Source organism: Coffea eugenioides, chromosome 6 (assembly GCF_003713205.1).
Source record: "Coffea eugenioides isolate CCC68of chromosome 6, Ceug_1.0, whole genome shotgun sequence".
NCBI classification, from domain to species: Eukaryota; Viridiplantae; Streptophyta; class Magnoliopsida; order Gentianales; family Rubiaceae; genus Coffea; species Coffea eugenioides.
The window spans coordinates 53,655,939-53,728,027 of NC_040040.1; the positions used below are offsets into that span (position 1 = coordinate 53,655,939).

Consider the following 72,089-nt stretch of genomic DNA (forward strand, 5'->3'; position numbering starts at 1 on the left):
CTCTGTGCATCATATACACTGACACAGAGGATGCTTTTCAGCTAAAATCTGGTTTAATTCACTTGTTACCTACCTTTCGTGGTATTGCAAGTGAGGACCCACACAAGCACTTGAAGAAATTTCATGTGGTGTGTTCAACCATGAGACCTCAGGGGGTCACTGAGGAACAAATCAAGTTGCGTGCCTTCCCGTTTTCCTTAGCAAATAAGGTTAAGGACTGGTTGTTCTACTTGCCATCGGGGTCCATCACTACATGGAAAGCATTAAAACGATAATTTTTGGAGAAGTTCTTCCCAGCCTCCAAGGCCACCAATATCAGGAAGGAGATATGTGGAGTAAGGCAAGCAAATGGAGAGACTCTTTACGAATATTAGAAGCGGTTCAAACGATTGTGTGCCAGTTGCCCACACCATCAAATTTCTTACCAACTGTTGATCCAATATTTCTATGAGAGGCTCCTACCCATGGATAGGAGCATGATCGATGCAGCTAGTGGAGGAGCCCTAGTAAACAAGACGACAGACGAAGCGAAACTACTGATATCGAACATGGCTGAAAATTCTCAACAATTTGGAGTCCGATCTGAGGGCATTACTAGGAGAGTCAACGAGGTGAATTATTCTGACTTGGCAAATAAGTTGACTGAACTTACGGCTCTGGTTCGTCAGATGATAGTAGGGCAAGTATAGGCAGTGAAAGTATGTGGGATATGTGCTGCATTCGAACATATGACCGACATGTGTCTGACCCTTCAAGAAGACCCATACGAACAAGCTAGTGCCATGGGGGGTATGTCTGGATCTTTTCAAAGGAGAAATGATCCCTATGCGCCCACATACAACCCAGGGTGGCAGAACCACCCCAATTTTAGCTATGCTCAGAAACCTTTAGGTTTTCAACAACCATTCCAGCAAAAATAACATGTCCAACAACCACCCATATCTGATTCGAGTATGTACTTGGAAGACATGGTTAAATCACTGGCTGACAGCACTTGTCAAATGCGGCAGGACCAACAGAGATTTCAGCAGGAGCAACAAAAATTTTAGCAAGACCAACACAGAATGCGACAAGATCACCAGAGGTTTCAACAAGAGACATGCGCAAGCATTAGGACCTTAGAGGCACAAATGTCACAATTGACATCTTCATTGAGCAGCTTAAAAAATGGTAAAGGGAAGCTACCGTCTTAAGTAATCCCCAATCCAAAGGAGAATGCAAGCGCAATGCTTTTACGAAGTGGGAAGGAGGTGCAATCCTCCAAATCGGAGGCAACAGAAGATGGAGGTGGACAAGTGCCCGAGAAACCTGAGAAAGATGAGGTAAACACCCCGCCGCCCGTTCCTAAGACTTTTGACATAAACCCTCCTTTTCCTGACAGGTTCGCTAAGGCGAAAAAAAAAGAGTCGGAGAAGGAGATTTTGGACACCTTCCGGAAAGTGGAAATCAACATCCCACTGCTAGAAGCGATTAAACAATTGCCGAAGTATGCAAGGTTTCTGAAAGGGTTGTGCACTAACCGGAACAAGCTGAATCTCCAAGACAAGGTAAGAGTAGGTGAGAACGTGTCGGCAGTCCTCCAAAGGAAGTTGCCACAAAAGTTCAAGGATCCAGGTATGTTCACTGTACCATGTATCATAGGCCAAAAAAGGATAGAGAAGGGTATGCTTGACCTAGGTGCCTCTATTAATGTTATGTCATTGTCTATATTTAAAACTTTGAACTTAGGACCTCTAAAAGATACAAGAGTGGTGATTCAACGAGCGGATAGATCCAATGTTTACCCCGAGGGTGTAGTTGAAGATGTCTTGGTGAAAGTTAATGAGTTTATCTTCCCTGCTGATTTTTACATTGTTGACATGAATGATGAAACCTCTGTTAACTCGGCTGTACTCCTTCTGGGTAGACCATTTATGAGTTCGGCTAGAACCAAGATAGATGAGCATGAGGGTACCCTGTCTGTAGAGTTTGACGGGAAAACGATTACATTTAATATTTTTGATGCAATGAAGTACCCGGATGATATTGAGTCTGTTAATTATGTTGGTATAACTAATTCCATTGTCCAAGATCACCTTGAGCAAAATTTTATGGAGGACAAGCTGGAATTTGTGCTATAGCAAAACAAGACGAATGCAGATGTGGAAAGTGAGGATGAGGAGGACACTATAGAAGCCATTATGTCACTGCATTCGCTTCCCGTGCTTCCCCACAGGTTAGTAGACTCATTCCTACCATTGCCTACTTCTAATGAAAGAATTTTACCTTCTGTGGAACAGGCACCCGAGTTGGAATTGAAGGAGTTGTCGAAACATTTGAAATATGCCTACCTTGGAGATCACGACACCCTGCAGGTTATCATTGCAAATGATTTGACCGCGGTACAAGAGGATAAACTCTTAAGGGTTTTGCGGGAGTATAAATCAGCTATCGGATGGACGTTGGCAGATATTAAAGGTATCAATCCATCCATGTGCATGCATCATATTCTCCTTGAATCAAAGGCAAAACCGGTGAGGGAACGACAGAGAAAGCTTAACCCGGCCATGAAGGGGGTGGTGATGAATGAGATTCTCAAGCTTTTAGAGTTAGGAATAATTTTTCCTATCTCCGATAGTGAATGGGTGAGCCCAGTTCATGCCGTCCCTAAGAAAACCGGCATCACCTTTTGTGAGGAATGAGAAGAACAAGTTAGTGCCAATGAAACTCCAAAATGGATGGAGAATGTGTATCGACTTTAGAAAGTTGAATGCGACAACAAGGAAAGATCACTTCCCATTACCATTCATAGATGAGATGCTTGAAAGGTTGGCAGGTAAGTGTTACTTTTGTTTTCTAGATGGCTACTCTGGGTACTATCATATCACAGTTACCCAAGAAGACCAACACAAAACAACTTTCACTTGCCCTTTTGGCACTTTTGCCTACCGTCGTATGCCTTTTGGGTTGTGTAATGCTCCAGGGACCTTTCAAAGATGCATGATGAGTATTTTCTCTAATATGATTGAAAATTGCATTGAAATATTCATGGATGACTTCACAGTTTATAGTGATTATTTTGATCAATGCTTGCATCATCTAACCAAAGTTTTACAGCGATACATTGAAACGAATTTGGTCCTCAATTATGAAAAGTGTCATTTTATGGTCAAGGAGGGTATTGTTTTGGGCCATGTTGTCTCATCTCGGGGTATTGAGGTCGACAAGGTAAAAATCGATTTGATTACTAGCTTCCTTACCCTATTAATATCAAAGAGGTTAGTAGTTTTCTTGGTCATGCAGGGTTCTACAGACGTTTCATAAAGGGCTTCTCACGAATCGGACAGCCATTGTCTAAACTACTTCAAAAGGAAGTAGCATTCGATTTTGGAGAGGCTTGTAGACTGTCTTTTGATACACTAAAGAGTATGTTAACCACAACACCAATCATTCAACCTCCAAACTGGAGCTTATCTTTCGAGCTTATGTGTGACGCCAGTCAATATGCGGTGGGGGCTGTACTCGGTCAGAGAAGTGGGAAGTGTAGTCACGTCATCTACTATGCTTCAAAAACGCTGTCGTCAGCACAATATAACTACACCACCATTGAGAAGGAGCTTTTAGCCATTGTTTTTGCTTTTGAGAAATTTAGATCATATTTGTTGGGATCAAAAGTAACGGTTTTCTCTGACCATGCAGCTTTGAAATACCTTTAGGCAAAGAAGGAGTCCAAACCAAGGCTTATTCGTTGGGTACTCCTTCTGCAGGAGTTTGACTGGGAGATCAAAGATCGAAAGGGAGTAGATAACTCAATGGCAGACCATTTAAGTCGATTGATTAAAGACGAAGAAGGGGTGCCCATATCTGAGGTATTTTCATATGAACATTTATTTCAACTTAGAGGTGAGTAGCCTTGGTATGCTGATATTATCAACTTTTTAGTCAGTCATAAATTTTTAAGTGGTATGAGTAAGAGTAAGAAGGATAAAATTATCCAAGATTCTCGATATTATATTTGGGATGAGCCCAATTTATGGAAAATAGACTCCGATCAAATTATTCAGCGATGTGTTTCACAAGAGGAAATTCCCTCTATACTCACTCATTGCCATAGTTATGCTTGTGGGGGGCACTTTGGCCCTAAGAGAACTGCTAGGAAAGTACTTGACTATGATTTTTATTGGCAAACCTTGTTTCGTGATGCTTACTTATTTTGTAAAAGATATGAAAACTGCCAAAAGTTCGGGGATTTATCTCATCGGGATGAAATGCCCCAGGTTCCTATGTTATTCTGTGAAATTTTTGATGTCTGTGGTATGAATTTCATGGGACCGTTTCCTAGTTCTTTTGGTTGTCTTTATATCCTTTTAGCTGTCGACTATGTGTCAAAATAGGTAGAAACAAAGGCTACCATGACTAATGATTCACGAAGCATTTCTCAAATCCCATATTTTTAGTTGGTATGGAGTACCAAGAGCAATCATCAGTGACCAGGGAACTCACTTCTGCAATCGCACCATTGAAGCATTGATGCGTAAATATGGAGTTCACCATCGAGTTAGTACAACCTACCACCCGCAAACTAACGGGCAAGTTGAGGTCTCTAACCGAGAGGTCAAGAGTATCGTGGAGAAAACGGTCAACCCAAGTCATAAGGATTGGAGTACTCGATTGGATGATGCACTATGGGCGTACCGCACAGCATATAAGACACCAATCGGAATGTCTCCGTATAGGCTGGATTTTGGTAAAATATGTCATCTACCTGTGGCTATTGAACATCGGGCATTCTGGACAGTTAAGCAGTGCAATTTGAATGCAGATAGAGATGGAAAGGAAAGGAGACTCCAACTTCAGGAGTTGGAGAAAATCCGTTTGGACGCCTACGACAATGCCCGACTGTACAAAAAGCGCACAAAATCTTTCCATGATCGATTAGTGCGCACTAAGTATTTCTCTATGGGGCAGAAGGTGCTTCTATTTAACTCATGGTTGAAATTCATGTCAGGTAAGTTGCGGTCCCGGTGGATTGGACCGTATGTTATTGTCAACGTGTTTCCCAATGGTGCGGTTGAGATTAGAAGCCTAGAGACTGACAAGAGTTTTAAGGTGAATGGCCATCGTCTCAAGCCATTTTTGGATATTTCAGAAATTGGTATTATGGAGGAGGTCCATCTGCTCGACCCCAGTTCTAATTAAGTGTTGATCTTCTCATCGTCTGGCCAAAGACGTTAAATAGAGGCGCTGCTTGGGAGGCAACCCAAGAGTTTCATCTTTTAGTCGTTTCTTGAGTTTTTATTCCTTATTTGTGTGTTTTAAATCAAGTTATTAGGATTCCTATTGATGAACGACCTGTATTGTAGGCTTTGGGTGTGCTCGGTACAGTTTTGCATTAGGTTGGGAGCACAAATTCGGGAGCAGACGACTTGATGTTACACGGCGTGCCCACGCATTGTATTGACATTTGGATCAGCTGGTGAACAGAGGACTTACACTTTCAAGGCGTGCCCACGCTCTACAGGTACACGCCAGTTGACCACTTCCAAATAATTGATGACTGGATGACTTTCGTTCCCATGACATGCCCATGTCGTACAGCATCTCGCATTGGTCATGCTCCCATACATTGGTCAGACGACTCCCCACTACAAGGCGTGCCCACGCTATCCTAACCATGCCCAACAAATGCCAACGATGGTCCCTACTTCCCTTTTCCTTTTTCTCACTTTTCTCATTCTTTTCCTTGTCTTTTCTTTTTTTGGTCTTCCTTGGTCTACCCCAGACATTGACCCACGCTCCATACCGCCGCCACCCAACTTCCAACCAACGCCTGCTGCCATCGCACACCCTGCCGCACCGCACGTCCGATCGCGCAGCCGACAACCACCACTGCGCCGCCCGTCCAGATCGCGCCACCCACGGCCTCCACTGCTGTTGTCCCCTCTCTCTCTCTCATTTTGCGCTCGCCGCGCCGCCATCCTCAACGCGGTTATCGCTCGCGCACCGCATCGCTGCCACTGCTCACCTGCCCCCTCGCGCACGCCCTCGTCGCGACCCAACCGCCCACGCCGCCTCAACGTACCCCACCAACCGAGGGCCACCATCGCGACCGACTTGCCTTCCAGCGCACGGTTGTCGCTCCCCGTGCCCATTCACCCCGGTGTTCCTCAGTGGTACCCCACTTCCTCTCTCTTGTTGCCGCTTTGTGACTCAGATCTGGGATTTTTTCTCGCTAAATTTTCCCATTTTGTGGGTTGACATAACGGTTGGTTTATTGGGTAACATTTGATTGCTGACCACGATTTGGGGGATCTCGTATCTATTTTTTTTCATTGGTTATATCTGTCTTGGTGTCACTTGTGGGTCTGGTGGATCTAATATTTGATACTTGTGGGTTGGTGACTCGTCCATTGGTTGGGGATAGTTGCCTGTTGACTGCTATTTTGGGATTTCTTGGCTGCCTTTCCTTACTTTTATTTGTCACAGGCACGCTAGTGGGTGCTCTGGTGTCTATCAGTGCTTTATTTGTTAACTGTTGACTATGGGTAGTGTGTTTGTGGTCCCCTATCTCCATTTGGTATTTCTTTGTCAATTTGTGCCTTTGGAATTGCCAAATTTACCCCCATGGCTCTAAAGAAAGCTGCTACATCTGTGGCATCAAGCTCCAATCCTCGTAAAATGTGGGCCTCGGTCCAACCCCCTACTAGGTCCCGTTTGGGACTGTCCAGGAGTACTTTGTCTCCTGGAGTGTGGGGGGAACCTCTGAAGAACCTCACTCCAGAGCAGCAGCAGCGCGTGAACTCATTGGTGATCCGGCCATTCGCCCCATGCAAGTATTTCTACCCCCCAACTCTTGACCAGTTGAATATTGCTTGGGAGGTAGAGCAGTTGTTTACTGCCAACGGGTGGGGTAAGTTTCTGGTTATTGACTGCCCGGCGTATGAGGAGCTCTGCTATGAGTTCTACGCCACCTTCGAGTTTGAGAGGTCCGCTGACCTCGCCTTGGATTCATCGGGGGTTATCAAGTATCGGCTGAGGGCCGCTCCACAGGCCCACTCTATCAATGAATTCAATTTGATGTTGGGCTTTGTGAGTGAGGCCACCATCGCCTCCAGCGCTTATATCAACAGCGCTTGTGACTACACCCAACATTTTGCCAATAATTACATTAAAATTTGGCGGGAGTGGTCTACTGGCAGGCAACTCTACGACCCGAGTCAATCAAAGGTCTCGTATCTTAAGGATCCGGTGCTGAAGATCATTCACCGATTTCTGGATTATAACTTCTGGGGTCGGAAGGATTCTTCCGGCACTCTGGCCAAGGCGAAGTTCTATTTCCTCTGGTGCATGCGTAATAAGGTTCAGGTAAATTTTGGGTGCTGGATGGCTTCTCAGTTACAGTCCGTCCTTAGTAAGCGCTATAAGCCCTTAATTATGGGCTCCCTCATCACTTATTTGGCCATCCGCTTGGGAGTCTTCGATCTCGATAAGGAGCATAAGCTTACCTTGGCTCGCGAGCTTGAGCCTGGAATTACCACCTTTCTTTGGAAACAAATTCTGAACGTGCGTGGAATTGATTCAAGTCAAAGATGACTTTTGGCAACAATCCAATGAGGGAATTAAGGAAACAATTCGTTTGAGGAACAATCTCTTATTTCGGCTAGCAAAAAGGACGGCGACAACACTACAAATAGGAGGATTGCAATAGACTAGGGATCTTATCATCTGTCTTGGACTTTTCTCTTTGTTTTTTTTCTTTTTCCTCTTGAATTCAAGTTGTAAGTCGGCGGCCGAATCTTTTTACTCCTTCTTCAATTAACGAAACTCCATGGAAACTGTGAATCGCATGAATAGCATGAGATCAGGCTAAGTTCTTTTATCTAGTTGAGGAGTAATCAAGGGTCGGAACACAAACAATTGTGAGATCGTTTTTATTATTCTAAGTTCTACGTTTGTGGGTATTTAATTATTCTTTGTTTGAATTGCTTGTTATTGTTTAGATATATTGAATTAATGTGGCCAGTTGTTCAGTTGTCTAAATAATATACCGCCAATTAGGACAGGGGTGCGTATCACTTGAATGTCTTAAATTAGTGACAAACGGTACTAATTTCAATGCCTCGCAGCAGTCTAATCTGGGTCGTAAGAATAATTAATCTAGTTTAAATGAACCCGCATGTGTGTTTGTTAACTAGAATTGGATCTCTTTAATTCCTAAAGCTGTAATTAGATTAAATCTTTTGAGTATCTCTGGGGTTATCTATTTTACAAAAGGGTAGTTTACGAGCGTCTCTGGACTATCATATAATTAAGGAGATATTGGGAGTTTTGCAGTTGCTAAATTGCTAGAACCAATTTATTTGTGAACGTGTGAAGTATCCCTGGTATCTATGATCAATTATATGAACCGGTGCCGAGATTATTTCCTTGACTAGGTTGTGTCAATTAATTGTTTATTTCATTCTTGAGTTATTGCATTTATTGTGATTGTTCATTTAGTAATTTTAAGTCTTTAATTTGTTTCATTTATCTCTCTCTCTTCCAAAAATCCCCCAATTATCTGTGTGTGATAAATCTACCAGTTCCCTTTGGAGACGACCCTACTCACTACTATACTCATTCAGTTTTGGGAGTAGGTATCATTAAAAATTTTATCTTTGGTAGTTTGATAGCCACCAGGACTCTTGGAACATGCTTGAGGCACTTGTACGTTTGGGAGTTGAGTACAAGTCTACTCGTAAAACGGGAAGATATTCCGTGTTGACTTCCTCATTTCCAGAGTCTCATCGTTTTCTCATCTACTTGTTTGCCTCCAATATAATTTCAAGAGCAAGTGATACCAATGAAGCGCACACAAGTGACATCTATTTCTTGGACAAAATGGAGCATGGCTTAGGCAACATCCAAGGCATTCCATTGGAAAGCATTATCACCAACCACATGTGGGTTGTGGTTCGAAGTAATGATGTCAAACATGCATTCCCTTACGCTCGCTTTTTGACCTTGGTGTTTCAAAGGGATGGAGTTGATTTCTCTAATGCTATCCTTATATGCCTCAAGAAGAAGAGCATCTTTACATTGGATTTTTGCAAATTTCTTTTGAAGATCAAAGACGTGGGTGGTCCTTCAACTCAAGGAGATGCTCAAGGTGACATTCGGCAAGAGGAAAAAGTTGAAATTACACGTATTGAAGAAGCTCGAGGGGTTGAGACAACTCCCCAGTCGATCTCAACTGATCCGTCCTCCTCACGTCGTCCATCATCACCTTAAGACACTCGGTCTTTTCTCAAAAAGATGATAGATAAACTACTTTGTATTGAGGCCGAAGTGAAGAAGAGTAGACAAGAGAACAAACAGAATTCCGAGCGTCTTCGTCGCATTGAGGCTAAACTTGGCATTGAAGCTCCACTGACTCCACCTTCTTCACCTGACCAAGCAGCTACTTGAGGGAGTGCTCGTCACCATCACCACCATTCATTTTCCCAACCTTGCATGTTTAATTTAGCACTGCCGCTAGTTTTTCTTTTATTTTGGGGGTTTTCCTTAGTGCTTTTGATGTTTACATTTTAGTGGTTTTTCTTATTTCTTTTGTATGAACTCATCCAAGTGATATTCACTTATGTTGTGGTTAAGTGTTTCAAGACTTTTTAAAGTTGGAAATTCATCACTTGACCATGGATTTGGATAGCGCAAGTTAATTAGGGGAGTACTACTTTCTCTTACTTTCGTTATTTTTCCTTTCTCACATTGAGGACAATGTGAAGTTTAAGTGTGGGGGAGGGGAATAATTGGCTTGCTATTTTATGCCATGTGATGATATTTTAAGGACTTAAATGCATTAGAAATATTGAAATTGTGCTTGGAAATATTGCCATGTGGATAATTTTCTTGAAATTGGATTTGTTGGCAAGGGGTTTCATCTAGTTATAAGGGAAAACTCTGTCAAAATTTTCCTAAAATCTTTTCTAATATTTCACTATGGCCCAAAAGTTCTTCAAATTTTTGCACTTTTATTTAAAAAAGGGCCAAATTGTTCCAACTTTAATTGTCTAATTCTTCAACTTGTTGAAACTCTATATGTATTTTGGGAAGATTTAGTCCTTATTTGCGTTGAAAATGGTTATTATGCAATTAGGATTTTTGCATTTTAGAAAATATATCTAGTAAAGTAGGAAAAATTATGCTTATAATTTTGCATGTTTAATGAGATTTCTCCTCTTTACTTAAATTTGCAAGTGATTGATATAGTCAATAAAAGCTATACTCTTTTTTTGATTATTCTTATATATTTGCTTCGAGAGAATGCCTATTTATTGTCTTATACTTTAAAAAGAAAAAAGAAAAAAAAAAGAATAATAAGAGTTTTTTGTTCTACTCCAATGATTCATGTACCGAGTAACCGAGGGTTGGCATCCACAAATGTCGACATTCGTGTAAAAAGGTGCTTGAATTAAGAGTATGCATAGCAACTTGAATACGTGAAATGTTGAGTAACTGAAGATCTTCACCTAAAAGTGTCGATTTTTGCGTCAAAAGGCATTTTCACTATTTGAGTAAAAATCAAGTATGAATAAATCCCTCTTAGTTAAAAATTTTGAGAAAAGAGATGATTTTGGGAGGAGGAAAGCTATAAATTGACTATGTGATTTGCTTATTTGTGAAATTAGGGTAGGATGAGAGATTAATTTAACTTGTTAAAATTAGGATATAATTATATTTCCTTTACTTGATATTATGAGTATTTAGTATAATTTGAACAATTGTATAATGATTGTTTACCAAGTCATGAGTAATTAAATTTGAAAAAAGTGCATATATTGTTTTACCTCTTGAATCATTGTAGTTGATTATATGTGAATTGTTTGAAGATAAATAATGATTCAAGTGTGGGGGAATTGACAAGTGACTAATTTACGCTATATTTGAATGATATTTTATGTTATTTTAGTTACTTTGACAATATTATAGGAAGAAAATGGATCATTTTGGCTATAATTGGTGTAAAATGCTCCTAAGTAATTAAATGAGATTTTTGTCACTTTTTACTTGCATTTTGTCCATAATTTGTATAGGAGTTGGAAATATACTTCGTTTGGATGAAGAGGAAGTTGACAGCTTTGACATATCTTCGTATTTCGGCTATAACTTGAGTTACAATGATTGGATTGAGGTGATTCTTGAATCATTTTGAATATAAGAGATAGATCTACAAATCTTCTAGACACATCGAAATTCAGTTTGAAGGTTTTCCCTGTCAAAAAGCCAAATTACTGTTGCAAATTTCTATTGGTCGAAGTTGAAATAAGGCAGTGAGCAGTCAAGGGTATTTCTATCATTTCTCCACCTACACAAATCTAAATGAGGTGATTCTTGTTGCATTGGAAAGCTAACTCAAAGGGCTACAAGTTTCATGTTTTGATCAAGAGTTAATTCAGCTTCTATCATCAAGAAAAGTTTAGTTGAAGTTGAAGCAGAATTGAAGCAACATTGAAGACTGGACGGAAATTGCTAAGAATGGCAGGGGAGCAATCTGATCGGATTTGTGGCCGGATTCTGGTCAGAAATGTCTGCTCTCCACTTGCACAACTTGTTTCCTCCTCCAATAATTCACAGCTATTGATGGATTTGTGACAACAGCTTTACAGCTGTAAAAGTGATGTTTGAAGCCTCATTTCTTGACTAAATCATCTATTAATAGCCATGAACTTGCAAGGACAATAAGAGTCTGGAGAGTGCAAGAAATACCACAAAAATGTATTTCTTACATTTTCTTAGTGTTAGGTGAGTATAGTATAGAATAGTTTAACTAATAATTCATCCTTCTTGTTTATTAGCGAGGCAAAGATGAAGAAGGACATGAAGATGGAGGAGATGAACTTATGTGACAAGGGTTACATTTCCTTTCTAACTCTTTATCTTTTGTACTTGATTCTAAGTTTAGTTAATATACAAGTTATTGATTTATATGTTATTATATGTTTCTAAAGTTTATGCCTTAGGTTTGATTGAACTTTCTATAATTGTTAGTGTTTATTATTTGGTTATTTGATGCTATTATTTTGAACAAGTTATTTAGCACTTTAACTCTTTAAATCATGATTAACTTGGTACCATTAATTTTAATTATCTAAAGGTATTGTTTGTTCAATGAAAATTGAGATTTAACAATAGTTCAAGAAGTGGTAAACCTAGCGAGTACACTCAGGAGAGTAGAGGTGCGCCTTTGTGGCTTTGTTGATTTATTTCATGTAATTTCATAAAGGTAATTAACTTGTAGCTAATTTTATAACCACGAGAGTAGGTATGGATTAGTTATAAGTATAGTTGATTCACTACGAGAGTTGGTTTCACATGCATAAAGAAATTACGCTATTGCTAGCCAAGATAGTAATAATCAATAATCCAAAAATAGCATCTGCATGAGTAATTAGGAATACCATAATCTAAGGAGTTTTCATTTGTTATTATCTTGTATAAGTTTAGCATAGTTTTATTTCTTTTAATTCATTGATCGTGTAAATAATAGAGAAGGTTTAGTAGTGCCGGTAATTATCCAATCTTACTCGTGAGATCGACCCGATATATGCCCGAAACTATTAATTTGACCTGTATACTTGCAATCAAACGGGTATAAATTGGATTTAAACTTGTACTTATATTAAAATCCCGTCACCTGCTCTGCTGCCATATAACTCCTTTCCCCTGCCTCACTCCACCCTGCTTCCCTCGTGGGTGCCTATAAGGGAACCATTTTATATGTCTTTTTAGCATCATTATTATTAGAAAAGACTAATATTACCATCACTATTACTATTAATAGTACTATTACTTGTATTTTGACCAATGCTATGCACAGGAATCTAATATAAAATAATAATAATAAATGAATTATTTATAATAATTATATGAAAAAATGGTTAAAAAATCAAAAAGTAGTATTTGATTATCTAATTATTATGTATTTGTGTATTTTATCTAAAACCTTAAACTGCACTAAAAATATGTAAAAAGAGACCGTTTTTATACTTTAGTAGGGTTGTGCTAGACATGTGAGTCAAGTTTCAACAAGCCCAAACTGAACTCACTAAAAGGTAAAATTTCTTGCTTTTGGACTTTAAACTCACAATGTGAGGCTCATACGCGGATCATAAAGATATTCGGACTTCAGGCCTAATTCGTGCTCAAACTAAGTTCATGATGAATTTATAGTTATGCATATGTTTTGTTGTCATTTGTTTTAGATTTTGTAAAATCTGATTATGAGAACTATTATAATGTTTAATGAAAATCAACAAAAAGCTACTCTTTGATACATATTGAATATAATATTTTTAGCTATTCAAAATATATAAACTAAATATAAATGCAAACAAAAATAAAAAAGTAACTATCTAAAATCAAAATCTATAACCAGCTAAAATAATCAACAAGAACAAGCCCACAATGTTCATATAATATTTTAAGATTACAAAAATTATAATATATATAGATTATAATAGTTATAGTTATACAATAATATACATAAGCACAAATAAAAATATATAAAACATATATTTTATATACTTAATTTTTGGGTGAACTTCAAATGAATTGAGCCTAATTAAGTTCAAGTTCAATTCATAATTAAATCAGGTCTTATATTGAAGTCCCAGTTAATTCCAATCCAATAATCTACAATGTTCAACTCTAAATGTTTTAGGCCTATTGATAGGTCATAATTTGTTGCTAAATTTATAATTATTTTTCCTTTGATTTTAGCCAAATATTATATTAATTGATAGATTCTACTTATATTTGGTGTTTCATATCAATTATAGGGTGTTGGAGCGAAAAGTGCTTAAATGAAGATTTTTTGATGATTTGCACGTGTGCTAGAAAATCGGGAAAGAGTTTAGGCAGTTTCCTAATCCAAGTCAAATTCCAAAACAATTGACTGCTGATGGGGATTTCCTACCTTTTGGGCAGCCCACGTCATCCTCAAGAAAAATGAGAGTTTGAAGAAGTTGACTTGTACTAGGAAACCATCCCTTCAAATCAGTTAATTTATTCCTAGAAAATAGGGATTGAGGCAGACATCAGTTTATCATCTTTTTTTTTGGCTAGGAAACGGGAATGCATTGTACTTTTGTCTTGACTTTTCTTTTTTGGCCGATTTTGGGGAGAAACAATTTGAAAGCTTCGAACAGATTTTTGCATGGCTTGTTCTCCATTAATGGAAAACTAATTTCATATTTCTAGTCAAGGGAGCAACTGGAGATTTGGTTCAACAATAACTGTGAGATCTAAATTATTTTAATTGCTTCTTTCATTCATTAGTATTTGTATGTTTTCTGCTTTTAGTAGTTATGACTATTGTGTATGATTGAATAGTTGCGCAATATTTAATTATTCACGTGATTTATTTGCTAATTGGGGGTAGTTGAATCCGTAATTGTTTGATTATTCGCATCCTAGTAGCAGCTGGCATAATTGGATTTGTGTCAGGGAAATGCACAATCTAATTTAAATAAACCATCGTAGTGTGTTTATTGATTGGAGTAGGATTTCTCTGGTTTCTAATGCAATTGGAGAATTAAATCATATGATCGTACCTAAGGTTATTCCTAAATTAGGGAAATAGTCAATGGTCGTACCTTGACTATCGAAACAGTAAGGAGAGACTGACTGTCAGATCGTATCGGCATTTAAAAACTTACTTATTAATGAATGTTGGATTTATTTGTGAATCGATGATCAGTTGCATGAATCATCTCTAAAATGTATCCTTCGCTAGAATTTTCTCATTATCTCTCTCTTTTACTTATTTTTTGCAGTCGATTAGTTTAGTTAATACTTCATTAGCTTTTAATTCTCAAAACCCCCATTTATCCCTGACTTGAAAAGGAGCAAATTATCCCCAATCTCTGAGGATACGACCCTACTTGCCCTATATACAAATTAATAAGTTCTCGTGAATAAATTCTGGTATATCGGATCTAGCAAACTCTTCAGAGTCAAGGTGAATCGAGTAACCCATTCCACATCTAGAGTCCCTGCTCTAGTACTCGAATTGACACAAAGTTGCTTTGTGGCACTTATGATTATTATTATTATTGCATAGGTTCGACACCTGTCAATTTTTGGCACCGTTGTCGGGGACTGATGCCTGATTAATTTATTTCTTTTTTACTTCATCTTGTTTTCTTTCTTTTTTTTTCTCTTATATTTTGTTTTATAGTTTATGGTTGTTAGTATTCCATATTTTGATGATAGATTGGATTTTATTTCTAGAAGGAGTTATGAGACTCATGCTTTTTATAATGATCAATTGGCTGTCGCAAATTGTGGAAGTTATTTTACCTCAGATCATTCAACCGACATATACCCCGCATTTTAAGATGGCCTAAGTGCTCCAATCGATACTTTTGGAGATTTTTCACCTCAATATCAAATGTGGTATGACCCTTATTCAAACGGGTATGATCAAGGATGGTAGGATAATTCCAATCTTAATTATGAACAAAGGCCAATAAGTTTTCAGCAGCAAGAGTCTCAACAATCATCATCTATGTCAGGTATGTCTCTTGAAGAAATGATTGAATCACTAGTTACTAACATATATCGATTTCATCAGGAGACACAAGCGAGCATTCGTAACCTGGCAGATCAAGTGAATCAATTGACATCTAGGATAACGCAATTGATTTCTCCAATTTATGAAGAATTGCCCTCACATACCAACATCGATCTTAAAGAAGATGAGAATGCAATTATCCTGACAAGTGACATGGAGCTGCAAAAATCTCAAGAAAATGAATCTAAAGATGCAGTTGAAAAGGAAGTTGAAGTGCAAAAAATAAAATCCCAATATCAAATTCTTCAAGTGGATGAATCCAGTGAACAATTTCCAAATGCGGTGACATCTCCTCCATTCCTTAATCAATATTCTCTTAACCTTTATTCTTTAATTCCTGTTAGTGAGATTAACTTTATTATACCAGAAGATTTTGAATTTCATGACAGGAATAAATTAAGAGTTGTGATGGCAAATATCTCAAACCAATAAGTGCTCGCGATGGAGAAGTGAGGGAAGAATTAAGATCGTTACTTGTTTGTTTGGCGCCATCTACTAATCCATGGAAGACCGTACCTCGTGTGATCAATGATTACTTTATTTATGAGAGATATCAGGAATACATAGAAGATGAAGCACTAAAACGAGTTACACGATTTTATCCTCCGTAAATAAACATGACAATGTCTAGTAAAAAACGTTAAAGAAAGGTGCTGCTTGGGAGGCAACCCAAGACCCTTTATTTCTAGTTTTCTTATGTTTCTGGAGTTTTGTTAAGTGTTAGTTGCTTTTGTGGCAGGAAGCTGGTAGTTGGGTGTGCCCGCGTCTAGTGGCCATGCCTAAGGAAGGAATTTTTAATTTGACGGGTAGAAGACTCTTCACTAGTTAGACGTGCCTACGCCAGGTGATCATGCCTAAGACATGAATTTTCGTCGTTTCGGCAGAAAATTCGATATGAGTTAGACGTGCCCACGCTAGGTGGTCACGTTTAAAGAACTTAATTTTCAAAAGTTAGTCGAAGACTTGATGGCAGTTAAGCATGCCCACGTCTAACGCAGTGGTTCAAAAAAAAAATCAACGGTGCCCTATTCTTTTTCTGTCTTTCTTTTTCTTTCTCTTCTCCCTCCCCTTTTCTTCCTTTCCTGCTGCCGCTGCTATCGCTCCCTCTCTCCACGGATGTACGTGGCTGCCAATCACCGCTCGTACACCATCGCCGCTGCTTGCTCCATTTCTGCTCGTCACCATCGCTACCACAGTATGCTGCTGCCGCTAGCCACCACCCATGACTATCTCCGTTTTCGCTATCTGTTGGTATTTTCGATTTTGGTTTGGGGACAGTGAAGGTCCACCATATTAGCTTCACACCACTATTCCCACTTATGCCATAACTGCTCGAGACCCTCTATTACGTGCTCAGGAAAGTTTCGTTGTCCCTTTTGTTTCATATTGTATTTTTTATCTCTTACATTGAGGACAGTGTAAGCTTTAGGTGTGAGGGGAGTAGTATATTGATAATATATTGGAAAAGTGCAAGTGTAGGCATTTTTGTTGAAATTTTTTGTTTGACTTTGTCGAATTTTATCCAATTTTTGCCTATGTTTGTGCATATTTGTGATTGTTCCTGATAAACGATAGTTAGATGTCTCAAATTTTTCTATTACTAAGATTTTACACTCTAAGGTGTTAAGTATGACATGGTTAAATCTAAGAGTATCTTTTTGGTGAATATTTGAGATTTTGTGACTTTTGCACTTTGTGGTTAACTTCTCTAGGTATTGTAAATATTTGTCTAGTATTTTTTATGCAAATTGGTTCAACTATTAATCTTAGTTCTTTATGTTTAAGAAATAAAACGGGTTTATGTAAATGTTAATTTTAATTTTTTGCTTATTTATGAATAGTATTCGGCTATACTCCACTAGTATCGTTGCCTAGTAACCGAAGGTTTTCATCACAAGTGTCAATTTTTGCATCAAAAAGCAATGATAGTTATGATTATGTGATTTTTAAGCGATGATGGCTGAGTAATCGGGCTCCTTCACTTGGCCAATGTCGGAATTCACATCAAAACGCTTAAATGGCTAAAGATTAAGCATTCCCTCTGAAAAAAAAATTAATCAAGTGTGGGGATATTTTAGAGAAAGATGTATTAATAGTGAAAAATGTGAAAGTGTTTGAATGAATTGTTAGCCCGCTGATCTATGAATTTTAATGTTGAGATTTTGCTTAATAGTCGAACCATTTACTTATGGATGCTGGCTGAATATTTTATATTTTTAAATTAGTTAGTCATAAATTGAAAGGGTCCTTGATCTTGAAAGCTAACTGGAGGGATATTTCTTGAAAATTGCCACTAATACTTGACATATGTTTTAATTGTAACTTGGCAATAGGTGATTCGAGTAATAGCCATTGTTTAAATTTAATTGCTAGATTTGTGTTCTCATGTTTGAGGACAAACATGGTTTAGATGTGAGAAAAATTGATAAGTCATAATTTATTGCTAAATTTATAATTATTTTTCCCTTAATTTTAGCCAAATATTGTATTAATTGATAGATTCTACTTATATTTGGTGTTTCATATCAATTATAGGGTGTTGGAGCGAAAAGTGCTTAAATGAAGATTTTTTGATGATTTGCACGTGGGCCAGAAAATCGGAAAAGAGTTTAGGTAGTTTCCTAATCCAAGTCAATTCCAAAATAATTGATTGCTGATGGAGATTTCCTACCTTTTGGGCAGTCCACGTTATCCTCAAAAAAAGGAGAGTTTGAAGAAGTTGACTTGTAATAGGAAACCATCCCTTCAAACCAGTTAATTTATTCCTAGAAAATAGGGATTGAGGCAGACACCAATTTATCATCTTTTTTTTTTGGCTAAGAAACGGGATTGCATTGTACTCTTGTCTTGACTTTTCTTTTTTGGCCGATTTTGGGGAGAAACAATTTGAAAGCTTCGAATAGATTTTTGCATGGCTTGTTCTCCATTAATGGAGAACTAATTTCATACTTCTAGTCAAGGGGGCAACTGGAGATTTGGTTCAACATTAACTGTGAGATCTAAATTATTTTAATTACTTCTTTCATTCATTGGTATTTTTATGTTTTCTGCTTTCAGTGGTTATGACTATTATCTATGATTGAATAGTTGCGCAATATTTAATTATTCACGTAGTTTATTTGCTAATTGGGAGTAGTTGAATCCGTAATTATTTGATTACTCGTATTCCGGTAGCAACTGGCATAATTAGGTTTGTGTTAAGGAAATGTACAATCTAATTTAAATAAACCCTCGTAGTATGTTTATTGATTAGAGTAGGGTTTCTGTAGTTTCTAATGCAATTGAGGAATTAAATCATATGGTTGTACCTAAGGTTATTCCTAAATTAGGGAAATAGTCAATGGTCGTACATTGACTATCGAAACAGTAAGGAGAGACTGACTGTCAGATCGTATTGGCAGTTAAAAACTTATTTATTAATGAATATTGGATTTATTTATGAATCGATGATCAGTTGCATGAAACATCTCTGAAGTGTATCTTTGGCTAGAGTTTTCTCATTATGTCTCTCTCTTACTTATTTTTCGCAGTCGATTAGTTTAGTTAATACTTCATTAGCTTTTAATTCTCAAAACTCCCATTTATCCCTGACTTGAAAAGGAGCAAATTATCCCTAATCCCTGAGGATACGACCCTATTTACCCTATATACAAATTAAAAAGTTCTCGTGAATAAATTCTGTTATATCGGATCTAACAAACTCTTCGGAGTCAGGGTGAATCTAGTAATCCATTGCACATTCAGAGTCCCTGCTCCAGTACTACAATTGACACAAAGTTGCTTTGTTGGCATTTAGGATTATTATTATTATTGCACGGGCTCGACACCTGTCACCTATTCGGTTGACTCCAACTGGCCCAGTCTTATATTTTAAGGACTAAAGTAAAGCAAGTCTTACTCACGTGGGATAGGATTTGTGCTTCAAGTACTAAAGTGTCATACTTTGAAATTCTTTTACTTGGAGTTCCCTAAGAGCATGTCCAGTATTGGAGTAGCAATTTTCACATTTGGATCGGCTCTGGCTAACCTGTTTCGGAGTCTTCTGGTGATTATTGTCAATAGCATTACTGGTTCTGGTGGTAAAGCAAGCTGGTTGGCAAACAACCTGAATGAAGGTCACCTTGACTACTACTACTGGCTGCTTGCCATCTTAGGTTTCATCAACCTTTTCTATTTTCTGCGTTGCTACCGCTCCTATGAATCTCATCACAATAGGAATCTGCTGTTTAACAAACCATCAAAAAGTGACTGGTCTTTGGGTTCAGCTTGATCAGTATGTAGTATTAATGTCTACCTTCTGCTTGAATATTGTATCTGTAATGATTTCCTCAACTGTACACTGCTTTGTTTGTTTTATATAGCCCGTCGTTTGTTCTTTATATTAAGTTATAGAGTCTTAAAGGATCAACAAACAATGATTGAGATATCGCTAGGAATGAAATTTTAGAAGACAAACATTTTAAAAATCCAACTCAAATGGTAGCAACATTGACAAAGAAAATGAAGCCTTTAATTGGATTTTTATGTCTTCCCTTTTACTGTTTAATTCTTTGCCCTTTGTAAGTTTATAATCTCTTCTACAATGGACAAAAAACAATTGAGAAGACAAACAACTTCACTTTTTGTTGGATGGTTATGATTTTTAGTTTGATTTTGCATAATTTATACTCTTGAGAGCAGGTATGGCAAGTGAATCTTTGCTTGAAAATCAGAAGAAAAGCTTGAGGAATACTATAGGACTACTTCGGTACACTTTTAAAGACTTGACCACAAAGATGTATTATTTTGATCTCTGGGAACTAAGATGAAATGTGAAGTACTTTACGGATATAGTTGCGATTTGCCCTTCAAAAAATGAAAAGCTGAAAATGATATATCTTGGCTTTCGCGTTGTTGTTGCAATTTGCCTATTTCAATCTATTTAATCTAGACATAGTTTTGTCTGAATCCATTGGTAGTTCCAATTCTTGGATGCGTTAAGATCGAAACTAATCGATTGATTGATGAATTTATTGTACTCAATCAACTAGATTTTAACACGTACATTAACGTATTAGAAATTATATTTATTCTATGATTGAATGCAAGTTCAGCATATTAATGCAAATAAATAGCCAGGTGTTATTAAGCACATCTATTATTATTAGCCAAATTTATCTTATAATGCTTTGCGTGAGATTGTGAAGATCATGGAATATGCATTATTGAATTAGACCAATAAAGTCAAATTACTATGTAATTTTTTTGGATAGAACAAATAATTTTATTCAATAAATCTGTACCAATTACAAAAATTACGTCAAACAAACATGACACAAATATATATAACTCTAAAATCTTTCTCTCCAACATGATACAAGCTGCATGGTTGACTTACTAATATCTCTACAAAGGTAAAATTAGAGAAATTTTTGACAAGTGTAATTGGTGAGGTACCAATTATAGGAAACAAGTATTAAAACTTCTGCCAGCCAGAATCTGTTTGAATTTTTTATTTTCTCCTTTGCCAAAAAAAAAAAAAAAAGAATTAGACGGTGAATCTGTTTGAATCAAGCCGAGTTTGTTAGTACATTTGTGCTGCCTTCATCTTTCAGAATTTCCCTTTTCTAGTCATTCCATCCATTTCTTGTTTTTTAGTGTTTGGGAAATAAAAGAATTAGAAATTTACCAGCAAGTCGAATGATAGGTTGCGATCTTATCATTTATTTTATTATTAATTTTCCCTATTACCTGACCGATGTGGATTAATTATTAGATTCTACTCATTTTTTGTAATTTACATTTATTTCAGGGAGTAGAACAAAAATACCACAACCAACGCCAATTTGACAGTCATCGGGAAAGAGTTCAAATAACAGGCATTCAGGGGCATTTTTGGAACAAGGGAACGTAAGCCCTTTTTGGTAATTTAGCCGAAGACAGCAAGAGAAAAAAAGAGGAAGCTGGAGTCTTCGGTTTGCAGGCTGGGCCGCCGCACAGTAGCAGTAGGCTACTTAGATAGGAAATAGAAATAGCAGAGAACGAGCACCATCTTAGGGGGAGAGCTTTTGCTCTTTGACTTTTCTTTTGTTAGCTTAGGAGTAGCTTCAATTCACGCATGCCAGGAGAACATTGGAGACCTTTGACTTTTCTTTTCGGCTTCTAGTATCTTTTTCTTCCTTCGTATGATGAGATGAAGGGAAGACAATAAATCATCTCTGTAACTTTGCTTTTCTTTATTCCTTCGATCGAATTGAATTTGCCCATTTTCCAATCAATGGCCGCTGCTTTCTCTTCGAGTTCGTGTGGGTCTTTCGTATTGGGGATGAGCTAAATTTCCTTTTCTAGTCAAGGAACAACGGATACTTTGCTTTGCCTAAAAATTGTGAGATCGATTTAATTTTATCTTTTTCTTTTATTTATTAGTATTCGCATATTCTCTAATTACAGTGCTTATGATTGTTCGATTAATTGATTGTCTTGGATCCGGATAATTAGTTGATTGGGTAATCTATTGTCAATTAGGACATTAAATCCGTAATTGTTTAATTACTCTGAAATAATGACAACTGGCATGATTGGGTTTGTGTTAGGAGAATACGCGGACTAATATGAAATAACCCTGATAGTGCGTTATTTGATTAGAATAGGGCTCCTCTAATACGTAATGCAATTGGAGAATTAAATCTTACGGGCGTACCTAGGATTATTTCTCAATTAGAGCAGTGATTAACGGGCGTACCTTAATCACCGGCACAGTAAGAAGGGGTTGACTGTCATCATTTGTTTGGTAGTTATAACCTATTTATTAATAAATAATTGGAAATGCTTGTGCATCGATGATCAATTAGGTGAACCATTGCTGAAGTTATTTCTTGGCTAGACCTTTAATTTTTATTACTTTGATTTTGGTGAATTGTCATTTAATTTTTAGTTTGCTATTTTACTCTTAGAATTGTTTTAATTGTTATCGTTTATACAAAAACATTCCCCCGTGTTACTTTGGATTTCTTAAGAGAACAAATATCCCCAGTCCCTGAAGATACGACCCTACTTGCCCTGTCTACAAATTCATAATTATTTGTGAAAAAAAGCCATCCCATTCGGGTATATCGGATCAAGCAAACTCTTCAGGAATAGGGTGAATCAAGTAACCCATTGCACACCTAAAATCCCTGCTCCAGTACTTGGAATCGGGTTTTGGTTACTTTAACTGGCAATTAGATTTATTTTATTATTTTATTATTGCACAGGCATCGACAACCTGTCATCGAATTAACAAAAATATTAACGTGTGTCTACTTAAGAAAAGGATCAGGGCCTCACAAGCCCAATTTTGTCCAATCCAAATCAATTTGTGTACATCACAGCCGACCCTTCTCTAGATTTTGATATCAACCATGCAGCATTAAAAGAATGAAAAAGTAGTACCTGAATTGAGTTATCAAAAAGCAATTTCCAATACCTAGGGAACTAATGAGAAGCTGGAGAGCCCAAATGGTACAAAATTTTCAATTTTCTGGGATCAAAATTACACTTGTTCATCAACGACAATTTCAAGAACTATAAGTTTTGAGACATTTTCTACATAAATAGTTTAAATGAAATCCTGTATGACTAAAGGTCCCCTATTGGTGAATAGTAAACATGTCATTGTAGTAAAATAAGCTGAAAACTCGACCCTGTTCTCTCACTCAACTTTTTCGACTGAGTCCTACCAAAAAAAAAAAAAAAAACTTTTTCGACTGAGCCTTGTCAGAATTTCCAACTTCACCAAATCAGTTTGACTTCATGGGATATACCTCACATCACTTTGACGATCCTTACCTCTTGAATACAAGTGAATTGGTTTGAGTTTCTTTGTGCCGTTTGCTTAGATTAATTCCAGCAGCTTTAGTTTATCAAGTTTTGTCGTTAATTAGTGGAATAAATGGCTAAAAGGTCATCTATATCTATATGTACCGGAAGGGAGGCTTTAGTGGAGGCCTCTTGTATGGCTTCCAAATCTCCCATACTTTTTTTTCTAGATTTTTTATTTATTTTAATACATAAATTCAATTAAAAAGTTTGAAATACTGTGATTTACAACTACTCCTATGATAATTCAAATTTAAAATTTAAAACTTTCTTTCCCACTTCAAATGAGTGCTTAATAAATCATTTATAGTTTGTTTTTAGATTTTGACCACTTTTTCCTTCCATAAGTAAAGAAAATAAATTTGGATAATTTGATTAGTCCCATATTAAAATCATTCACCCCATTACAATTTTATCACTTTAGCCCATTTTATTCCTTGATTAATAAATATTGATTTTTCAAATCTAAGGAATAATCTGATTAGTCCCATTTTTTAATCATTATATAGTAACATTTTTAGCACTTTCTTTCCAGGTATATACATAGATTTGTCAAATATTCAAATAACATATCCAATTATAACCATTCTTCAACCATTTTATCTATTGCAACTAAATTAATTTTTTTTAGCCTTAAACTTATCCTATTAAACGATTATTCCAACTAATGAAATAAACATTCTAACATACAATGTCATCTAGATAATTTTTGACATGCTCAAAACTTTATCTGGATAATTTTGCATATAACGTGCACATAAAACAAAATTTTTATATGAATTTTAAATTAATAATAGTGGGCATTTAGATGGTTATTTTTTGGAATGTTTATCAAAAATTTTAAAACAATTATTTGATAAAACAATTATCCTAGATGATCATCACAAAAAATAGTAGTATTTCACCAAAGTTACACCCAATTACTTTTCCTTGATGACTATAATTCTAACTCGTTATTTGAAAAAAAACACTTGAAAAGAAAAGTGAGATAATGAATCCTAAATAATAAAAGGAACAGAAAGATTGGAGTATAGTGTTGGAAAGGGTATAAGAAAGGTATTGAGTCCTAAATATATAGTAAAAGGAGCATAAAGATAGAAGTATAGGATTGGGGAGGGTAAAGTCAAGGGAGCTATAGTGGTGAGTTGGGATGAAATTATCAAAATAGGTTATTTATGTGGATCAAATAGATATAGTTTTACATGATTGTGGTTATCTTATCCATTTACAATCCACTACACAATTTTATTTATTTTTCTCTCATATCCTTTGAATAACAAAATAAGATATCATTGTAATCAACAAAAATATGAACACATTGCATTAATAAATAAATTTTTACCTAAAAAATTAAAAAAAAAAGTTACATAGAAGAACCAATAGTGGTGATCATAAGGAGTTTCAATTTTGTCGCTCTATAAGAATCTCAAAATAATTTAGGTGTGAATGCAAGGAATCAATTAACACTTAATGAGTTAATTAAAACTTTGATTGAAGGGAGGGAGAAAATAGGATAAAATTTAACAAAAATTTAAAAAAATAAAGAATAAGAAAATAATGTTAAATGTGCCTTTGCAAAAGGTAGAATATAATTAGTGATTTAAATTTACTTACTAATGAATTTGAATCTACGTCTAATTTAATTAAGTCAAAATAGGTAATCCCAATCTATCTATTTAATAGCCACTTATTAATGAATTTTAATTGGGTTACCCAATTGAAGTTAATAAAATTGTATATCCATACTCATTTGTTAAAGAACAAATTGAAAATTTGGTCATTATTTACAACTATATATGGAGAGTAACAAGACAAAAGGTAAATAGGTTGTAAAATTGGGTAAGAGATCGCATAAATCGATAGAAGTAGGGTAGGGTGAAGAAAAGGTAGAATTTGTGAGAGACAGAAGAGTTGCAGGGATGTGGGAAGTTTGGATTAGTAAGGCGAGGAAGAGGATAATGAAAAGTAGGGAAATGTTAACAGGAAGTGGCGCAGAAAATGAAAACATGGAAGGGAGAGTTAACAATTTGTGGTTGCTGTGCTTTTAGTAATTTTTTAGATATTTTTGTGGCCTTTGTTCATGTTTTTTAACATACGTTAAGGTTTTAAATAAAGTACATAAATACAATATAAATTAGACACTAAAATAGCACTCTTTTAATTTTTTAAACCTTTTTTCATGTAACTAATATAAATAATTCATTTACTATTATAATTATATTAAACGTAAATCCGTGCAAGCCCTGAGTATGTTAGTACATTTGTGCTGCCTTCATCTTTCAGAATTTCCCTTTTCTGGCCATTCCATCCATTTCTTGTTTTTTAGTGTTCGGGAAATAAAAGAATTAGAAATTTACCAGCGAGTGGAATTAAAAAAAAATTAACGTGTGTCTACTTAAGAAAAGGATCAGGGCCTCACAAATCCAATTTTGTCCAATTCAAATTGATTTGTGTACATCACAGCCGACCCTTCTCTAGATTTTGATATCAACCATGCAGAATTAAAAGAATGAAAAAGTAGTACCTGAATTGAGTTATCAAGAAGAAATTCCAATACCTAGGGAACTAATGAGAACTTGAAGAGCCCAAATGGAACAAAATTTTCAATTTTCTGGGAGCAAAATGACACTTGTTCAACAACGACAATTTCAAGAACTATAAGTTTGGAGACATTTTCTACATAAATGGTTTAAATGAAATCCTATATGACTAAAGGTCCTCTATTGGTGCATAGTAAACATGTCATTGGAGTAAAATAAGGTGAAAACTGGACCATGTTCTCTCATTCAACTTTTTCGACTGAGCCTTCTCAGAATTTCCAACTTCACCAAATCAGTTTGCGTATCTTGCGAGCTTATTCAAGCATGAGGAGTTTGACTTCATGGGATATACTTCACATCACTTTGACGATCCTTTCCTCTTGAATACAAGTGAATTGGTTTGAATTTCTTTGTGCCATTTGCTTAGATTAATTCCAGCAGCTTTAATTTATCAAGTTTTGTCGTTAATTAGTGGAATAAATGACTAAAAGGTCATGTTGACTATAGTAAGAAACCCTCTCTCAAGAAAGAAAATCTGAAAATTTTCTCAAAATATTATTCACTACCAAAAATGATAAAACTAAGGCATATTTATAGCCTTTACATGACCCTACTCTTAATCAAATTAGAACGAACTTAACTAAACATTAACTACTAAGAAAATACTCTAATTCGGCTACTAACTAAAGCAACTAACTTAAACTCAGCTCCAACCATGATCAACATGACCTTAGCCAATTATTCCGCTGAAAGCAACAACTCACTAACATGAAAGCAACATTAATCAATCCAACCTCAACAATCGGCTGGAAAAATTGAATAAAACAAAGGACAGCTATAAACTAATAACAAGACCATTCACTTAAGACTCAAATTGACGCAAACAAACTAGATAAGCTTCAAAGCCAACTAGATATCGCATCACTCATATAACGTGATCATGATCTGACCACTGCTCACAGCGACGAGGAAGTAAATGATTTTGACATTTGAATTATGAAACACACATGTCCTGACCTATTTATCATCAAGAATTCCAACTGCGCGCATGGTCCTTGAGTTTATAGAATACATTTTCTTTGCAAATAATTTCTGCATTCTTTACGTAATGCTTATCAGAAATGATTCCGGATCACATTGTTTGGTTTTCTAAATTGTTCCTACGTCCCAATAGTTGAGGATCTAACTGCATTCAAGCATCTTCCATGACTTCATTTACGAAAAAAGTCAAAGATTTCATAGCACAGTTTGCTTAAAATAAAAGATTTGTTTCAACATATTAAATTGACCTTCGTACTTAGTGCCTCGGTTAGACTTAGCACTAGAAATAAATTAATATGTGAAGGTTTATTTCAATGATTTGCCATACAAGTAAGTACTCCTTCTTTTCGCTCTATTGTTAATGAATTTGCTTCTTCCATACTTGCATCATAATTTGCAGGTAACAACCCATTTTGTAGAGTATGCTCCAGTGCTCGACTTCGGCAGCTCGAAAATGAGTGCGAAGTTCAATTCTGCTGACATTTGATGTGAGACCCCACATCAATCATTCCATTAAACCAAAGTAACTATTACGGCAAAAGATTGGGTAGACCTGATTTTATAGATCATGTGGTCTAAATATTGCTACACCATCAATTCTTGAGTTGGTAAAATGGTGTAATAAAATTTGAACCACGAGATCTACATAGATCAACTCTATCCAAGTGTTTGCTAGTTATTATAACACATGAGGGCAAAGCTGGAAGGATGATTTTCAGAAGCAATCTTAGGTTAATGGAAAAGCGACGTTATCTATACATACTTCCCTCTAAGCTTCGTGGGCTTACGGGTTTGAGCTTCCAATACAAACGTATGAAACTCTTTTATTTCAAATCTGATGATACCAAATTGAAGACCAAAACAGCAAGAATTCCTCAAATGGCCGTACATTGTATATGAACTACACATTCTGATCCCATTTGACATGTTTTTTCTTACTACGAAGGCACACGTTTCTTTGCCACAAGTCGCAGGGCATTTTTCTTAAGCATAGCAAGACCCGGTAAAACATCAGTGTCAATGTCCTCTTTCTTCACTCCAGAAGGCAATCCCCAATTGAATGAGTTCAAAAGATTAGCAAGTGCAAGCTCCACAGTACCTAGTCCCAGGGAGTATCCCGGGCAGCCTCTTCTGCCTGCCCCAAACGGGATCAATTGAAAGTGTTTCCCTGTTGCATCTATAGTAATATTCAAGAATCTCTCAGGCAAGAACTCATGTGGATTTTCCCAATACTCAGGATCTCTTCCAATTGCCCAAGCATTCACGTAAACCGTAGTCTTGGGCTGGATCTCATACCCGTCTAGGATGCAACTTTCCGTTGTGTATCGTGGGAGTAAAAGAGGAGCAATTGGGTACAGTCTCATAGTCTCCTTGACGATTGCTTTGAGATAGGGAAGCTTTTGAATATCATCTTCATCTATCATTTTTTTCTCTCCAAGCACCTCTTGGATTTCGTTTTGAGCTTTTTCCAGTGCCGCAGAGTTCTTGATAAGGGCTGTCATTGCCCAGATTACTGTGCCTGCCGAAGTTTCTGACCCGGCCAAAAATACGTTCTGCAGTTGTTTTTCGAAGAAAAAAAGATAATCATCAATGAATTTCCTAAGCCTAAAAATTTTCATGTGCTTCGGTTGAAGATCATTCAGAAATTTTTTCGGACAGTAAAGCTGTAAAATTTTTGGAATGTAATGTATATGTGATAAAGAGATGGGTAAACATTATGTTTAGGAAATATTACAATTTTGTTTTTTTTTCCTAAAAAAAGGCTGATTCAAATGGTTGTTGTTCATCAAGACCAATTGTATCCAATTGAAATGAATCAACATTTGTGTAAGACAAAATGAAGATTCCCATCCGATCCAATTCTAGTGGAGACCCAAAACACAACCTCTCTATCAGAATTTGAAATTGGAGTTGTTACGTAACAGTGGCAAAAACTTGTGTAGACCCGGTCTACGGGCCCACTATAGACCGAGTGACGGTGAAATTGCCACATCATCACAACTCACTAGAAACATCCGTCAATATACATCTGATCAAGAATCTCTACATGCTAGAATATTGTTACATCTGATCAAGAATCTGTCCAAGATTTCCAGTAAACTGCCCCTCAATGTATTCCTCAGCATTAACTAGCTGCAAGCTCATGTACTCAAGCTGGGGATCAGCTTCCGTCTATCACCTTGTTTGACTTTACTGCTCTGCACTACCGTCTCTCTCTCTCTCTCTCTCTCTCAATTTTTTAAAATTCCTCTTTTGAAATACATACAAGTACACATCAAAATCTAATAGCAACAATTTTTCAGGTCAGGTTTCTTTTGCTTTCCTGCCAAACTCCATCTCAGCCTTGTAAAATTTCCGAAAACCCCCGCCCCATGCCTTCAGTTTTCGTTTTCGGAAAATTTCTGATTGGATTTGGTTTGTTATTTTGGCTTTATTTTCGGTTTTCCTTAAATAATTATGAGCTTCACCCAAAAAAAAAACCCCAAAGCATCTAAGGAAATGAAAGAGGGAAAGAAACCACAAAGAAGGAGAGTGGTGATGGTTTCGGTGGAGATGGATCTCAGAAGTAGGTACCGATGAAGGCAAAAAGGAGGAATAAACTGGTTACAACTTTTGGGGAGGAAAGAGAGAGGAAGTAATAAAGGGATGCTGATAATATGGTGATGATGATTTTGGGGGAAAGTAGTAGTTAAGGAAGAGATAGATGCTGATGATTCGCGTATCACGGAGGCTAGGAAGCAAATTTACTTAAGGATAGTGCCAATTAACTTAAGGATGTAAATAGAAAAACAAATAAATAGCGCTGTGTTTGGCTTTTTGTCAAAATTAAATTGTATCCTAATGTTAAGTAGCATTATTTTTCACAAGAAATGATTGCAATTTCAAGTAGAAAAAAACTAAACAGAACCTGTATATCACACTCTGTATTGGAATGTACGTTAAAGAGTTAGTTTATTACCATAAGCATGGCCTTGATGTGATCCACAGTCAGATCAAACGGAGTTGATCTGTCATTCTGTAATTGAAGCAAGAGATCAATAATGTCTCCATCCATTGACGTTGGCCTATTTGGATCCAGGTGCTCATCAATGAGTTCTTGGTAGAACAAATCAAGCTTGTTGAAAACTTTCTCCAGTCGAGATAGCATCCCAGTGTATTTATCCAGCCAACCAATTGTAGGAAAATAATCAGAGAAATAGAAGGCAACCAACACTGCCTGAGCTTCGTGCATGAGAAAGTGGAATCTTTTTCTTTCTTGGCCTTCCTCGTCATACCTTTTTCCAAAACCAATTCGGCAAATCATAGTACATGTGAGAGACAATAAAGTGTGAGTCAAGTCAGTTACTTGTGATGAAGCCGATTCCTGGGATATCTTTTGAATCATTCGGTAGACCTCATCTTCCCGTATAGGACGAAACGATTGAACTCTCTTGGAGCTCAGGAGATGAAGAACACAAATCTTTCTCAATTCTCTCCATTGCTCAGCGTACGGTGCCAACCCGATGTCCAGGCCATTGTAGGACAATTTTCGCTGGCCAAGCATAGGTGGTCGGCTACAGAAAATTAAGTCATGATTTTTCATAACCTCTTCTGCCATTCTTGCTGAAGAAACCACAAGTACTGGCAAGGATCCATGCTTGAGGGACATGAGAGGGCCATACTTTCTGGAAAGCTCCCAGAGATAGATATGTGGGGCTGAAGAATCAAACTGATGCATGTTTCCAATGATTGGAATCCTAGGAGGACCAGGGAGAGGAGGATGAGATTTTGTTGATGATTTCTTGCCGTTTTTCTGAAGAAGAATCAGGTAAATTATGGGAAGAGCTGAAAGTAAAGCGATGATCAATACTATCTCCATTATTTCAGGAGGAAGGTTTTCTTGAGGTGGCTGGAAAATGGACATAGAAGTTGGTTTTAAATAGACTTCGTTGTGCTTCAAGTTGCATGGAAGTTCTATATCAATAAAATGTGTTTTACATAATATATATATATATATATATATATATATCTTATCTTACATATATAGAAAGAGTTAAGATTTCTACTCCCACATTAAGTCACATGGCGGCGTTAGGGGAGGGAGAAAATTTTTCTTCCTTTTATGCCATGGGAATGTTTACTACTTCTCATAATAGTATATCACTATTGAGGTCATTTTTGTCTTTTACATGAAATTACTATCTTGGACAGAGATAAATAACTACCCCTAAAACAGTAACTAACTATTGAGGACTATTTTTGACTTTTTGTAAATAGTCTTTTGCTTTCTTTCCCAGTCTTTCCCGTCTCTTTCCCTCTTTTCTCAGACAAATATTTGTCTCTGTCGTGAAAGAGAAGAAGTCAAAAAGTCAAAAAAAAAAATGGAAATTGACCCACGTGGTAGCAAAACAAAACACTCCCTTTCTGCTTTATTTTAACCCATCATCTTTTGTTTTCTTCTTCCTTTCTCTCTCTCTGTTTCCCGTTTCTTTATTTCTCCTTTCTTTTCTTTCTGGTTCAGACGAAAAAAAGTACTACTTGAATTCTTCCACCAGTAGCGAATTGTTTAGAAGTCCTCCCTTTGCCAGGAAAATTTTGTTGATGAGATTTTGTTTATGATTTCCTGCTGTTTTTCTGAAGAAGAATCAGGAAAATTATGGGAAGAGCTGAAAGTAAAGCGATGATCAGGACTATCTCCATCACTTCAGGAGGAAGTTTTTTCTTGTGGCGGCTGGAAAATGGACATAGAAGTTGGTTTTAAATTGACTTTGTTGAGCTCTAAGTTGCATGGAAGCTCTGTATCAATAAAATGTATATCACATATATGAGGCACACACGTATATCACATAGGCCCTGAGAAATTTCCGGCTATCACATATATAACTAAGTTCCGTACATTCAAACAGATCGTCACTGAGAAAAGGGCATAACGAGGCCCTTAACTAATAAAAAAAAGCTTTAATCCAATGAACGTGTTATCTCCAGAAGTTTCTCTTACCTGTGATATCATTGGAGGAAGTTAATTTTAAGAATTAGTAAAATTCACCTATATATTTATTTGTTTCACAAAGATCTTATTTTATTGTAACAATCTTTTTAAAATATCGCAAAAAATCCAACTACTATTTTGACAGGTAATTTATCTTTTCTTTTTTTCATAACTATCAAATATGTCCTCACTGTTTACATACAAATTTGTATGCATAACCTTTTCAAACTCATACTTTTACGATGAACTTTTAATTGTGTTTTAAAAAAATTCATATGATATACAAATGTGCAATATCTCTCATTATATTTGTCCCATATAATGTTAAATCTCTCCCCAAGTATGAACAGTACAAAGTATGGATTAATCTTCTATACAGTGATATTATATACATCATCAATTTTGAATGAATAATAACTATATAAAATTTAAATTTGAAATTCAAATTTTGTACATGCATTATGAATCCAACGGTGATAATATATACATCGTCAGTGCATATAAAATTTACTCATGAAGTATTGGTTCATTTGTTGGAACAAACTGTGTAGTAACTGTTCTTACCAATTTAATACATTATTTGGTACCTGCGCTCATGGGTCAGGGGAATATTAAGTGAATTTTATTTTAGGGGGAAAGCAAATTATAATACTTGCTAGTTGGGGGTCTTCGGGAGTTGTCTGGCGTTGTATTGCAGCTTGGGATTTAAAAAAATTATTTTACGAACAAGTTTATTTTCCTTTACTTTCATTAACACCTAAAGTTGTAACCAAGTCCTATTATTCATTTAGAAATTTGTACCTTAACCTTTTATGATTTTCCCTAAAAAAAACCCTTTTATAACTTAAGTGATATTCCGCGGTTGAAAAATTGTAAGAAATTAAAGAAACAATTTATAAGAAATCATTATGAGGGGTGTAAAATGCCAAATAAAACCCTATTTATGCGTATTCCACATCTAAAAAATCCATAATAATAGATTACAATCTGTCCAGACATTTGAATTTATTAGAGGGGTGTAAAATGCCAAATAAAACCCTATTTATGCGTATTCCACATCTAAAAAATCCATAAAAGGGTAGTAAAAGAGGGGTGGGGGGGAGGAATGATATTTCACCCATTCAATAATGGTGCATGGTGTGTAGTTAGTCATGTCAATGGGTAGGATTCGGATTGAATTTTTTTTATTCACATCCAAACTTTAGTTAAATCCAGACTCTTATGGGTCTAAAAAAAAAATCCAAATCCGACACTCATGGGTTTGAGTATTCAACAGGTGCCCATGGATACTTTTCTAAACACACAATAAAGAATTAAAGTAAAAAAGTTTTAAATAGTTTAAAAATAACATAAATATCATCCAATTTTTATTTTCAAATAATAAAATTAACATTCAAGATGTTGAATGCAATATTATGTACTCAAAGAAAGAACTATTATTAACTAAAGCTAATTATTTTCAAAGGTTCATCAGCATTTTCATTCAATCTTTCATTTATTTGCTTTTACTCTTTTATAAATCTACTATATATATATATATATGTGTGTGTGTGTGTGTGTGTTTGAGTTTGGATTATAGAAAATTAAATCCTATCAAGACCCATAACTCTTTTACAGAGTCTGGGTCCAAGTAGAGTTTGAATTTGACAAATTAAATCCAAACCCTACTCAAGTATATTGGATCTAAATTAGATTTGGATAAGATCTGACATATTGACATGCCTATGTGTATCCGTGTAATATCCAAATCTTTTATGGTAATAAACAGAAGGTTTGAATTGGGGACAATTGTAAATGCTTATGGCAGAAAGTGGCCAAAATTGAAATTGCGGTATGAAGTGAGAGAATACGTCACGAGTTTAGAGGTACAAACTGGATTTAGTCCATTGGCTTGAGTGTCTTAGCAAATCTGTGTCTTACTTGGTAAAAAACTTGGAATAATTCTCTCATGTCCTAATCAAATAATTGTCAAGCCTTGTATTCAAACAAGAACAACCGGACTTGGATCATTAAAACGACAATTGTGATAAAGTTGAAATACATCAACCTGCTAATAGCCACCATATTTGCAGGCCGATCTTTTCTTGGACAATAGTAGCAGCAAGTTGTAGTACTACTACTACTACTACCCTATTGGTTGATGCACAAGAAGTCGTCGAATTCCACTTAATCTTGTAGAACTTCGGCGACCAGCTCATCCAAAGGATTGATGGGTCATTTCTTGCTTCAGACAAAAATGGAAAAAAAAAAAAAGGCAGATATCTGCTTCCAATTGTTCCTTCTCGCCAATCATCCATAATGCTGGGGAAAAGTAAAAACATTGGCAACTAAAACTAGTGGCATGCCAAGTGAAACCCCTCAATGAATATTATACTGCCACGTAGATAATGAAGTAGAGCTCGGAAGAGTGTATTCGAGGGGAGTCCTTATAAGCCATTGCTAGCTCTTCCAACTCAAAATTTTCAAGTTTAGAGAACTAGTAAAGCATTACAAGATAGTTAAATACTATTTGGATATGAAATAACTTTAAAAAATTGAAAACTAGAATACGAAAAATGTTTAAAGCATTTAGGATTTAGTACTATCATATGGAGTTACAAACATACACAAAAGTTTCTCGATCATTACTTCTCATCGCTTAGGATTTTAAAAATTTGCAACTGTTAAAACTCAGTGGCCAACAGTACCTAAAATTTAGAGATAAGAAAATAGAATAATAATAAATTTGATTAAGTTAGTGGCCAACAGTTTCATGTAACTTTTAAAGTCATAGAGTTTGTAAATTTTTATTTTTCATGATTTTAAGGATATAATGCTGCCTACACGCCATAGGTTTTAATTCTACCAAAGATAAGAAAGATCTTCTCGATGTGAAATTCTGATATGGACGGTGCTATTGCTGCCATAAAATAAATTAGGAGCTTGTAACATTCATAGTTTTCGTCATTTCAATCATTTTAAGGGTACAATAACTGTGTTTGGATTGTAAATTATTTGAAATATTTAAAAAAAATACTATAGTACTTATATTAATATGACGTGTGTGAAATAAAAAAAAATTAAAAAACATATTTATGATACAAGCAAATTCGCCTTCTCAATCCGTATCCCGCTACTCACATCTGGGTATTCTCATCAATTATTATCCAAAAAAAGAACCCAATTTTTGTTCAAATCCACAACGCAACTCAAACTCAAGCTCGTATTCAAGCTCAACAAAGTCATATTCGAGTTCACTTCTTTCTGACCAAATTTGCATCCTACAAAGGCCATCATATCTTACTTCCAGCCAGATGATGGAGATATTGATTGCTTTAATCTCAGCACTTCTAGTTGTCGTCCTAAGCGTTCTTCAAAAGAACAGGATGAGATCATCAAGAACAAAAAATCCTCCACCACCAGGTCCTCGGGGATTCCAGTCATTCGAAGCTTGCTTCAGTTTGATACCTCAGCCCCTCATGTATAAAATTGGCAACTTTCCAAAATATATGGACCTCTCATGTCTCTTAAGCTTGGATCCTTTCCACTGCTTGTGGTTTCATCCGCAAGAATGGCTGAAGAAGTTGTGAAAAACCATGACTCGACATTTTCAGTCGCCCACTGTTCCTAGGTTCCCGAATGCTTTCTTACAACGGCTTGGATATCGCCTTCTCTCCATACAGCGAGCAATGGAGAGCTGAGAAAGATTTCTGTTCTTCATCTCTTCAGCAACAGAAGGGTGCAGTCATTTCGTGGTATTCGTGAAGATGAAGTCTCCCGGATGATCAGAAAGATATCCAAGGAAGCATCTTCATCTCAAGTGACGAATTTGAGTAAGACTTTACTATCACTTTCAAGTACGCTTATCTGTAGAATTGCTTTCGGAAAGAAGTATGATGAGGAAGATCAACAAAGAAGACGATTCCATGATCTCCTCCAAGAAATGCAGGCCGCATTCGTGGGGTTCTTTTTCTCAGACTATATTCCTTCAATTGGTTGGCTTGATAGCCTCAATGGGATGCGTTCTCGACTTGAGCGGACTTGCAGGAAGTTAGATTCATTTCTTCAAGAACTCATCGACGAACACTTAAATCCAAATAGGCCAGAGTCCATGAACGGTGATATCATTGACATCATGCTTCAATTACTTCAAGAACAATCAACTTCCTTTGATCTAACGCAAGATCACATCAAAAGCAATGCTCATGGTGATTAATTACCTGTTCAAAGGGCCTACTTTTTTGTTTGGGTTCAAAACGCCCTTTACATTTTAACAAATAAATTTTTTCGTCCTTCATTTTTAAAATTATAAATTTATGTCCCTTACAAAATTAATTTGATAAAATTTAGTTCCAACCTAGGTTTTCGATCATTTTTATCTTGAATCCATTATGTGACCCACATATTGTTATTTTTTTTTTGGAGCAAAAATGTTAGATCTCATTTATAGTTAAATAAATGACTTGATCCATATTCACTTTTGCATCTAAAAAAGTAGGATTTGATTTAATCTATATTCATTTTTGCCATTAAAAAGTGGAATCTAGCCTTCTTGTATATAAAAAATAATTGCATGTGGTCACATAGTGATTTTGGATTAAAAAGTGGTCAAAAATTTAGGTAAGGATCAAATATTATTAATTTGAATTTGTAAGGAACGTAAAATTAATATTTTAAAGGTGAGGGATGAAGAAATTCATTTAATGAAATGTGGGAACGTTTTGAACGATTTTTCATTTTTGTTTTTCCTTTTAAGAATTTGGATCAATCCCATTTTGCTAATCTGTTTCAATATATCATTGTAGGATGTATTTAGTGCAGGGTCGGATACTATTGCAGCTACGATAATCTGGGCAATGGCAGCACTGATGAAGAGCCTTGAAGCAATATTGAAGAAGGCACAAGCAGAGATTAGAGGTGCAGTTGGAAATAAAGATATAGTAAACGAAGATGATATTCAAAAGCTCCCTTATCTCAAGGCAATTGTCAAGGAGACCTTCAGATTGTATCCTCCAGCTCTACTTTCAGTTCCAAGACAGACGCTAGCAAATTGCATTATAAATGGTCACGATATCCAGTCCAATTCTATAGTTTACACAAATGTCTGGGCGATTGGAAGAGATCCCGAGTATTGGGAAAATCCAAATGAGTTTTTGCCTGAGAGATGCTTGAATAGCAGTGTAGATATGAAACAGAAAGACTTTCAACTGATACCATTTGGAGCTGGCCGAAGGGGCTGCCCTGGATATTCTCTGGTACTCGCAATGGTGGAAGTTGGACTTGCCAATCTTCTGTACTCTTTTGACTGGGAATTACCTTCTGGGATCAAGAAAGATGACATTGATACTCAAGTTTTACCAGGTCTTACAATGCTTAAGAAAAATGATCTGCTACTTTCGGCAAAAAATGTGTGTGCGTAGCAAGTGTCAAGTTCTGGCATCTAAATACTTGGGACCATGTATTCTTTGGTTGTGGAATTTCCTCTTTTTTTTCTTCCCTCCTTGTGTTTAGTTTGTTTTATGACTTGCTCCTAGTCGTATACTTATATTCTACTGTCGGTTTGGAACCCAAGTTTTTTGTCTAGTTTTTTTTTTCTACAAGTTTTTTTAATAACTTTAATTACAATAATTTCAAACAACTCCCTAAATATTTTAAAATGCATGCCTCAAATGCCCAAACACATACAAAAAATTTTTCCTGTCTTTCTTCTTCTTCCTCCCCACAACTCAATCTATCACCACCTCCACCAACAGCCGCCACCGGCCGCCACTCCACTGGTGCCGGCATCGGGGCCGGTGACTCTTTCTTTTTTTTTTTTTTTCCTTTCTTTCTTTTCTCCCTCTCTCTCTCTCTTTCTCTCCTCCTTCTTTCCTCCTCCTCCCTTCCTCTTCCTCCTCTCCTTCCCCTTTCCTCTCCCCCCTCCCCTGAAACCTTGTATAAAAACATAAGGAAATTATGTAGATAAATGTAAAAATTACAAGAAAGTAACGTGAATATTTATACAAATCATAAGGGTGTTATATAAATATTAAAACTTTATCACACGCTCTCTTAAAATACGTTTGGTATAAATGCCATAATTGGCCGTGCATTCCGTTTTTTTCTACCTTAAAATTTATATAAAACCATAGGAGTTATATGATTATTTTAAAACTCTAAAAAGTTCATTTGACATTATGTAAAACCGCATGCGGGTAACAAGTAATTTGTCCTCTACATATAGTAAGAGACAGGCCTTTTAATATATGCAACTAGGTCCAAGCCTTCTACATAGATTGGCTTAGTTTGATATGGGTACAAAAAATTAAGCCCAAGTTAAAATGGGCCGTACTTGGATAATGCTGAATAGTTAAATTTAAAAAATAAAAAATAAAAAAAACTGGTCAATTGCAAGATCAATTGCAAAAAAACTTGGTGGATATTCTTTTTTTAAAATATTTTTTAGATAATTAAAATTTTGTATTTTACAAGATAATAACAATAAGGCAAAAGATGATGAATAATTTGAATATTAATCAACGATATGGTGGTGAAAGGAAGTAATTTATGAGATATATAAATTTTCAATAATTGTGATTTAGAAAAGATTTACTATAGTTCTATGTAATAATTTGATAAAAGCAAGTATTATTAAGATAAAATCAGTTTTTTTTTAAAGTTATTTTAAAATTAGAGATAATTTTTAATTATATAATACAATCCAAATAGGATTCAATATAGGTAAAATCCAAATGACCTATTACCCATTAGTTCTGTTCAATTAACCATGCCACGTAGGAGTGAGAAACAACTCTGATTAAAATAACTGATCTCATATATATATATATATATATATATATATATATATATATATATAGGAAGAATTCTATGGGTTTCTTAGAAGAACAAAACAACATATTCAGTTCTTCGACTGGTTTGAAGTATATTCACAAAGAAAAGGAATTGATTATCCTTTTTCGCAAACAACAAATGTGGTAACAAGGTGGCAAACAGCTGAAGGAGAAATCCAAGCACAACTTCCACCGTCCAAGTCAATTACCTTCACATACAAGTCAACGGAAATAAATGCCAAGCCATTCAAGCTCAAAAATATCCAGGATGAAGGAGCAATTAATAGCTATATATATATATATATATATATATATATATATATATATATTTATATTGGTTTTAGTATAGAAGGCTTGGTATTCCCGGATGACGATTGTATCAAGTTGTTGGCTTGTTTGCCAAACTTTCTAAAGCAGCAACTATGTTTGCAAACCTACATATTCTCATTCAACTTTTTCGACTGAGCATTTCTCAGAAAAACTGAACTAACATTTCCTTTAAACCATTGGCCAAAACTCTTTTAATTCCATAATAATAAAATGATGATTTATAAAATACTGATTTGAGAAGAATAATCAATTGCCGAGAATGATATATTATTGTTGGATGGCATTCATTTTGAGGGTTGACTTGTGAATTTTAAAACCTCATAACGTGATCGTGATCTGACCACTCCTCACTGTGACGAGGAAGTAAATGATTTTTGCATTGAAGTATGAACCCACCGCTCACATGTCCTGACCCATGCATGGTCCTTGAGTTTGTAGAATACATTTTCTTTGCAAATAATTTCTGCATTCTTTACGTAATGCTTATCAGAAATGATTCCGGATCACATTGTTTGGTTTTCTAAACTGTTCCTACGTCCCAATAGTTGAGGATCTAACTGCATTCAAGCATCTTCCATGACTTCATTTACGAAAAAAGTCAAAGATTTCATAGCACAGTTTGCTTAAATTAAAAGATTTGTTTCAACATATTAAATTTACCTTCGTACTTGCTGCCTCAGTTAGACTTAACACTAGAAATAAATTAATATGTGAAGGTTTATTTCAATGATTTGCCATACAAGTAAGTACTCCTTTTTTCCGTTCTATTGTTAATGTATTTGTTTCTTCCATACTTGCATCATAATTCGCAGGTAACACCCCATTTTGTAAAGTATATATGCTCCAGTGCTCGACTTCAGCAGATCGAAAATGAGTGCGAAGTTCAATTCTGCTAACATTTGATGTGAGACCCCCACAGCAATCATTCCATTAAACCAAAGTGACTAGTTATTATAGCAAATGCTGGAAGAATGATTTTCAAAAGCAATCTTAGGTTAATGGAAAAGCGACGTTATCTATACAAACTTCCCTCTAAGCTTCGTAGGCTTACGGGTTTGAGCTTCCAATACAAACGTATGAAACTCTTTCATTTCAAATCTGATGATACCAAATTGAGGAACAAAACAGCAAGAATCCCTCAAATGGCCGTACATTGTATATGAACTACACATTCTGATCCCATTTGACATGTTTTTTCTTACTACGAAGACACACGTTTCTTTGCCACAAGTCGCAGGGCATTTTTCTTAAGCATAGCAAGACCAGGTAAAACATCAGTATCAATGTCCTCTTTCTTCACTCCAGAAGGCAATCCCCAATTGAATGAGTTCAAAAGATTAGCAAGTGCAAGCTCCACAGTTGCTATTCCCAGGGAGTATCCCGGGCAGCCTCTTCTGCCTGCCCCAAACGGGATCAATTGAAAGTGTTTCCCTGTTGCATCTATAGTACTATTCAAGAATCTCTCAGGCAAGAACTCATGTGGATTTTCCCAGTACTCAGGATCTCTTCCAATTGCCCAAGCGTTCACGTAAACGGTAGTCTTGGGCTGGATCTCATACCCGTCTAGGATGCAACTTTCCATTGTGTATCTTGGGACTAAAAGAGGAGCAACTGGGTACAATCTCATAGTCTCCTTGATGATTGCTTTGAGATAGGGAAGCTTTTGAATATCATCTTCATCTATCATTTTTTTCTCTCCAAGCACCTCTTGGATTTCGTTTTGAGCTTTTTCCAGTGCCGTAGGGTTCTTGATAAGTGCTGTCATTGCCCAGATTACTGTGCCTGCTGAAGTTTCTGTCCCGGCAAAAAATACATTCTGCAGTTGTTTATTGAAAAACAAAAAGATAATCATCAATGAATTTCCTAAGCCTAAAACTTTTCATGATTTCGGGTTGAAGATCATTTAGAAATATTTTCGGACAGTAAAAATGAAAAATTTTTGGAATGTGATATGTGGGCGATAAAGAGGTAGGTAAACATTATGTTTAGGAAATATTACAAATTCTTTTTTCTAAAAAAGGGCTGATTCAAATGCTTGTTGTTCATCAATACCAATTGTATCCAATTGAAATGAATCAACGTTTGTGTAAGACAAAATAATGACTCTCATCCGATCCAATTCTGGTGGAGACCCTAAACACAACATCTCTATCAGAATTTGAACTTGGAGTTGGTATGTAATAGTGCCAATTAACTTAAGGATGTAAATAGAAAAACAAATAAATAACGCTGTGTTTGTCTTTGTGTCAGTATTAAATTGTATAGTATTCATATTAAGTAGCATTATTTTTCATAAGATATGATTGCAATTTCAAGTAGAAAAGAACTAAACAGAACCTGTACATCACACTGTGTATTGGAATAGTATGTTAAAGAGTTAGTTTATTACCATAAGTGTGGCCTTGATGTGATCCACAGTCAGATCAAACGGAGTTGATCTGTCCTTCTGTAATTGAATCAAGAGATCAATAATGTCTCCATCCATTGACGTTGGCCTATTTGGATCCAGGTGCTCATCAATGAGTTCTTGGTAGAACAAATCAAGCTTGTTGAAAACTTTCTCCAGTCGAGATAGCATCCCAGTGTATTTATCCAACCAACCAATTGTAGGAAAATAATCAGAGAAATAGAATGCAACAAACATTGCCTGAGCTTCTTGCAAGAGAAAGTGGAATCTTTTTCTTTCTTGGCCTTCCTCGTCATACCTTTTTCCAAATCCAATTCGGCAAATCATTGTACTTGTGAGAGACAATAAAGTGTGAGTCAAGTCAGTTACTTGTGATGAAGCAGATTCCTGGGATATCTTTTGAATCATTCGGTAGACCTCATCTTCGCGTATAGGACGAAATGATTGAACTCTCTTGGAGCTCAAGAGATGAAGAACACAAATCTTTCTCAATTCTCTCCATTGCTCATTGTACAGTGCGAACGCGATGTCCAGGCCATTGTAGGACAATTTTCGCTGGCCAAGCATAGGTGGTCGGCTACAGAAAATTAAGTCATGATTTTTCATAACCTCTTCTGCCATTCTTGCTGAAGAAACCACAAGTACTGGCAAGGATCCGAGCTTGAGGGACATGAGAGGGCCATACTTTCTGGAAAGCTCCCCGAGATAGATATGTGGGGCTGAGGGATCAAACTGATGCATGTTTCCAATGATTGGAATCCCAGGAGGACCAGGGAGAGGAGGATGAGATTTTGTTGAATATTTCCTGCTGTTTTTCTGAAGAAGAATCAGGAAAATTATGGGAAGAGCTGAAAGTAAAGCAATGATCAATACTATCTCCATCACTTCAGGAGGAAGATTTTCTTGAGGTGGCTGGAAAATGGCCATAGAAGTTGGTTTTAAATAGTCTTTGTTGAGCTTCAAGTTGCTTGATTTTTTTAATCTTTTCTTTTCTAGTGTGTAGGGAAAAAAACTACCATGGCCCAAATCCAAGAATACTACCATCTTTCTACATTCTACGTCAACAATTACTACCAAGCCCATCTCCATTATCACTGTCACAGGCTACCAACTAGACGGGATAAAAAAGAGCAATAGAAAACTGGTGGGTGTCAAACCACCAAAAATAAAATTTATATTAGACCTACTACCAAAACTGAATGAGTATAGTGGTGAGTAGGGTCGTCTCCTCAGGGAACAGGTAGGCAAATCACACAGGAAAATGGGGGGAGATTTTAGCAGTAGTACCAACTAATTTAAAAGGAATAAAAACTGAAATTTAAAGTTGAGTAAGATCGCAGGAACCAAATTACACAAATAACAATTAATTAAAACAACCTAGTCAAGGAATTAATCTTGGCACCGAAGCACACAACTGATCACAGATACAAGGGACAATTCATATACTCACGAATAAACTGGTTATAGTGGTCAAGCGACGCACCCAACCACCAATCTTTCCTTAATTTTATGGTAGTCAAGAGACGCTCATAAACTACCCTCTTGTGATTAGACAACCCCAGAATGCTCACAGGATTTAATGTAGCCACAGCATTAGGAATTAGAAAGACCCAATTCTAGATGACAAACACACATGCGGGTTTATTTAGGCTAGATTAATTATCCCCACGATCCAAATTAAACCGCTTGCGAGGCGGTGAAATTGTCTCGTTTGCCACTAATCAAGATACTTAAAGGCGACGCGCCAACATCCTAATTGGCTATCAATTATTTAGACAATCGAATAACAGGCCTAATTATCCAATAAATCTAAACAGTAATAACTCAGGGAAAAATAGAGAATAATCAAATACCCATGAACATATAAATTAAAAATAAAACAATTAAAACGATCTCACAGTTATGGTGCTCCAATCCTTGATTTATTCCTCAACTAGATAAAAGATTCAGCCTTGCCACATAACGACGAAGCAATTCATAGTTTTCATGAAGTTTTTGCTGAACCCAAGACGAAGTGAAAAACAATGCGGCCGCTAAGCGACTAACAATGATAAAGCAAAAGCCGAGAGAAGAAAAGTCCAAGACGAAGATGATCCCTAGTCTGTTGCTGTTTTCTTCTTTTATTCTTGCGCCGCCACCCACGTGCTTTCCCAAGTGGGATTTTTGTTGGAAAAGAATTCCCAAGTTCTTCTTCTTATTTCCCTTATTGAAGTGTTGCCAAAAAGTCCTCTTCCCATTCTATTTCCTAATCCCACGTAAGTTTTAAAGTATGGCTCCAAGGAAAGGCGGTGGCCCCAGGAATAGGACCCGCAATCCGGCTTTTTCATGCAACTCTGCATTGTCTAGCGTGGGCACGCCTTAGAAGCAAGAGTCTTCTGGATTTTGCCTCCCTTTTGTCACTTTCAACACTAATTGCCTGTAATTAACACAAATACTAATTATGAACAGAAATCCAATACTTTGCATACTAAACTGCCAAAATTAAGACCAAACACCCACAAATAAAGTGCATAATTATATTCCTATCAAATTCCCCCACACCAAGACAATGCTTGTCCTCAGGCATTTCAAACTTTAAATACACAACCCAGCGAGCAAACATTTTTGCAACAGTTGGATTCAAAACAATGGCTATTAATCAAAGCAACTATTGCCAATGTATGATTTAGATAACTGTCAAGTACTAATGACAAATTTTACGAGATAACTCTCCAACTAGCTTTTAAAACCAATGATTCTTTCAAATCCCGACTAACTAATCTAAGAATAGAAAATATCCAACCAACATTCTTTAATAACTGGTCTAACTATTAAGCAAAATCTCAACATAAAGACTCATGGATCCGCAGGCAATATAATTATTCACATACTTTCATGCTCGTATACTTTTCCTTTCTTTTTTTTTCTTTTTCATCATTTTCATTTTTTTTTGTTTCTTTTTCCTTTTTTTTTTCTTTTTCTTGAAGGAAGTGCTAAGTCTTGAGCCATTCAAGTCTTTTGACGCGAACTCCGACATCTCTCCAATGAAGGAGCCCGGTTACTCAACTTTAACCGCTTAAAGACCATATACTCATAGTTATCGCTGCTTTTTGACGCGAAAATCGACACTTTAGGTGAAGACCCCCGGTTACTAGTCAATGATAACCAGCGGAGTATAGCCGAATGTTATTCACAAATAAACACCCAAGTAAAATTAAAACCATGCAAGCCTGCTTCATTTCCTTAACATGGAGAACTAAGATTAATAGTTGAACCAGTTCACACAAAAATGTCAGAAAAATATTTACAATGCCTAGAAAAGTTAACCAAAAGAAATTGCAAGAGTCACAAAATCTCAAATATTTACCAGAGAGACATCCTAAAATGTTATCATATCATACTTAACATATTATCATCTAAAACCGTAACAATAGTTAAATTTGAAAATTTAGCCATTGCTTATCAGGGCTAACCATAAAAATCCAAAAGGCATGGTAAAGTTTTTTTTTTTATTTTTTTATTTTTTTGCAAAAGGGAAAGCAGTAAGAAGGAAAAGCTAGACTACTCCCCCCACACCTAAAGTCTACATTGTCCTCAATGTAAGAACGAAAAGTTGAAGTCAAGTGAAGAGAGCAAAAAACTTCCCTGAATGAATAAAAAACTGCAGCAAAACACCATGGTAGGGGAGGTGTCAGGGACTGGCAGCGTGGAGCCTCTGATGGTAGTGTGGTGTAGCGTTGCTTCAGATGGAAGCGGAAGTCTTCAATCCAAGCCTATGTCCCCAGAGTTTACTAGAGTTGCTGTAAGGCGTGACCACGCCTTATAAGGCAGAGTCTTCTGCCCAAGCATTTCTACGATGTTCAACAGCATCACTTATAGGGCGTGGGCATGCCTTGTAAATCCAAGTCTCCTGCCCAACACCAAAAACACTGGCAATGAAACAAAACAACCAAAAATCAACGAAAAATGAAAGAGGACTATAACAAAAAATGGAGGCCTTGGGTTGCCTCCCAAGAAGCGCCTTTCTTTAACGTCTTTGGCTAGACGACTCCTCAGTGAGCAATTAGGCATAGATATGATCTATCAAGTGTACCTCTTCCACAGTACCAATGTCTGAAACATGAACAAACGGTTTTAAACGATGACCATTAACTGTAAAACTCTTATTAGTCTCTAAACTCTGGATTTCAACCACACCATTGGGAAAAACATTGGCTACCACATATGGTCCAATCCAACGAGATTTTAACTTACCTGGCATGAATTTCAACCGTGAATTGAACAAGAGTACCTTTTGTCCTGGAGAAAAGTGTTTCGCACGCAATAGGCGGTCATGAAACTGCTTGGTACGCTCTTTGTACAAACGTGCATTGTCATATGCTTCAAGACGAATTTCCTCCAACTCCTGGAGTTGGAGCTTTCTCTCTTTGCCATCTCTATCCGCATGCAAATTGCATTGCTTGACTGCCCAGAATGCACGATGCTCAATAGCCACAGGTAAATGACACATCTTACCAAACACCAACCTATATGGGGACATTCCAATGGGCGTTTTATACGCCGTTCGATATGCCCACAAAGCATCATCCAATCGCAAGCTCCAATCCTTACGGTTGGGGTTAACCGTTTTCTCCAATATGCTCTTGATCTCTCAATTAGAGACTTCAGCTTGCCCATTGGTCTGAGGATGATATGTTGTACTCACACGATGGTGCACTCCATATTTTCTCATGAGAGCTGCAATGGTGCGATTGCAGAAATGGGTACCTTGATCACTGATGATGGCTCTCGGCACCCCGAACCTACTAAAAATGTGGGATTTGAGAAATCCTACAACAACTTGAGAATCATTAGTCCGGGTAGCCTTTGCTTCTACCCATTTCGATACATAGTCAACTGCTAACAGAATATACAAAAATCCAAAAGAGCTAGGAAAAGGTCCCATAAAGTCCATACCCCAAACATCAAACACTTCACAAAATAACATAGGCACTTGAGGCATTTCATCCCTATGAGACAAACTTCCAAATTTTTGACATTTGTCACAACTTTTACAAAATGTATAAGCATCACGAAACAATGTTTCCCAATAAAAGTCACAATCAAGGATTTTTCTAGCAGTTCTCTTAGGTCCAAAATGGCCACCACATGCATAATTATGACAATGAGCAAGGATAGAAGGAGTTTCACTTTCAGGTACACATCTACGAATAATTTGATCAGAGCCTATTTTCCACAGATATGGCTCGTCCCAAATATAGTATCGAGAATCATGGACTATCTTATCTCTCTTACTCTTACTCATGTCAATAGGGAATTTATGACTGACCAAAAAGTTCACAATATCTGCATACCAAGGTTCCTTACCTTTGAGATAGAAAAGATGTTCATCAGGAAATACCTCAGATATGGGAACTGCTTCCTCTTCTCTTATCAACCTACTCAAATGGTCAGCTACTGAATTATCCACCCCTTTCCGATCCTTGATCTCCCAGTCAAATTCTTGCAGCAAGAGCACCCAACGAATGAGTCTTGGCTTGGACTCCCTTTTTGACAAGAGATACTTCAAAGCTGCATGATCAGAGTAAACCGTTACTTTTGACCCCAATAGATATGATCTAAATTTCTCAAAAGCGAAAACAATGGCTAGAAGCTCCTTCTCCGTGGTGGTGTAGTTGCATTGAGCTGGTGTCAATGTTTTTGACGCATAGTATATCACGTGACTACACTTCCCACTCCGCTGTCCAAGCACAGCTCCTACGGCATACTGACTGGCGTCACACATGAGCTCAAAGGATAGCTTCCAATCTGGGGGTTGGATGATTGGTGCCGTGGTCAACATACCCTTGAGTGTGTCAAAGGACAATTTGCAATCATCTCCAAAGATGAATGGCACCTCCTTTTGAAGCAGGCGAGACAATAGTTGAGCAATTTTTGAAAAATCTTTTATGAAACGCCTGTAAAAACCTGCATGGCCTAGAAAACTACGAATATCCTTGACATTAGTAGGGTAAGGTAGACTAGTGATCAAATCAATTTTAGCCTTATCTACCTCAATACCCCTTGATGAAACAACATGGCCCAAAACTATGCCTTCCTTAACCATGAAATGACATTTTTCATAATTAAGAACCAAGTTTGTTTCAATGCATCTTTTCAAAACCTTTGTTAAATGGTCTAGGCACTGATCAAAAGAATCACCGTATACTGTAAAATCATCCATGAAAATTTCAATGCAATTATCAATCATATCAGAGAAAATACTCATCATGCATCTTTGAAATGTTCCAGGAGCATTACACAAACCAAAAGGCATACGGCGATATGCAAAAGTTCCAAAAGGGCAGGTAAAAGTAGTTTTATGTTGGTCCTCTTGAGCAACAATAATTTGATAATATCCAGAGTAACCATCTAAAAAGCAAAAGAAACACTTACCTGCCAACCTCTCAAGCATTTCATCAATAAATGGGAGTGGAAAATGGTCTTTCCGAGTTGCGGCATTTAACTTCCTAAAGTCAATGCACATTCTCCACCCATTTTGCAATCTCATTGGCACTAACTCATTCTTTTCATTTTTCACCAACGTGATTCCAGTTTTCTTGGGAACAACATGGACTGGACTCACCCACTGGCTGTCAGAAATAGGAAAAATAATTCCTAATTCTAAGAGCTTGAGAATCTCCTTCATCACCACCTCCTTCATTGCAGGATTGAGCTTGCGTTGATGCTCTCTCACGGGTTTTACGTCCGACTCCAAAAGGATGTGATGCATGCAAATGGATGGATTGATGCCTTTGATGTCTGCTAACGTCCATCCAATTGCTGGTTTAAATTCTTCATCACCACCTCCTTCATTGCGGGATTGAGCTTGCGTTGATGCTCTCTCACGGGTTTTACGTCCGACTCCAAAGGATGTGATGCATGCAAATGGATGGATTGATGCCTTTGATGTCTGCTAACGTCCATCCAATTGCTGGTTTAAATTCCCGTAAGACCCGTAAGAGCCTCTCTTCTTGCAACGCAGTTAAATCATTGGCAATGATTACAGGCAAAGTCTTGTTATCTCCCAAGTAAGCATATTTCAAATGCTGGGGCAGTTCCTTCAATTCCACATTAGGTGCCTGTTGAACAGAAGGTAGAATCCTTTCATTAGAAGTGGGTAATGGTAGAAAAGAATTTTCAAACCTGCCTGGAAGCGGATGTAGTGAATGTAAGGACATGATAGCTTCTTTGACTTCCTCCTCCTCCATGTCGTCCACTTCCAAATTGGTCTTGCCTTGTTGCAAGACAAAGTCCAACTTGTCCCCCATGAAATTCTGTTCAAAATTCTCTTGCACAATAGTGTTAGTCATGCCAACAAAATTTACAGACTCAGTATCCTCAGGATGCTTCATTGCATCAAAAATATTAAAAGTGACCTTCTCTCCATCAAATTCCACAGATAAAGTCCCTTCATGTACATCTATTTTAGTCCTTGCTGTACTCATGAAGGGTCTACCCAAAAGAATCACTGCTGAATCAGTAGAGTATGCATCATTCATATCAACAATGTAAAAATCCACAGGAAAAATGAATTCATTGACCTTTACTAGAACATCTTCAACTAGGCCCTCAGGGTAGACATTCGACCTGTCAGCTAGTTGAATGATTACCCTAGTTTCTTTGAGGGGTCCTAAATTCAAAACTTTAAAAATTGAGAGAGGCATGACATTTATTGAAGCACCTAAGTCAAGCATGCTTTTTCAATTCTTTGATTGCCAATTATGCATGGTATAGTAAACATACCTGGATCCTTGCATTTCTGGGGCAACTTCCTTTGAAACATCGCTGAGACATTCTCCCCCACCTTCACCTTGTCATCCAGACTCCACTTATTGCGGTTAGTGCATAAGCCCTTCAAAAATTTAGCATATTTGGGCAATTGCCTAATAGCATCCAATAAAGGAATATTGATCTCCACTTTCCTGAAGGTGTCCAAAATCTCTTGCTCAGATTCTTTCTTTTTGGCTCTTGTAAACCTGCCAGGAAAAGGAGGAATGTCAACTTTCTTTGAGACTTCAGAGGATTGTTTCTCATCTTCCTCTTCCCCCTTCCTGGGCACTTCTTCTTCTTTGGCGTGGGCACGCCTAGGAGACTGTACCTCCTTGCCACTCCGTAATTGCATTGCACTGGCATTCTCCTTGGGATTAGGAATTACTTGAGATGGTAACTTTCCTCTATTGCTATTTTCCAGGTTGCTCATGGAAGTTGCCAATTGAGACATCTGTACTTCCAAATTCCTAATGCTAGCACGAGTCTCTTGTTGAAATCTGTGAGACTCCTGTTGAGATCTTTGAGCCTCTTGCTGTAATTGACTCGTGCTTTGGGCCAGTGACTTCACTATATCTTCAAGAGACATGTTTGAATTGGAAGTGGATGGTTGTTGCACTGGTGGCCGTGGCTGGAAATGTTGTTGAAAGCCAGGGGGTTTTGAAGCATAGCTAAAGTTAGGATGATTTCGCCACCCTGGATTGTAAGTGGGTGCAAAAGGATCATTCCTTCGTGGAGGTGGTCCAGAAAAATCTCCCACTATGTTGGCTTGTTCAGGTGAATCCTCCTGGAGAGTTGGACACATGTCAGTCATGTGTCCCGGAGTAGCACAGATACCACAAGTCTTCACAGATTGTAATTGCCCCCTTGCCATTTGACGTACCAGAGAGGTAAGCTCAGATAGTTTACCCTCTAAGTCAGAGTGATTCACTTCATTGACCCTTCTTATTGCTCCCTCAGCTCTCACTCCAAATTGTTGGGAATTTTCAGCCATGGTGGAGATCAATAACGTGGCTTCGTCTGTGGTCTTGTTAACCAGAGCACCGCCACTGGCTGCATCTAACATGCTCCTATCCATGGGTGATAATCCCTCGTAGAAATATTGTATTAAGAGCTGATCAGGGATTTGATGATGTGGGCAGCTTGCACACAGTTGTTTAAAGCGCTCCCAGTACTCATATAGAACTTCCCCATTTGCCTGCCTAACTCCACATATTTCTTTCCTTATATTGGCGGCTCTAGAGGCAGGGAAAAATTTCTCGAGGAATCTTCTCTTCAATTCTTCCCACGTAGTGATGGATCCAGATGGCAGGTAAAATAACCAATCTTTAGCCTTATCTGCCAAAGAGAAAGGGAAGGCTCTCAACTTGATGTGGTCCTCAGTGACTCCTTGAGGTTTCATTGTGGAGCACACCACATGAAATTCCTTCAAGTGTTTATGTGGGTCTTCACCTGCTCTTTAGCCTTATCTGCCAAAGAGAAAGGGAAGGCTCTCAACTTGATGTGGTCCTCAGTGACTCCTTGAGGTTTCATTGTGGAGCACACCACATGAAATTCCTTCAAGTGTTTATGTGGGTCTTCACCTGCAATACCACGAAAAGTAGGAAGTAAGTGAATAAGACCAGATTTAAGCTCAAATGCCTCTTCCGTGTTAGGAAATGTAATGCATAATGGCTGTTGGTTCACGTTAGGGGTTGCCAACTCCCTCAAAGTCCTTGGAGCTGCCATTGCTACTCGAAGAATATGCACTTCTTTTTCTTCAGATTCACTTGATGAATCACTGGAAATAAACTCTTGCTCAGATTCTGAAGGTGACGTTGAATCTTGTTGCTTACGCAACTTTGCCTCCTTAGTCAACCTTCTTGCAGTCTTCTCGATCTCTGGATCAAATTCTAATTCTCCTGTACGAGAAGATCGAGGCATAAAAAAAATAAAAAAAAGAAAAAATAAATAAAAATAAAAACTAAAACCTGTGCAATAAGTCACTTAAAACACCAGTTCCCCGGCAACGGCGCCAAAATTTGGTGGGTGTCAAACCACCAAAAATAAAATTTATATTAGACCTACTACCAAAACTGAATGAGTATAGTGGTGAGTAGGGTCGTCTCCTCAGGGAACAGGTAGGCAAATCACACAGGAAAATGGGGGGAGATTTTAGCAGTAGTACCAATTAATTTAAAAGGAATAAAAACTGAAATTTAAAGTTGAGTAAGATCGCAGGAACCAAATTACACAAATAACAATTAATTAAAACAACCTAGTCAAGGAATTAATCTTGGCACCGAAGCACACAACTGATCACAGATACAAGGGACAATTCATATACTCACGAATAAACTGGTTATAGTGGTCAAGCGACGCACCCAACCACCAATCTTTCCTTAATTTTATGGTAGTCAAGAGACGCTCATAAACTACCCTCTTGTGATTAGACAACCCCAGGAATGCTCACAGGATTTAATGTAGCCACAGCATTAGGAATTAGAAAGACCCAATTCTAGATGACAAACACACATGCGGGTTTATTTAGGCTAGATTAATTATCCCCACGATCCAAATTAAACCGCTTGCGAGGCGGTGAAATTGTCTCGTTTGCCACTAATCAAGATACTTAAAGGCGACGCGCCAACATCCTAATTGGCTATCAATTATTTAGACAATCGAATAACAGGCCTAATTATCCAATAAATCTAAACAGTAATAACTCAGGGAAAAATAGAGAATAATCAAATACCCATGAACATATAAATTAAAAATAAAACAATTAAAACGATCTCACAGTTATGGTGCTCCAATCCTTGATTTATTCCTCAACTAGATAAAAGATTCAGCCTTGCCACATAACGACGAAGCAATTCATAGTTTTCATGAAGTTTTTGCTGAACCCAAGACGAAGTGAAAAACAATGCGGCCGCTAAGCGACTAACAATGATAAAGCAAAAGCCGAGAGAAGAAAAGTCCAAGACGAAGATGATCCCTAGTCTGTTGCTGTTTTCTTCTTTTATTCTTGCGCCGCCACCCACGTGCTTTCCCAAGTGGGATTTTTGTTGGAAAAGAATTCCCAAGTTCTTCTTCTTATTTCCCTTATTGAAGTGTTGCCAAAAAGTCCTCTTCCCATTCTATTTCCTAATCCCACGTAAGTTTTAAAGTATGGCTCCAAGGAAAGGCGGTGGCCCCAGGAATAGGACCCGCAATCCGGCTTTTTCATGCAACTCTGCATTGTCTAGCGTGGGCACGCCTTAGAAGCAAGAGTCTTCTGGATTTTGCCTCCCTTTTGTCACTTTCAACACTAATTGCCTGTAATTAACACAAATACTAATTATGAACAGAAATCCAATACTTTGCATACTAAACTGCCAAAATTAAGACCAAACACCCACAAATAAAGTGCATAATTATATTCCTATCAAATTCCCCCACACCAAGACAATGCTTGTCCTCAGGCATTTCAAACTTTAAATACACAACCCAGCGAGCAAACATTTTTGCAACAGTTGGATTCAAAACAATGGCTATTAATCAAAGCAACTATTGCCAATGTATGATTTAGATAACTGTCAAGTACTAATGACAAATTTTACGAGATAACTCTCCAACTAGCTTTTAAAACCAATGATTCTTTCAAATCCCGACTAACTAATCTAAGAATAGAAAATATCCAACCAACATTCTTTAATAACTGGTCTAACTATTAAGCAAAATCTCAACATAAAGACTCATGGATCCGCAGGCAATATAATTATTCACATACTTTCATGCTCGTATACTTTTCCTTTCTTTTTTTTTCTTTTTCATCATTTTCATTTTTTTTTGTTTCTTTTTCCTTTTTTTTTTCTTTTTCTTGAAGGAAGTGCTAAGTCTTGAGCCATTCAAGTCTTTTGACGCGAACTCCGACATCTCTCCAATGAAGGAGCCCGGTTACTCAACTTTAACCGCTTAAAGACCATATACTCATAGTTATCGCTGCTTTTTGACGCGAAAATCGACACTTTAGGTGAAGACCCCCGGTTACTAGTCAATGATAACCAGCGGAGTATAGCCGAATGTTATTCACAAATAAACACCCAAGTAAAATTAAAACCATGCAAGCCTGCTTCATTTCCTTAACATGGAGAACTAAGATTAATAGTTGAACCAGTTCACACAAAAATGTCAGAAAAATATTTACAATGCCTAGAAAAGTTAACCAAAAGAAATTGCAAGAGTCACAAAATCTCAAATATTTACCAGAGAGACATCCTAAAATGTTATCATATCATACTTAACATATTATCATCTAAAACCGTAACAATAGTTAAATTTGAAAATTTAGCCATTGCTTATCAGGGCTAACCATAAAAATCCAAAAGGCATGGTAAAGTTTTTTTTTTTATTTTTTTATTTTTTTGCAAAAGGGAAAGCAGTAAGAAGGAAAAGCTAGACTACTCCCCCCACACCTAAAGTCTACATTGTCCTCAATGTAAGAACGAAAAGTTGAAGTCAAGTGAAGAGAGCAAAAAACTTCCCTGAATGAATAAAAAACTGCAGCAAAACACCATGGTAGGGGAGGTGTCAGGGACTGGCAGCGTGGAGCCTCTGATGGTAGTGTGGTGTAGCGTTGCTTCAGATGGAAGCGGAAGTCTTCAATCCAAGCCTATGTCCCCAGAGTTTACTAGAGTTGCTGTAAGGCGTGACCACGCCTTATAAGGCAGAGTCTTCTGCCCAAGCATTTCTACGATGTTCAACAGCATCACTTATAGGGCGTGGGCATGCCTTGTAAATCCAAGTCTCCTGCCCAACACCAAAAACACTGGCAATGAAACAAAACAACCAAAAATCAACGAAAAATGAAAGAGGACTATAACAAAAAATGGAGGCCTTGGGTTGCCTCCCAAGAAGCGCCTTTCTTTAACGTCTTTGGCTAGACGACTCCTCAGTGAGCAATTAGGCATAGATATGATCTATCAAGTGTACCTCTTCCACAGTACCAATGTCTGAAACATGAACAAACGGTTTTAAACGATGACCATTAACTGTAAAACTCTTATTAGTCTCTAAACTCTGGATTTCAACCACACCATTGGGAAAAACATTGGCTACCACATATGGTCCAATCCAACGAGATTTTAACTTACCTGGCATGAATTTCAACCGTGAATTGAACAAGAGTACCTTTTGTCCTGGAGAAAAGTGTTTCGCACGCAATAGGCGGTCATGAAACTGCTTGGTACGCTCTTTGTACAAACGTGCATTGTCATATGCTTCAAGACGAATTTCCTCCAACTCCTGGAGTTGGAGCTTTCTCTCTTTGCCATCTCTATCCGCATGCAAATTGCATTGCTTGACTGCCCAGAATGCACGATGCTCAATAGCCACAGGTAAATGACACATCTTACCAAACACCAACCTATATGGGGACATTCCAATGGGCGTTTTATACGCCGTTCGATATGCCCACAAAGCATCATCCAATCGCAAGCTCCAATCCTTACGGTTGGGGTTAACCGTTTTCTCCAATATGCTCTTGATCTCTCAATTAGAGACTTCAGCTTGCCCATTGGTCTGAGGATGATATGTTGTACTCACACGATGGTGCACTCCATATTTTCTCATGAGAGCTGCAATGGTGCGATTGCAGAAATGGGTACCTTGATCACTGATGATGGCTCTCGGCACCCCGAACCTACTAAAAATGTGGGATTTGAGAAATCCTACAACAACTTGAGAATCATTAGTCCGGGTAGCCTTTGCTTCTACCCATTTCGATACATAGTCAACTGCTAACAGAATATACAAAAATCCAAAAGAGCTAGGAAAAGGTCCCATAAAGTCCATACCCCAAACATCAAACACTTCACAAAATAACATAGGCACTTGAGGCATTTCATCCCTATGAGACAAACTTCCAAATTTTTGACATTTTTCACAGCTTTTACAAAATGCATAAGCATCACGAAACAATGTTTCCCAATAAAAGCCACAATCAAGGATTTTTCTAGCAGTTCTCTAAGGTCCAAAATGGCCACCACATGCAAAATTATGACAATGAGCAAGGATAGAAGGAATTTCACTTTCAGGTACACATCTACGAATAATTTGATCGGAGCCTATTTTCCACAGATATGGCTCGTCCCAAATATAGTATCGAGAATCATGGACTATCTTATCCCTCTTACTCTTACTCATGCCAATCGGAAATTTATGACTGACCAAAAAGTTCACAATATCTGCATACCAAGGTTCCTTACCTTTGAGATAGAAAAGTTGTTCATCAGGAAATACCTCAGATATGGGAACTGCTTCCTCTTCTCTTATCAACCTACTCAAATGGTCAGCTACTGAATTATCCACCCCTCTCCTATCCTTGATCTCCCAGTCAAATTCTTGCAGCAAGAGCACCCAACGAATGAGTCTTGGCTTGGACTCCTTTTTTGACAGGAGATACTTCAAAGCTGCATGATCAGAGTAAACCGTTACTTTTGATCCCAATAGATATGATCTAAATTTCTCAAAAGCGAAAACAATAGCTAAAAGCTCCTTCTCCGTAGTGGTGTAGTTGCATTGAGCTGGTGTCAATGTTTTTGACGCATAGTATATCACGTGACTACACTTCCCACTTCGCTGTCCAAGCACAGCTCCTACGGCATACTGACTGGCGTCACACATGAGCTCAAAGGATAGCTTCCAGTCTGGGGGTTGGATGATGGGTGCCGTGGTCAACATACTCTTGAGTGTGTCAAAGGATGATGGGTGCCGTGGTCAACATACTCAAGTGTTTATGTGGGTCTTCACCTGCAATACCACGAAAAGTAGGAAGTAAGTGAATAAGACCAGATTTAAGCTCAAGTGCCTCTTCCGTGTTAGGAAATGTAATGCATAATGGCTGTTGGTTCACGTTAGGGGTTGCCAACTCCCTCAAAGTCCTTGGAGCTGCCATTGCTACTCGGAGAATATGCACTTCTTTTTCTTCAAATTCACTTGATGAATCACTGGAAATAAACTCTTGCTCAGATTCTGAAGGTGACGTTGAATCTTGTTGCTTACGCAACTTTGCCTCCTTAGTCAACCTTCTTGCAGTCTTCTCGATCTCTGGATCAAATTCTAATTCTCCTGTACGAGAAGATCGAGGCATAAAAAAAATAAAAAAAAAGAAAAAATAAATAAAAATAAAAACTAAAACCTGTGCAATAAGTCACTTAAAACACCAGTTCCCCGGCAACGGCGCCAAAATTTGGTGGGTGTCAAACCACCAAAAATAAAATTTATATTAGACCTACTACCAAAACTGAATGAGTATAGTGGTGAGTAGGGTCGTCTCCTCAGGGAACATGTAGGCAAATCACACAGGAAAATGGGGGGGATTTTTAGCAGTAGTACCAACTAATTAAAAAGGAATAAAAACTGAAATTTAAGATAGCAGGAACCAAACTACACAAATAACAATTAATTAAAACAACCTAGTCAAGGAATTAATCTTGACACCGAAGCACACAACTGATCACAGATACAAGGGACAATTCATATACTCACGAATAAACTGGTTATAGTGGTCAAGCGACGCACCCAACCACCAATCTTTCCTTAATTTTATGGTAGTCAAGAGACGCTCATAAACTACCCTCTTGTGATTAGACAACCCCATGAATGCTCACAGGATTTAATGTAGCCACAGCATTAGGAATTAGAAAGACCCAATTCTAGATGACAAACACACATGCGGGTTTATTTAGGCTAGATTAATTATCCCCACGATCCAAATTAAACCGCTTGCGAGGCGGTGAAATTGTCTCGTTTGCCACTAATCAAGATACTTAAAGGCGACGCGCCAACATCCTAATTGGCTATCAATTATTTAGACAATCGAATAACAGGCCTAATTATCCAATAAATCTAAACAGTAATAACTCAGGGAAAAATAGAGAATAATCAAATACCCATGAACATATAAATTAAAAATAAAACAATTAAAACGATCTCACAGTTATGGTGCTCCAATTCTTGATTTATTCCTCAACTAGATAAAAGATTCAGCCTTGCCACATAACGACGAAGCAATTCATAGTTTTCATGAAGTTTTTGCTGAACCCAAGACGAAGTGAAAAACAATGCGGCCGCTAAGCGACTAACAATGATAAAGCAAAAGCCGAGAGAAGAAAAGTCCAAGACGAAGATGATCCCTAGTCTATTGCTGTTTTCTTCTTTTATTCTTGCGCCGCCACCCACGTGCTTTCCCAAGTGGAATTTGTGTTGGAAAAGAATTCCCAAGTTCTTCTTCTTATTTCCCTTATTGAAGTGTTGCCAAAAAGTCTTCTTCCCATTCTATTTCCTAATCCCACGTAAGTTTTAAAGTATGGCTCCAAGGAAAGGCGGTGGCCTCAGGAATAGGACCCGCAATCCGGCTTTTTCACGCAACTCTGCATTGTCTAGCGTGGGCACGCCTTAGAGGCAAGAGTCTTCTGGATTTTGTCTCCCTTTCGTCACTTTCAACACTAATTGCCTGTAATTAACACAAATACTAATTATGAGCAGAAATCCAATACTTTGTATACTAAACTGCCAAAATTAAGACCAAATAACCACAAATAAAATGCATAATTATATCCCTATCAAAAAACTTTGTAACATTCTTTTCTTTCTACCACTAGATCCACACTATCACTAACAATTCCATCTATGTTATTACTATCATAATCCTAAGGCACATTTTGTCAGGGAAAAAAATAAGGAGATGCTCTAGCCGTTCTGAGGTTCATTCTTGTTCCTCCTTCGTGCTAGCTTTTTCATTTCCTTTCTTGTTTTAACCAAATTAAAAAAAAAAACGAAGTACTTGCTTTGATTCTCATATGAGTGCAATGGAATGATGATTCATATAATATTGAATGGTTAATCTCATAACTAATATTTTCAAACTTTTCAAGAATTGACGGGGTATGTAATTTAAGAAGAGATGGATGGCCAATATGTCGTCTTATTGCATCTACTAGTTGAATTTAACATAGATGTGTTTGGATAAGAGATTATTTGGAAAAAAAATATTTGAAATATTACAATAATTTTTTTTGTGATGTAATGTATGTCAAATAAAAGAATGATTGGAAATTGTGTTTAAGATACAAACTAAATAATATTTGAAATTTTGTTTTTTTGGCAAATCATACTAACCAAACGGACCTGTTGTTATAGTTTGGACAAACTAGTAATTTGGCCATATCTCAAGTGAGAAATTAACCAAAAAAGAAAGCCAAATTGCTTAAAGCAATAAACAACTGCAAGATTCCCCCCTCCCCCCGGGCGGCGGGGAGCTACAAGATTTAAATGAAATAACAGCGTGGTGCTGTTCTCGCTACAATTTTTGTAAAAGACTAAATAATCAGAAATACTAAAAGCTATTATTGGGTTACTTTTTACAAAATCTAACTATGAAAGCAAATGTGAACATCAAAAAGACTAATTTTCAAAATTGGAATCCAAAACCAAGTAAAATAATCAGACACCTATACTGTTTTCTTTTTTCTTGCTAAATAAAAATTTGGATGGGTTTGACTCTGATTATTACCATAGGTCGGCTTCAATTACGGATCAACCACCAATACAATTTTCACATTCGATAGGTTACTTGTAAGAGTTCTTACATATCGTCAGTCAACACAGTTTTCACATTTGGGACTATAGGTTCTTACGAATTGCTTACCAACATAATTTTTACATTTGGAACCATAGATTACTTACATGAATTTTTATAGATTGTACATCAATACATTCTTTACATCGACAACGAAACTTGAGCACATGATCTTTTGTAAGAGAATGACTTATTATTATCAACTAAGTCGACTTATGTAAACATACCTATAATGTTTGTAAGGGATTACATCAATCAGTGTATCCTATAGGAGTATTTAAAAGCACCGTGGGTGGTTCCATTTGAAAATCCGGCAGACGACCTGTGCTAACCTCTCCATCTTTAGTTCTTTACTGTTAGCAGGCTTTTCAATTGGGGCTTCTGGCCTGGGCTCTGCTACAAACCCAAAGACGTGCTTAACTAAAAAAACCTGATTCGATCGCTTAAGGAGAATCCTTCAGGCTTAAAGATTGTTTGCAATACTCGGCACTTTTGGTTTGTTAGGCTTCTAGCCCCAATCTAATTGACCCAAACTCAAGCTTTCACACTTTTTTTTTTCAAGTGTTCAGACTTTTTTGTTCTCTAAAAAAATACACTTTTTTTTAAAAAAAAATAATATTGTGAGTAAAAAATAAAAATTTAGATTCTTAACACGAGAATTTTTTCTAAATTTCTTGATAGGTGTGGTGATTCTTTAAATAAAACAAACAATATATAATACTTTTCTTTTGTTCAACAAACTCCAACTATTGCATGAGAGAAGGAAGAAAAGTAAAGGTTAAAAGTCGAATTAGAGATCTCATAATTTCTTTGAGTACATTAATATACAATATTACATTTGATATTTATCAGTCAAGGTTATACTAAGCTTAGCAAAGTGTTGCCAAAACTTGGTCATTTTAATTTGGGGCATAATTTTTGGACCCAAAACCTATATATATATAGCCCATTCCTCACTTTCTTGCTAATCTAATCACTCACTATCATATTTGAAGGCACTGTCGCTTTCGTCTGAATCATCTAACTAATCATACTTTTAACTTTTAACTTTTTATATAATTGAAGATAAATCTCATTGGGTTTTTCTTATGGTTTTCCTTTCTTCTAACAACTTCTATCTTTTTAATATATTTGAATTTTTTTTATCCACACTTTTATTGGTGCGATTTAATTGTTATATTGGTAAATTTATGAATTTTATTAGAAACTAAATATTTTGAATTGTTGTATCTTTTGTATTTCATTAATAAAAATATACATAGTTCTTGATATCTAATCGTTGTAAAATTTTAATAAATATCTCAAAGAATACTTAACAATTTTTTTTGATGCACTGCAATAGTTGATGGATATTATAACATTACAATATATTTAAACTGCGTAAGAGTATTTAATATGTTAGTTGAATGTTTAGAGTACAATAATATTCTACAATAAATACGTAAGAGTATTGTTAATATTTCTTTCTTGAATTATTCATACCTTACACAACTTCACAACTAGAGTTGTACACGAGTCGAGTTGATCGCGAGCAACTCGATTCAAAACTCGACTCGACTTCGGTCAATATCAAGTTCAAGTCGAGTTCGAGCAAACCAAGTCAAACTCGAGTTCAAAAATATTCAACACGTTAACTCACGAGTTCAATTTTATACATATATATATATATATTATTTTAATAGTAAAATTACATATATATCCCTAATATTTTATCATTTATTAAGAAAAAGATTATTTTATCAATTTTTTTAAAATTAAAATAATTTTTTTTATTTTTTTAAACTCGAGCTCGACTCGAGAGCTTTACACTAAGCGGTCATTGAGTTTGAGTTCGAGTTCGAACTTGATAAAATTAAGTCGAGACTCAACTCGATTCAACTCGATTCAATTCGTTTGTAACCCTATTCACAACTACTATGTTGACATTTGTTTTTTTTTTTTAGTGTAATTGCTAAGGCTTGCATCCATGACCTCTCATGTAGAATCTCTCCCTTCCTAACCAACCAACCCATCCCCTCCCTCCCAAGTTGTCATTTGTTTTTCCTTGCTAAGAAGGCAGATGTTTCTTGCCACAAGTCGCAGGGCACCACGTAAACAATGAGTATCAATGTCTTCTTTCTTCACTCTAGAAGGCAATTCCTGGCTGAATGAATTCAAAATATTAGCAAGTGTGATCTCCATACATGCTTGCCCTAGGGAGTATCTAGGGCATCATCTTCTGCCTACCCCCGATGGGAGCAATTGAAATTGCACCCCTTTCATATCTATAGTACTATTCAAGAATCTCTCAGGCAAGAACTCGTAGATTTTCCCAATACTCAAGATCCCTTTCCAATTGCCCAACCATTTATGTAAACTATAGTCTGGGGCTGAATTTCATATCCGCCAAGGATGCAACTTTCCATTGAGTATCTTGGGACTAAATTAGGAACAATTGTGTACAATCTCATAGTCTCCTTGATGATAGATATGAGATAGGGAAGCTTTTGAGGATCATCTTTATCTATCATTTTCCTCTCTCCATGCACTTCTCGAATTTCAGTTTGTGCTTTTTCATTGCTGTAGAGGTTCTTGATAAGTGCCGTCATAGCCCAAATTATCGTGCCACCTGAAGTGTCTGATCCAGCAAAGAATAAATTCTGCAATGGTTTTTGGAAAGAAAATAACATTATTGAATTTTTGAGACTGGAAACTACATGCTTTCAATTCGAAGATTATTTAGAAAATTATTGTTAATAACAATCTCATAAACCTTTTCACCGGATGATATATAATAGGTAAAAAGGTGATTGAAAATTGAACAAAAAGAAAACTGAATTGTTCTATTTTTTTTTTTTTTGTTCTAGGCTCTGTACAACATTTATACAAATGGAATTTGACTTTTGTCAATTCCATGAAATTTGTAATCTCCTAAAAATTAGGAGCTAATTTATTCTATTCTAAAATACATTAGGAGTAAATTATTCTATCCTAAAATAGAGCAGAAATCATGGGATATACATAGAATTTATAGTTGTACAGAAAAGATATTCTAGATTTTCAACACTCCCCCTCAAGATGGTGAATAGATATTTTCTATTCCCATCTTGCATGTAATGTCTTCAAAGTTGGAAGTTGGCATTCCCTCAGTTAAGACATCTGCCAATTGATTATTTGATGTTACATATGGAGTGCAAATCATGCCGCTGTCCAGCTTTTCTTTAATAAAATGTCTATCTATTTCGATGTGCTTTGTACGATCATGTTGCACTGGATTGTGTGCAATGTTGATGGCAGACTTGTTGTCGCAATAGAGTTTCATAGGTCCTTCCCACTTGATTTTAAGGTCATCAGGTATTATTTTGAGCCATAGCAATTCACAAACTCCATGAGCCATAGCTCTAAACTCTGCTTCAGCACTTGATCTTGCAACAACCGATTGCTTCTTACTCCTTCATGTCACTAGGTTCCCACTAAGAAATGTACTATATCCTGAAGTTGATCTATGATCTACAACAGAACCTGCATAATCAACATCATTATATGCCTCTATGAGCAATCTTTCATTTTTCTTGAACAAAATTCCTCTACCCAGTGCCCCTTTGAGGTAGGATAGAATTCTATTGATAGCCTGCAAGTGTTTCTCTCTTGGATCATGCATAAATTGGCTTACTACACTTACGACAAATGCTATGTCCAGCCTTGTATGGGACAAGTATATCAGTTTCCCAACCAACCGCTGATATCTTCCCTTATCGACTGTGCTATCATCCTTCTCTTCAATCAATCTCAAGTTAGGCTCAATGGATGTGCTTGCTGCCTTGCATCCAAGATTGCATGTTTCTTTAAGCAAGTCTAAGACATACTTTTGTTGAGAAACAAAGATGCCTTTACTTAAGTATGCCACCTCAATGCCTAAAAAATACTTCAACCTCCCTAGTTCTTTAATTTCAAACTCCTTTGCTAAACACTTTTTGAGTGTTTCTCTTTCAATTGGATCATTCCCGATGATGATGATGTCATCTACATATACAAGTAGAGCTGTAACACCTCCTTTTGAATGTTTTATGAACAAGGTATGATCTCCTTGACTTTGTTTGTTTGGAACCAAACCCATGGCGATTGTTTTAATCCATATAAAGCTTTCTTTAACCTGCACACTTTCTTTTCAAAAAACATTTCATTGAAACCTGGTAGAGGTTCCATGTACACCTTTTCTTCTAAATCCCCATGTAAGAACGCATTCCTAACATCAAATTGTTGTAAACACCAACCAAAGTTAGCGGCTAAAGACAAAAGAACACGCACGATATTCATTTTTGCAACGGGTGCAAAGGTCCCTTGGTATTCTATCCCATATGTCTGTGTATATCCTTTTGCGACCAACCGAACTTTATACCTTTCTAATGAACCATCAGCTCTATATTTCAAAGTAAACACCCATTTACATCCCACTGTTTTCTTTCCTTTAAGTAGGTTTACAATTTCCCAAGTCTTATTTCTCTCTAGGGCATTCATCTTCTCTTTCATGGCTTGTAACCAATTCTTATTTCTAAGTGCCTCTTGTAGTGTTTGTGGGATTGAAATGGAGTTGATGGTGGTAAGAAAAGTTTTATGTTGTGGAGAGAGTCTATGGAAAGACAAGAAATTTGAGATTGGATACTTAGTGTATTCTCGTGTTCTTTTTCGAATAGCAATAGGCAGGACTAAATCATTAAATTCACAATGAGCAAAGTCAGATTGAACACACAAAGGAACAGAATTTTCAGTACCTGATTGTGGTTCAGATTCTTGGATTTGTACAGGTTCAAAAATATGAACTTTCTTCCTTAAGTAGACCTTGAGTGGTGTATTTGGATTTAAACCAGTTTTTCTCTCAACTCCAAGATCAGGTTCAATTTCTTTACTGGCATGTTCAACTTCAAATTCAAGTTCAGGTTCACTGCTAGCATGTTCTCCTTTGGAATTTGATGTATGGTCAGGTTTAAAAGACTTCAAGTTTAGTGTAGGACTTTGAAGATCAAGGAGAAATTCCTTATCTTCCCAAGAACTCTCACCCTGGAGATGAGGATTGTTACTTTGAGAGTAAGGTTCATTTTCAACAAATGTGACATCCATAGAGGTAAAAAATATTTTTGAAGGTGGATGATAACACTTGTATCCTTTCTTTGTGTTTGAGTATCCCACAAAAATACATTTTAAAGCTCTTGGATCAAGTTTCCCTCTTTGGTGTGCATGAACATATACAAAAGCAACACAACCAAACACTTTTGGTGACAATGTGCAAGAGACATTAAAATAAGGGTAAAAAACAGAAAGAGTAGCAATGAGACTCTGATTATTTAGCACTTTGGAAGGTACTCGATCTATTTATCAAATGTGAAACAGTTAAAACAGCCTCCCCCCAAAAAGTTTTTGGAACTTTATGTTGAAACAAAATTGCTCGAGTCACATTGAGTAAATGTCTATTTTTCTGTTCAGCAATCCCATTTTGTTGGGGTGTGTCTACATAAGATGACTCATGTATTATACCCTCTTTTTGGAAAAAAGATGAAAGAATTTGATTAAAATAGTCTCTTGCATTATCAGATCTTACTCTTTTAATCAAACTTCCAAATTATGTACAAATCATTTTACGAAACATTGGAAAAATACTGCTTACTTCTGATTTTTTTTTCATAAGACATAACCAAGTAGTTCTAGTACAATTATTAATGAATGTGACAAACTATTTTGCTCCAGAAATACTAGAAACTCTACAAGGCCCCCAAATATCAGTATGTATCAAAGAGAAAGGTCTAGTAGATCTTGTATTACTCAATGAAAATGATAGTCTATGATGTTTAGCAATTTGACATTTATCACAACGAAAACTGCTAACATCTTCATTCTTAAAAAGTGAAGGAAACATGTTTTTAAGTAAAATAAAAGATGGATGATCAAGGCGGAAATGATGAAGCCAAATTTCAGATTTATTATTTGAGAAGCAGGTGAGGGATAACTGATTATTGTTCTTCTTGTTGCCACTCATTTCCACAAGGTAATAAAGCCCATCATTCACCTTAGCAAGTCCAATCGTCCTCCCCGTAACCAAATCCTAAAAAGCATAGTGAGTAGAATAGAAAATTATTTTACAGTTCAGATCTTTGGTAATTTGATGGATGGATATGCGATTGGAGGACAATTTTGGGACATGCAACACATTATTTAGGGACAAAGAATTTGATAGATTTATTGTCCCTTGGCCTGCAACAGTTATAGAAGATCCATCCGCAACAGTAATTTTTCTATTTTCAGGACATGGGTTGTATGTTCTAAATCTGATTGGGCTGTGAGTCATATGGTCTGTAGCTCCTGAGTCGATGACCCAAGAGTCTAGAGAAGACATGCTTGAGGCACTTAACGCATAAGAGTTAAGGTACTTACCTGATTGAGCCAATGAACACGTACTAGAGGACTTTTCAAGGAAATTTAGGAGGTTTCTTAGCTTTTCGATTTCTTCTTTCTTGAATTCTCCTATACCAACCTGGTTGGATTTTTCTTGTGTTTGGTCTACTCCATTAGTTAAGTGGGCTTTTCCTCCTTTGAATCCTCCTTTACGACTAAGGACTTTTCCTTCCCATGGAGTTTGAAGCAATCATTTCGCGTATGACGTGGTTTTTTGCAATATGTGCACCAAATTGTGTCTTTATTTGACTCTGTACGCCCATTACCTATCTTTGCTTCCTTATTGTTTGACTTTGTAGAAATCATTGCCGAGCCTTCTAATGTTTTAGGCTCCAACATGACTTCTCACCTATTCTTTGCAGCTCGGATCAATGATATTGTCTCATTCAGAGATGATAATCTTTTCTTCCCCAATATATGGACTCTGACCTGATCGAATTCCACATTCAGACCCGCAACGAAGTCATAAACTCTATCCTGTTCGATAAAGTTTTTCAAGGTGGCTGCATCTTCACTACATAACATCTGAACACACCGATATTCGTCCAGTTCCTGCCACAGATTTTGCAGAAGATTGGCATATTGAGTAACAGAAAGGTTGCCTTGTTTAGTGGTTGAGATCTTTGTTTTGATCTCATAGATTAGGGCAGCATCTCCTGTCTTTGAATAGGACTGTTGAATAGTAGTCCATATATCTTTAGCTGTTGGTAGGAACATGCAAGTATCGCCTATTTCATATAACATGGAGTTCCACAGCCATGACATGACCATAGAATCCTCTTCATCCCAAGCAGCGAATTTAGGATCTCCCTTTTTCGGTCCAGTTCCAAGCAAGTGGCTGATTTCTCCCTTTCCTTTGAGAAATGTTTGAACAAATTGTGACCATTTCAAATAGTTTTTTCCGTTGAGCCTGTAGGCTACCTGGATACTCTGCAAATCCCTTGTTTGTGGAATATTTGAGGTCTCTTCTGATTTGGTATTGGAGTTGATTTCTGATGTTTCAGTTTCAGACATGTTGGAGGTTTCAAAGAAAAATTGGCAATGAAGGCCTAATGAAAAAATTAGCAATAAAGGCTAGAAATTGCACTTGGCAATAAAGACTTGAAAAGAAGAAAGCACTCAGCAATGAAGGTTGACAAGAAGAGGTTCCAAGAGCAAAAGCTCTGATACCATGAACAAAAAGAAAATTGAATTGTTCTGTTTTTTTTTTTTGTTTTGTTCTAGGCTCTATACAACATTTATACAAATGGAATTTGACTTTTGTCAATTCCATGAAATCTGTAATCTCCTAAAAATTAGGAGCTAATTTATTCTATTTAAAATACATTAGGAGTAAATTATTCTATCCTAAAATAGAGCAAAAATCATAGGATATACATAGAATTTATAGCTGTACAGAAAAAATATTCTAGATTTTCAACAAAAATAATAAAAATATCATTTGAAAAACGTGTTGAAGGAATTGTAAAAAAATTTCTAGTTCAAAATAATGCTCAATACAAAAAATAAGTAATGTTTGTTGTTTATTAGAAGCAGAATTGTATCCTACTAAAATGAATCAACATATCTTTAAAACACTATTCCAATTCCCATCTAGTTCTAATACTGGTATAGAGAATACGAAAGTATAACCTCTTCATCAGAATTCTTAAGTAGGATCTTGTGTAATAGAGCTAAATGAAAAAAGACTGTAAGAAAGATAATTAATAATTAAAAAGGGGAAGAAGAAAGAAAAGAACTACTCAAGGCTCTGCTTGGTTCTTTATCATAATTAAATTGCATCATGTTCAGATTAGTTCATTACCAGAAATGGCATTGGAATAGTATGTCATATTGCAAGCAGCATTGCTGTATTCTTGACCAAATACAAGCTGCATATTCATTTTTATGCAACCATATTTGAGAAGGGGTGATGCAGAGAGAAAAGCAATATGGAGCATGGATGAGAGCAAGAAACATCATGATATCCCTATTAAAGGGATGGAATGAACCACCAAAAGAGATAGAAAGAAAGTAACTAGAGAAAGCTGACAGAAGCAATGCTTTAGTAGTTGGACTCCGAATAAAGGACAGGGAAAAAGCTGATAGTGGAAATACAATAGGGATGCAAAAAAAAGGATGGAAAAGACCAAGGATCCATGAGGAGAAAGGTATACAAGGATAAGATGACAGAATATTTACAAGATCCAACTACATAGCCAAAGGAGATCCAATAGGAAGAAAGGAAGAATATGTTCAGCATTGAAAGGAAGAAAGAGGAAGCTGGAAACGAAGTAGAGGAATCTACAGAAATGAGTAATGAGAATCAAGGTATAAGACAGGAGAATATGGAGGCAGAGCACAATGGGGGCCAATCAGAAAGCACATTGATAATGGCAAAGGTAATGGAAGGTTTTGAGGAGAAAAATGAAAGATAGACAGTAGAAGACTTGAGGGATGGAAGCAAAAAGGAAGAATGAAGGTAATTCAAGAGAGTGTTGAGAACAACTAGAACCTCTCTGAAGAAGATTATAAATAAGGAACGGCTAGGGCAATTGGGAAGAAAAAGAAAAATGAAGTCATTACAACAAGAGATAGAACCAATGGATGAAGATGCTGCAGATAACCCAAAGGTGAAAGCAATGAAAAAGGAAACAATCAACACACTATCAACTGGGGAATTGGAGGCTAACCCCTTTATGCCTCTAAAGTGTAAATGAAGGTTGTGGTGTGGAATTATCGAGGTGCAGGAGGGCCCTTGACAAATTTCCAATCGAAGGAGGTTTTAAATCTCCACTCTCCTAATATTGTGTTCTTTTGTAAAACAAAAAACTAGGAAAACTTTATGAAAAAAGTGCAAAAGACAATCAAATTTGAAAATGGATACATTGTAAACTCTATAGGTAGAGCAGGGAGACTGGCCTTGTTTTGGAACAATGATGTGAAGAGAGACGAAGTGAACAACACTAGCTGGTATATAGCAGCAAAAATAAAAGACAGGGAAACTAATTGCCATGGGCAGCTAGTATGCCTATATGCGAGTATTGATAGCAATATCAGAAAAAAATAGTGGAAAAAATCTTGAAAACAGGAAAAAGGAATGGGGAAAGCCTTGGATGCTGGTGGAGGATTTCAATGATATAAGACCGAATGGGGAGAAATTGAGGGAGGGGGGCAGAGAGAGAGAGAGCTGAAGGAAGTCTAAGGGATTTCAACTGCTTCATCATAGCTAAAGATCCTATAGATATAGGATACCAGGGGGTGCCATGGATGTGGAGCAATTGTTGGGAGGGGGATGGGGAAGTGAAGGAGAGATTGGACAAGTGCTTAAGCAATGCTGAATGGTTGCAGAAGTTTGATAAGGCCTCTTGTACACATGTAGAAAATGAAGCCCCAAACCACCTCATCCTGATCCTAGATACTAATCTAGATAGACAAAAAAGAAGAATGAGGTTTTATTTTGATCAATGATGGACTGAAAATCCAGAATCAAAGAATGTGATCAAAGGAGCATGGGATAAAGTACACGCATGTTCCAAAATGTACAAAGTGGCCAGGAAAAATAAAGGAGTACAAGATAGCCATTCTAAAATGGAATAAAAGAATGCAAGGGAATTCAAAAGTGAGGATCAGGGAACTGAAAAAGCAACTCAATAAGGAGAAAACAGGAAATGAACCAGGCGAGAGAAGCTAGATTGTCGCGCCCCATTTTTTCGCGATGAAAATAAATATTTAGAAAAGATGTGATTTATTTAAAATAAGTGAAAAAGGACCTAAAATGGAACTTTAAAAAATGTGACAATTTGGGTCCAAATTAGTCAAAAAGGGTTTTTAAGAAAAATAGTAGTCGCCACTTAGCATTGAATTTGAGTGTACCAAGTCACCAAAAAATATTTTTGATAAAAATAAAATAAAATAAAACCTTTTTGGACAACTCCAGGTCTTTGAAAAGCAAGAGAAAATGAGTTCGGGAGTCACGATTGAAGAAAAGAAAGGCAAATGTTCGATTAATTCAAACCTAAAGCACCCTTTCAACTTAGTCTAAGTTAGTTGCGAGGTTTAGTAAAAAAATTTTCTTAATCTAAATCTTAAATTTATCACGTTTGAATGTTTCCTACATGGATGCAAATCTAAATTTATAAAATATCGAAAGGGACAAAATATCCATTCAAGGGTTTAATTGATACCAATTGCATTGATTGCGAAGGCCAAAATAATTCCTTGAAGGGGTCACGAGTATGCGAATGATGAAATTAAAAAGAAAAGAAAATTAAATTATATATAGATATAAGTGGCCAAAGAATAAGGAATGCAACATAATGGGTATGGGAGGCAAAACTCGTGGCATAATTTTTTTATACAGGGATCGATGGGGCATTTAAACTAAAGAGTTATAATCACCCATTTCTCATGTTCAAAGAATAATTCTCCTAATATGAACAAGCAAATGAACTAACTTATTCTACAATTTCTTAAACGAGATGCAATTCTAAATGATATGATGAACACATATAGAGGATAGGGGATAATATAATAGGGAATATCATGCAAATGAGAAAAGATCCTAAAAATGAAAATATGCATGAAAATGTAATGAATATCACCCAAAGATGAATCTAATGCGTGAATAATCTAAGAGTCTAGCGTTGGATTAGCCAATTTCTAAAAATCCTTACTAGCGTTGGACTAGCAAATAAGCGGAGGGAGAAGCCATAACTAGCGTTGGACTAGTGTGATGACGTCATGCATTCTTAATATATAGTAAGACAAATATGCATAAATTAAAACAAATAAACATGTAAGAGCACGTAGCACATAACGCATAAACAAAATATCTAGATGCAAAAATCCTAAGAAAAGCGAATAAAACACATAATACATAAGCCACATAAACACGCAAAAACCTATCTATTACTCTGGGGAATCTAACTACAGTCTAAAATGAGAAAATAAAATAAAACAAATCTAATTATCCTATCTATTACATTTTTGAGGTATTTAAATGCCTGTCAAATAATTATAAAAATTAACTAAACAAATATAAGAAAATTTGAATGAACATTTAAATCAAATAAATAAAGCGTATAAAAATATATAAACACATAGGAACACGTAGGAGCACATAAGAGCACGTAATTGACATTTAAATAATAATAGGGGTACCTCCCTTTTGAAGTGGTGACTAAATGGAAGTTAAATTACCTTATTTATACTCAAAATGAACAAAAGAATCATGACACCAATTTAATTGAAAATAATAATAATGATAAAAAATACTAAATTCACCTTAACATGTCAAATGTAAATAAATTTAAGAACATCTAAAATTACAAGTTAAATATACTCAAAAGTAACATAATCAGCTATTAAAGAAAAGAAACAATTATAATAAAGAGAGTCAAAATTCACTAGGGATTGAATTGCAAAAATTGAAAAACTTTTGGGGCTAAAAATGTAATTGTTTCAAAGTTTAGGGGCCAAAATTAAATAAAAGATAAAGTGTAGGGACCAAAATATAATTAATTTAAGGATCTAAGTGAAATAAATTTAAAATGTTCTAGGCCAAACTAAAACTACTCCAAAGATCAGGGGCTAAAGTGAAAATTTCGATTTTTGCCTTGGGTAACAAAATGCCATCGGGCCATCATTTTATTTCTTTGGGCCGAATATTACCCAAGCCCAGCCGAAAGTCCAAGACAAAACACACAGGCCAGCCCGTATTTTATCACTCAAACCCAACCAAAATAAAGCATAGGTCTGACCTTCTAGCCCAACGGAAAATAAGAAACATACCCACCCAAAAAAAAAAAAATTAGTCCAACCCACTTTCCTTTTTTTCTTTTCTTTCCTTTCTTTTCTTTTTCTTCTTCTCTTTTCTTTTCTTCCTCCACTTCCAATCCGTTTCTTTTTCTTCTTCTTCGGCCAGCTAAAGAAGCTTCAGCTGGTGGCCATGGTGGCTGTCGGTGCCATCGCCGCCAGTCGTCGGCGAATTTTTTCCGATCATAAAAAATTATCAAAATACATAACCCAACTCGTTTTTTCGCGTAAATTCCATTTTTGAGCTTAGTTTTTTCTAAAAATGAACCAAAAGTGGCGAAATGGCCAAAAAACAGCCCAATTTTATTTTTTTTAAACCACTATAATCACTACTAAAATCTCAAAATTTACACTACAACACTCCTTATGAATTCTATAATGCAACTATGAGCTGAAATCAATGAATAACAACAACAATGTAGCAAAATTAAAGCAAAAAAGTCCAAAAAATAAAAAAAAAACCTTCAATGCTTTTAAGGCTCAAAAACTCCAAAAATTTTGGATAATCAAACATTTTCGGACCTTGTGCCAGCTACAATCATCTATTTTGACGGGAAAATGTACAAAAGATTCATTAACTTAACTCATATTTTCATTGTGGCATTTTATCAAACACAAACAAGGCATTTGCAAGGCCATTTCTCTTTTCTTAATTTTTATTCATGGCTTATCCCAAATTTCAGCAACCCATTCAACAAAAGAAAACACCAAAAGCAAGAGAAGATTAAGCAATGAAGCTTGGATTTAATATGATAAAAAAAACTGAAAATATACCTCAATAAATATGGCAATCCTTCAGTTGAAGTTTTAGATGCAATTTTCAACTTCAATCCAACCAGTTGCTGCCCTTTTTTTGATATTGTGTGTGGATGTGTTGGGAGAAAAGGGAGGGAATCGAGAGGGGAGTTGGGAGTTGGAGTGGTTCTTTTTTTTTTTTTTTTGTCTTCTTTTCTT

At 36.5% G+C, this 72,089-nt stretch overlaps 5 protein-coding genes and 1 pseudogene across 5 annotated transcripts; 1 reads left to right on the forward strand and 5 right to left on the reverse strand.

Annotated features, from left to right (window-relative positions):
* Nucleotides 1–27,944: 27,944 nt before the first annotated feature.
* Nucleotides 27,945–30,923, reverse strand: LOC113775817 (cytochrome P450 71A1-like). The gene is made up of 2 exons (XM_027320835.1): nt 29,969–30,923; nt 27,945–28,562 (listed from the first exon to the last, which is right to left on the reverse strand). Exons 1-2 carry the CDS (start codon nt 30,911–30,913, stop codon nt 27,948–27,950), a joined length of 1,560 nt encoding a protein of 519 aa, XP_027176636.1. The 5' UTR covers nt 30,914–30,923; the 3' UTR covers nt 27,945–27,947.
* A 4,351-nt stretch (nt 30,924–35,274) lies between these two features.
* Nucleotides 35,275–37,528, forward strand: LOC113774438 (annotated as a pseudogene).
* A 2,561-nt stretch (nt 37,529–40,089) lies between these two features.
* Nucleotides 40,090–42,406, reverse strand: LOC113773154 (cytochrome P450 71A1-like). Its single transcript, XM_027317708.1, has 2 exons — nt 41,507–42,406; nt 40,090–40,933 (listed from the first exon to the last, which is right to left on the reverse strand). Exons 1-2 carry the CDS (start codon nt 42,404–42,406, stop codon nt 40,319–40,321), a joined length of 1,515 nt encoding a protein of 504 aa, XP_027173509.1. The 3' UTR covers nt 40,090–40,318.
* Nucleotides 42,407–45,323: 2,917 nt separating this feature from the next.
* On the reverse strand, nt 45,324–46,013 carry LOC113774439. The gene is made up of 3 exons (XM_027318975.1): nt 45,795–46,013; nt 45,597–45,683; nt 45,324–45,413 (listed from the first exon to the last, which is right to left on the reverse strand). The coding sequence occupies exons 1-3, from the start codon at nt 46,011–46,013 to the stop codon at nt 45,324–45,326; spliced, it is 396 nt and encodes a 131-aa protein (XP_027174776.1).
* Nucleotides 46,014–48,396: 2,383 nt separating this feature from the next.
* On the reverse strand, nt 48,397–50,714 carry LOC113774441. Its single transcript, XM_027318976.1, has 2 exons — nt 49,289–50,714; nt 48,397–49,175 (listed from the first exon to the last, which is right to left on the reverse strand). Exons 1-2 carry the CDS (start codon nt 50,712–50,714, stop codon nt 48,397–48,399), a joined length of 2,205 nt encoding a protein of 734 aa, XP_027174777.1.
* Nucleotides 50,715–65,684: 14,970 nt separating this feature from the next.
* Nucleotides 65,685–66,353, reverse strand: LOC113774442. Its single transcript, XM_027318977.1, has one exon. The coding sequence runs from the start codon at nt 66,351–66,353 to the stop codon at nt 65,685–65,687; it is 669 nt and encodes a 222-aa protein (XP_027174778.1).
* Nucleotides 66,354–72,089: the final 5,736 nt, after the last annotated feature.

Coding starts and splice junctions, on each gene's coding strand:
- LOC113775817 (XM_027320835.1), bottom strand. CDS start 30,913: ATGTCCATTTTCCAGCCACCTCAAGAAAACCTTCCTCCTGAAATAATG. Junction 28,563..29,968: donor ACATCAAGGCCATGCTTATG/GTAATAAACTAA, acceptor AAACAACTGCAG/AACGTATTTTTGGCCGGGTC.
- LOC113773154 (XM_027317708.1), bottom strand. CDS start 42,406: ATGGAGATAGTATTGATCATTGCTTTACTTTCAGCTCTTCCCATAATT. Junction 40,934..41,506: donor ACATCAAGGCCACACTTATG/GTAATAAACTAA, acceptor AAACAACTGCAG/AATGTATTTTTTGCCGGGAC.
- LOC113774439 (XM_027318975.1), bottom strand. CDS start 46,013: ATGTGTCATTTACCTGTGGCTATTGAGCATCGTGCATTCTGGGCAGTC. Junction 45,684..45,794: donor ACTTTTCTCCAGGACAAAAG/GTACTCTTGTTC, acceptor GTTGAAATCCAG/AGTTTAGAGACTAATAAGAG. Junction 45,414..45,596: donor ACATTGGTACTGTGGAAGAG/GTACACTTGATA, acceptor GGTGTTGGGCAG/GAGACTTGGATTTACAAGGC.
- LOC113774441 (XM_027318976.1), bottom strand. CDS start 50,714: ATGAAACCTCAAGGAGTCACTGAGGACCACATCAAGTTGAGAGCCTTC. Junction 49,176..49,288: donor CCAGAAATGCAAGGATCCAG/GTATGTTTACTA, acceptor TTTTGAATTTAG/GACCCCTCAAAGAAACTAGG.
- LOC113774442 (XM_027318977.1), bottom strand. CDS start 66,353: ATGTCTGAAACTGAAACATCAGAAATCAACTCCAATACCAAATCAGAA.